The sequence below is a fragment of the Ixodes scapularis genome, unplaced genomic scaffold (assembly GCF_016920785.2).
Source record: "Ixodes scapularis isolate PalLabHiFi unplaced genomic scaffold, ASM1692078v2 PGA_scaffold1__304_contigs__length_218370807, whole genome shotgun sequence".
NCBI lineage: Eukaryota > Metazoa > Arthropoda > Arachnida > Ixodida > Ixodidae > Ixodes > Ixodes scapularis.
Window position 1 is genome coordinate 69,582,135 of NW_024609846.1, and position 72,089 is coordinate 69,654,223.

The 72,089-nt window shown below is 43.0% G+C and overlaps 3 protein-coding genes across 3 annotated transcripts; all 3 read right to left on the bottom strand.

Moving 5' to 3' along the window:
* Positions 1-9,611: 9,611 nt before the first annotated feature.
* LOC115330814 (mucin-3A) lies at positions 9,612-17,854 on the bottom strand. The gene is made up of 3 exons (XM_040223020.2): positions 17,809-17,854; positions 13,763-14,492; positions 9,612-10,001 (listed from the first exon to the last, which is right to left on the bottom strand). Coding segments are annotated over exons 1-3 (741 nt in total). The 5' UTR covers positions 17,818-17,854; the 3' UTR covers positions 9,612-9,999.
* Positions 17,855-24,111: 6,257 nt separating this feature from the next.
* On the bottom strand, positions 24,112-27,752 carry LOC115330816 (cuticle protein 12.5-like). Its single transcript, XM_040223028.1, has 3 exons — positions 27,711-27,752; positions 24,450-25,011; positions 24,112-24,221 (listed from the first exon to the last, which is right to left on the bottom strand). Coding segments are annotated over exons 1-3 (573 nt in total). The 5' UTR covers positions 27,720-27,752; the 3' UTR covers positions 24,112-24,219.
* Positions 27,753-61,028: 33,276 nt separating this feature from the next.
* On the bottom strand, positions 61,029-66,899 carry LOC115325355 (mucin-12-like). The gene is made up of 3 exons (XM_042290521.1): positions 66,738-66,899; positions 61,556-62,849; positions 61,029-61,175 (listed from the first exon to the last, which is right to left on the bottom strand). Coding segments are annotated over exons 1-3 (1,419 nt in total). The 5' UTR covers positions 66,861-66,899; the 3' UTR covers positions 61,029-61,173.
* Positions 66,900-72,089: the final 5,190 nt, after the last annotated feature.

Genomic DNA, 72,089 nt, shown 5'->3' on the forward strand with positions numbered 1-72,089 from the left:
ACCTAAAAACAATATTGAAATGAAATATTGGCCCTTGTAATTCAAGGACACTGGCTGAGCTGAAAACAGTCGTAATTCGAAATTCGATAATATTGACCGGAGTTGACCTTTAAGTATTTTGCAATTGTTGTTATTTTCTGACGATAATCAGTTAGTTACAGTAGTAAATTTTGAAGATGATTGTGATCATGTTCAGCGAGATATAAATTTTATTTCTGTGAGATATTTTACAAACGGCCTCCTTCTGAATGAATCAGAGGAATGTTATGTCGTTTTCTAGAAAGCGTGATTTTTTTTCTTATCCATTGGACGCAACAGTTATTACTCGTGTTAAAATTGTTCTCAATCTAGGAGTTCACATGGAAGCTGCAGTAGATTTTAATCAGCACGTAACTTCATCAATGAATGCATAATCTAAAGCTCTCAGTGCCATCGCGCGGATTTACGTGGGTTTGGAAGATTTTTTTTTTATTTCGCGCTTGCTTTGTTTGTTTGTACGTCCTCACGTGGCGTACGTTTCGTCTGTCTAGAATTCTGTTATATCAACTAATTAGGCGCAAGTGAGCGCGTGAATAAACAAAAACATATTAGCGTAATATATGATCGTTATCTTCAAGCTAATCATTTCTTCAAATACAAAGGGGTACAGAGACCGGTAAAGTTAGATATGTTGCGCAAGAAGAGAACGGCGCAGGCTTTGATATTCATCTGTAAGGGGGTTAACAGTGTTTTCGATTTACTTTTGCAGCTCAGCTACTTCTGCTAACGTGTTCCTCGATGGTCAACTGGACTGTGAACATAGATTTATCCTCATGATTCGCACCAAGCAGAACCCATGGCTCGCTTACATGACATACAACCATGAACACATCGCCACGAGCACAACCCCTGACGTTTTTTTATGACACGCGTAGCTTTCGACAGTGTATTAATAGCAATTCTTTATTTTAGCTTTCTTTTTTTGTTTAGTTTTGTTGTCTTCATGCTAAAATCTTTCTATATGTTACCCAGTCGAAAAATCCGCCAGTCCGGTTTGTTCTGTTTGGCGTTTTCTGGTGTAAGCACCATATCCTCCTAATGTGTACTAATGTGTAAATCAAAGAGTTTAGTGTGTTTTTGTGAGCACCCCACACCAGACCATTGTGTCCTCGTATTCCCATCAGGCCAACTTGATGCTTTTTGGTGTGCACACTGCACCAGCCTAGTGTACCCTGATGGGAGCAGCCTAATATGTTTTGGTGTACACACCATACCAAACTAGTATATTCTGATGTGCACGTCAGCCAAGCTTAATGTGCATTTCTGTGCATGTCAAACCAGATAGTGCGTCCTGATTTACACATCAGACAAGCTTAGTACTTTTTAGCGTGCACTCCACACCAGATATTGCATCGTGATGTACCAATCGACCAGTTTAGTATGTTTTGGTGTGCACTTCCCAACAGTGCAGTCTGTCCTGTTGTGCACTCAGGTGAGCATGCGTGTCCTGGCGTCGAACACAGACCAACCTAGTCTTAAAATATACTATTTTAACGTCATTGTATTGAAGGCAGAAGCAACATTCTATCTTAATAGTTAGGAATCAACATAATTCTGGTTCTATAAAAAAAAGATGTCCACAACTTCCTGTAACGCCGAATTAGAGCAGATCTTTTGAGGAGAAGGGGTCAGGGTACTGAAGGGAGGGTATGCCCCTTATCCTCATCCGTATCCTCCCGCCTCCTCCCCACCTCCTCCCTTCCTCCTCTGCTCCTTCTTCTCCCCTCGTTTCCTCCTCCTCCTGCTTCTCTCTTCAGGTATTTCAATTTTGTGATATGCCGTGCTAAACAATTTCATATATATATATATATATATATATATATATATATATATATATATGTGTGTGTGTGTGTGTGTGTGTGTGTGTGTGTATATATATTCTGGTATTCCCGTCCACTGCTTGTCCGGAGAAAGGAAATCTGGTTCTCACATATGGAAGCTCCACTCCGTCTAAATTCTGCCGGTGCCAGGAATTAGGACAGCAGGATCAAGGCGGAAGAACGAGACGGCTTTAAAGTCAACACATTGACAAAGCACGTGATATTCACGATGTCATCCTTCTTGCTGTCGGCTCTGTCGAAGACTGCTCGGCGTTTTAAGGTTCCTCAGCATTAGTCTTGAGCGTGCTCCCCCAAGATGGCACAGCTGAAGAGCGAGTGCACGTCTCTCGGGGCCAATGGGATATCTTTTCCTGCATGACTGGTAGAAAGTTTTTCCTTGTCTCGCACGAAATATTCGGTGAGTACCGTAGGCGAGAGATACTGAGCTATCACGAGCAAGACGTTGTCGACCTTGACGGCACACAACTTACCAACTTCGTCTGACGTGCCACAATGATCGATGACAACAGCTCAGAACCGTACCCATGTAGATGGCCACTTGGATAACGAGTACACCACGTTTTCATACGTGACTCATTGTGAATTATGAATGGTGATATCAATTGCCTGCAGAACGGAAAGCTGACATCTCCCTTCGTCCTCCTTCTGAATGAAAATGAAAATCACGAACAGATGTGCGCACGCACGCACGCACGCACGCCTACACGCACGCACAGATACACGCGCACACAGAATCACACGCGCGCACACACTTACACAAGGACAGAGGCGCGCGCGCGCACACGCGCACTCACACGCTTCACGCCGCACACACGCACCCACGGGCACACAAACACAAAACGCACGCACGCTTACAGACTACTCGCGCGCGTGTACATACACAGGAACGCATACACAGGCACACAAACGTACGCACAGACACGTCACACTAATGGACGCACGTCGGCACGCAAGAAAGCACACACACAAGAATTGCATTTAAAATCGCAGGCAACCAATATTAAAATACCACATGTAGTTTCAGTGTCTTCTCGTGAGCAGTGCCTCCGTGGCGCCAGGTATCTGAAGCAATCATTTTGAGGCAAAGTCGTAGGCTGTAGTCAAAGCCAACCAAAGCCAGCCAATGTTCCAGATTCACAAATAGCGCCGGGTTTAAAGGTGAGAGCTTATCTGCGACGTCCTCCTAGAACTTTTGGCATTTGACCGGGAAGCTTATAAGTGCTTATTTATCTCTCTAACGCCTTTCGAGTTTGTGCAGAAGGAGCGTGTTGGTAACAGTAAACACGAGGAAGATACATAGAAAGGGGACGGACAACAATGTTGTTGTCCGTCCCCCTTTCTATGTATCTTCCTCATGTTTGACCACGAGTTTGTTTATTGTTGAATTTTGATGGGAGCGGCAACATGCGACTGACTCATTCGTCGGCGCTTTTTCAAAGGTTTCGCTCCCACACTGCTCTGATATGGCGGTTACGCTGCGAATTGTTCGCTGTCACGACGGTGCTTGTTCTTTTTATTGCGCCACTGCTGCGAGCTGTTTGAATTGAGCTGGCAAAAAAACCTAATCACTTTATCGTAAGAGTGTTTGAGATAAAAGAGTATTTCAGTAGACCGTATTCTAGAGCGACGTTATGCTGATGGGAGCTCGTGCAATCAATTCAAAGCATGAAGTAAGCATGCGCTTCTCGGCCCGCTCTCCGCAGCGTACGATCTACCAACCATGTGTAATATTTCGTTTTTTAGATACCGTAAAAATCTGTTCAAACACACCCTAACAGTTCAGCGAGCTATCTTGTAGCAGATATCGAGACATCAGACAGCGCATATTGCTTTCACATCATCATTTGAATTGCGTTCTCATGGTGAGCTCTTTGGTTGTTATAGCATCAGCGAGTTCATGATTAGTGTTTTTCTATGACTCCATGTCCTGGTAATAATTTGTGGCGACATGATAAATTGGCGATCCTCTGTTTTTAGCTTCTCGGCGTGAACAGTTATGCAAAGTGTGAATAAAAGAAGTTGCACAAGCATCTGGGTCAATGAATGTGATCTGGTGGCCATTCTTTCGTGGGTGTAATTGATGTTAGTATATAGTAAAAATACTACAGAGTTCCTTCAATTTGAGAGAATAAAAACCTCGGAAAAGCAAACACGAATAAGGTATATTCTCTATTTAGAAACACTAAAGTTTTTTTTTTACTCTAAAATTGAGTGTAGTGACCCAGATGAAAGAGGTGTGAAGGTGTCTAGGTCACTGTGCTGAACTCCTGGGTCCCAAAGTAGATATTACTTTTTCCTCAAAAATAATGGTGGTCCATATTTGTCCTCGATTTTTTTTTGCTATTCTAGCTGGGTTAGTTAACCATATTTAGAAATTCACTCACACAAGGTATTGAAGTATTTTTTGCGTAGAATGTAAGTGACGCAACATTTGCTTTCCTTATAGTCTTGGGAACAGAGCTGCTGACCAGGCTGCCCCAACTGTTCATTATATTCGCCCACCTCCCCCATGGGAGACAAACGAAAAAGGGGAGTCATCTGTACTGACAAAGAGTATACAATACGAGGGTAGAGTCGCCGGCTGCAAGAGTGACAGCCAATCAATAGCGTCATCTTCTTGAACTCGTGCGTTGCATCCTTGTGCTTAATGTTTTTTATTTATTAATTGATTTTTTTTCTTTCCGTAATATAAACTACAGTCCGGCCGGAATATCTGTGGTAGGTTCCACTCTAGCCAGGTTGAAGCTGACATGAACGGCAAGGATCCTAATGTGAGTTCACTGAAATGACAGGCTGTGTTGACTACTGTGCGAATGTCCGTGCTTCGTGGCAGGCATACAATAACAGGTATTGGAGGAAACGCGCCTTTTAAATGTGTTGATAGGGAGTTGCCTTATATTTTAGTAATGTTATCAGACCTGTTGTTGATTTTTATTACTTATTTTAGGGATATTGACAGCTTCTAGATCATTACAGGAACTAATTTTGCTTCCTGTCGGAGGATACTCTTTTAGTTTTGCATTATATACAAAATCTTACGCTTACCAATTACGTCAATATCATTACTAGCTGGCAACTCGATGTCAGCTTCTGTTTTCAACCATTGTCATTTGATCGAATTTCAGAGGCAGAAAATGAAATGAAATGGCCTTAATATTATGTTCGTTTCCAATAGTGCTAAGAATATTGAAATCCTCCGATCCAGATTCCCCAAATATATAATGTAATATTCATAATGCTCTATAATTAAAAAAAAAATATCTGGAACCTTTGCATTATTGTCATTAACTGATAAATTAATGCAATAAATGTCAACTATAAACTAGTTAAGAATTTATAATTGTTGCACAATTCTAACCTGCACTATTTTTGTTTGTGATATCAGATAATATTGGGTAAACATTGTGGGCGATTCTTTAAAGGGAAGCTGAAGCGGTCTTAAATATGAGAAAAAACACCTGAGCCCAGTTAATGAAACCTCAGCCATCACAAATATCGTATTCGTTTGGTCGTTTTCTGCGCGGATTAACCGGAAAAGCGCCTTCACAGTAGCGCCGAAGCCACGCCTCTCTGAAGCAGAGAGAAAGGGGAGAGAGGAGGAAGCCCGTCGGCCGGCGTCACAAAAGGACCGCCTGGGGGACCCCGCCGCGGATGGCCGCGCTTTCCTCGTAGGCTGCTCTAGTGCCTTTTCGAGCCGTTGTCCTTCTGCCGTTGCATAGCGCTTGCTTTTGTCCCTTGACCGGTCATGCTATTGACTCAATCGCCTGACGTGTTGATTGTTCTCTTGTTTGTTCACGTGTTTGCAGAATTCTCGTGGCAACGAATTAACTGACTCGTGCTTTTGCACGATGCCGTACTCATGTGTAGCCGCCAGCTTTCACGAACAGCGCTCGTCGCAGTTGCTCTTCCCGCTTACCGTCTTTTCAACTTTGTCACCGAGATTTTAATGGGGTGGGTGGGTTTGAGCAAGTACACCGTTTTTTGTTCGAAACGTGTTTCAGACGGCCCGTATGAAAACTATGTACGTATGGGTTTTCGTCTGAAGAAGGCTCGCCTGAACCCGACGCTCTGCCGACCATCCTTGAAGGTAATAAGGCAATTCCGCGGATTAAAAGTCACAAGCACAGAGGAAACGTGACTAGGTAGGAATTGTAAGTCGACTGTTTTATAAAAAATATATTAAGTTATTAGAATTGTGCAGTGTGCTAGAAAAGCCGCGATCATTTAGCCAAATAGCGGGTTTCTACTGGCTTTCTTGTGTTAACCGCTTTATATAAGTGTTTTAGTGTTGGTTTCTTATATTGTTGAAGTGACCATATTTTCCGGACCGACTCCGGTCCGGGAAATCTGGGAAACAAAAGGAAATATTGGGTAGCCCAAGGTTACTTTATTTTGCTTTTAATCTACTCGGCTATTTAGTCACTTGGAAGGGGAGGAGGGCTTGCTGTAATAAGTGGTCATGCAATTCATAATGCGACTTTCACGGGGCAACTTGTTTTAGCATAAACTTTTTTTTTACAGTTGCTGACATTATTTGAGGTCTCATATTTTTTAAACGTAAACATAAATTTTGTTAAATTTTCCTTCCTGAGCTTCATATTCTGTTCAGGAGAGCTTTGCGGAAATAAAAAGCATGTGACCTTTTGTTCTGAATTGAGGTTTATTTTTACAAGTTACGCGATGTTTTTCGTATAAAGTTTGTATAATGCAACAATTCTTTGTGCCGTAGAAATGCGATCGGACGATGATAATGCTTGGTGGTGGTGTGATGTAGTCAAGAAATCTTGGTAGAAGTATGCGAATGTAGAGGCCCAGGAAGCTTTCACGATTCGACATCAAATTAAGGGCTGCTGGGCACACATCTCCGCTTTTTCTACGTAATAGTCTGCGCAGTTACTCGCATAGTGCGCAAGGACATGCCGGTGGCAGAACGGCCACCCTATCTTATCACCCGTCTCATCTCAGGGGAAGCTCTCCCGTCGCCCGAAGCCGATTATACTATCCCTTCAAACCACTTCAGCCTTGATGAAAAATGAAGCCTGCACGCTCACGCGTTCAGCGGCTGGCAAGCACGAAGGCCGATGTGTGGAGAAATCTTGTCCTTTGACGACCGTTTTGGGGAGGGTCACGCTAATCCGGCTTGAGGCTCGTAAAGTATTTGAGGCGTCCCGTCAATAGCACTCCGTTTATTGTCAACGTTTTAGGTTGCAATAAGTAGCAGTCAGTACGGTCCTGGAGGTATGAAGCCTGCCATGTCGCGTCCGCGCAAGCGGTTCCTCGTGTTTGCGTTTATTACAGCGGGGGTCATTTTCCTACTTTTCCAACGGCTGGAACGCGTACTTTGTTACGTCGAGGGTCGTCTGGACACATTCGTCTTTCGGATCCACCCAAAGATTTCGAAAAATCAGAAGCCGAACCCGATTTACAAGAGCAGAAGACCCGGCGGGCGGCAACTTCCGCAAGCGACGGAGCAAACGAGAATCGAGATGGTCCTTTTATGACGTAGTGGCGCGTCACGGGTGGCTAGCCAATGGCGTGCCGCTGCGGCGATCGCTTCTGGTTTCTTCGCTTTTTTTCGCGTTTGGGGATTATTTTGGGTCAAACGGTTGTGATATTTGGACTCAGCAGGCACAAACACGTCAGAATCAACCATTAACTCATTTTTTTCGAAAAGCTCTTCAGCTTCCCTTTAACGCCCCTACTTCAGGTAAACACGATACGCGCCCTCGGTTGACGGTTTATTAACGCAACATAATGTTTGCGCGGCAAGCCTCACGTCGATGACCAGGCAGTCGGCTGGCGGCGCGCAAACGTCGTCATGGGTCGGCTTCCTGTTGATCTGGCAGCGCACAATCGTCGTCCATGGGAGGCTGCAGTTCCGCGCAAGTGGCCGCCTCGGTTTGGCGGCTAGCTGTCGTCTAGTTGAAGGGGGGGGAGGGGGGGGGGGGCGCAGCTTTGGGCAGGTCGCCGACTGGCGTCGGCAATCGAAGCACCGCGGTCAAGTAGCCAGTCAGCTGTTCTCCATGGGGGCCTCAGCCCGGGCAGGTCGCCGGCTTGCGGCGGCAATCAAAGCCTCGCGGCCAAGAGCCAGGCAGCCGTTGTCGCTCTTACCGTGCAGCCGAAAGCCCTAACTGTCGACTCCCTATCCGTTTTGTGAATTGTCCTCCTCCGGCAGCAACACCGCTTTGGTGTTATCGGCTTGTTTCGCGATTATTTCCGGTGTTATTTTTGGGTTGGGTTTGCCCTTGTCCGTATAGACTCGTAATTAAAAACATCGTTGAATTTTGAGGCGCAACGAACTCCAAGAACTCTGTGATAATATATGCTATGTCGTTGATAATAAGAGTACAATTATGAAGTCGTCTTTATACTTATAATTGATCTTCAGGCTTTTAATGCAGATGGTATTGTAAATTAGAATTTTCGTACACACTAACATTAGCGCAGAGGCTCCTTCAGTGTACATTAAGATGTGAGTGATATGAGTAGAAACGTAACTGTAAGCTACACTTATATGTGCTAATATTTATGTTTCTATTTCGAAATTTGGAGCTGTGAAAATGATCAAGCGCACACTTTGAAAAGCCTTACTTTTTTCTTGCATTTCCTCTTTATGTAGCATTTTTGGCCTAGTAATACGGCATCGAGACTGCTAAGGGCCAATTTTATGTCACAGATATTGATTTAGTTGATATTTGAAGTATTTGCCTCGACAAGTAAAGGATTTCAAGTTTAGTTATGTAAAATAATATTACACTTCAATTTCGTTTCGTTGTTTGTTGCTTACAAACTAGATCCATTGGACCTCCTAAGAAAAAAAAAAAAAAACCTAGCGACGCCCAGATATGTTGTTGGCTTTGTCTGGAGACGATAAGTTGAACTAGGGCTTGAAGGACCGGGAGTCATATTAGGCAAAACTTATGTAGTAAGTCAACGGACCCATTTCGGCGCCTTCATTGACGCGCTTTCATGGGTGTCACATGATCTGGTTTACAGTGACAGAGAAAGAAGGCATGCCAGGTGCCTCAGTGATAAACGTGATAGCCTTTAGGTGACTCCCAGAGTTGCCTTCCCGATAAGCGTATGGAAATCTGGGAGCTTTCCGGAATACGTGACCGGGAGTGCGGCACAACTTGGTATCACCATGTCCCTTACCATCTTCTGGGAGATTCTTCAATGCATCTCGCCATGGAATTTATTTTTTAGTACATCGTACAATATCATTTGACAAGGCGTTAACTCTATTTAGCGGGTACTAGCGTTGACGGCTTATCCGTCATTTTCATGGCTAGGCTCAAGCAGAGAGCATTTTGGTTTCGCACTCCTGTCCGCACACTTTTTTCAAAACTAGATGAGCTTTCATTTGGGTTTTTTGTTCAATACTTACGTTGTTCATCGTTTTGCATAGTTTTGGTACTTACCTACCGTGTAAAAATAACAGTGATTACGAAAGCATAAATTCAGGCAAGTTTGATATATGTTATCGAAACATTATGTTTTTTTGCTGCTTTATACATTTTTCCAGAGGTTGCAATTATTCCTCCTTGTAAAGGAAGCAAATTTTCGAAGAGCTTAGCCATAAAAAAGCAATCTTTGCGAACATGACGTGCATACAACAAATGATGTCTGACTAGCCAAAATCGCTGTTCATTTTTTTGTAAGCCTGAACCTGCCTTAAGTGGTGACAAAAATAAAGTAAAATATCCTAATGACGATAAAAGATGAAAGCGTAAAGGGAAGTAGGTACTTTGTTTATTTTCTGATGCGGAGACAGACGGAAAATATTCAAAAAAGAGTCTTCAAATTTTTTTAACTACTACTTACTGTTGTGTACATAAATACACGCTTGTTATTTCTGTGTATAAAAGCCTCTGAAACCGTACCGAAAGAATCACAGATGCTGAGAATCTCATAAATGTTATTAATATTGTTTGAAAATTTGAGCACATCAGATGTTCTCGTGCACGAAACAAGTGATTAATAAATACAAGGCTTATATACTTTCTCTTCATTATGCGACAACGAACACGTTCATTTTGTGCTGTTGTTTTTGCTCCATTAGCTGTCACATGAACTCAAAACTTCCCAGAATTGCTTCCTTCTTGCTCCTTGGTGTCGTTCCTGTCGCAAGAAAAAGAACAAAGTATGGGGAATCTGGACTTCTCTTGGTGAAGTGGAACTAGAAAATTCTTTCAAGAATGCTAAGAAACAGAAAGTAACACTGGAAGATAAAAATACAAATATATATTTAGCCCCCTTTAGTATACACGTTTTCTGCCTGGACTTAGAAACTTTACATGTTGATCAACTTGCCTTTGTTTTAACGTGACCAAAATAATTGTTGTATATAGTAAAGCAAAAAAATTAAAACAAAATTCGCATTTTATAGAATATCTTTAATACATCATGTTTCTTATATAATCGAAAAACAGAACAGCTGAAACAAATTAAGATAGAAAACACAATGTTGTTTACCTCTACTTCCTTCAGAATTGTGGACAATTTTGCAAAAAATAAGAAGTAGAGATTGTAGTTTTTTATTTAATTATCTGATAATTATTTTGGGCAGCGTTAAAAAACGGTACTCTGAGTTATATAAAACCTTAACTTTCCAAAAGAAATAAAATATAAATTAAGCCCTACTGAAATTACGTATACCAAGTTATTCCTAGTCTTTTCCATGTCTAAAAACGAAATAAATTACTTCTTTCGCCTGTATTTAATCAATAAATTTGTTGTGTGTTTCTTGATTACATATATTTGTTAAAAGCAGTACGGAGCGCTTGAAAAAATAAAACAAATACTGGAGCTGGGTTGAATTTGCTTTCTTTTTTCACAAACGAAAACCTTGATCCGCCATGTCTTTGCCTTTTAGGCAGTCTTTTTTAAGTGTGATTACCGAGACAATGCCGCTATTTTTCCTGTAATGTTTGTCGGTTTTGTAAAAATAGAAAACACTGCACAGATTTGGTCTTCGCACGAAAACATTCTGGGGCCCGTCCTTCGCTGAACGCACTCTGCAGGTAAACGTGGGTTTATTTTGCGGCGAAGAAGATTCACCAGCATTTTTAGATGTAATACGCTATTGATTGTTTGTGAGCACAAGGTAACAGAACGTCCTCATTGAAGATAATTTTTTTTAAATTTATATAGTGAAGAGTTGTCTCTAAATGAAGTATAAAAGGGCGATTAAGTTCCGTAGTATGATAGTGGCTCTTTTCATCGACTCTAGAGTGCACTGTCCTTCAACCAAAGAGCAAAATTCCTCTTCCATCTTCGTAACCGTAAAATACAGGCGATGTATCCCATACCATAGATCTTCTAAACTGTCCGGTATTTCCAGAACATTCAGGTCGTCATACTGGTCTTAACACACTGGTTCGTTAAAGAAGGAAATGGATTCATTTATTTTTTAGAAAAAGCGGGGTTTCCCTTAGGACGTACCATCTACTGCCTAATGACGCAGTTTCCCAGATACACGTTCGTAGTGTTTCTTCTTTTGCCGTGCATAACGTTTTGACTTGTGGAGACGAGTGCACGATTTGTATGTTGGCGACGACTCAGTTCGAACGTCGCAACAGGTAATATCATCAAAACTTTTGTATTTCTCGCTACACGCACACGTTTGCCATAAAATAGAAAGTTATAATTTTCGTACCTTGAAGTACTCGTCGCGACGACCTGTCTACGTCACCCGAAACTCGCTATTGAAATTGAAACCACCGACTAGGTGGCTCAAGCTGATTCCCGATTAAGTGGATTCTGATGTTTCAGTTCAATCATTCGTTCGCCCAGTATGACAATAAGACGTCCTAAAGCGCGTGTTGCTGTTCTAATTTAATGGTTCATGTAAGACTAACTTGATATTTTTTTCTCAATATTTATGAGTAATTGAATATCTAGCAATCCATATGTTCGAAGTATTTCTAGAGAAAGATCCTAATACACACGGTATTTAATTTTCATTCGAAGAAATTAAAAAAAAGACGGTGTAAAATCTAGACCAGTGCTTCACCATGTTTTTTGCCAAACTCGGCGCACTAGAGATGCGGTAACAATCGTCATGGTAAGTTAACTATTAACGAAAATCAATTAACTTTCAAAATATTGGTTTTATGGGTCATGTTGAAATTACGTCATTTCCGGTAATTAGAATTAGAAGACACAGGAATAAAAAAAAATTGCAAAATTAATGCTTTCTGAAATATTAATTGCTACATGATAACATTTTTCGTAGCCCGATTTAAATATTGCGCGTAAAAAGCGCGCCTCAAGTTCTGCCCGCAATAACGCTTAAAAAGTGACGTATCCGTTTCAGTCACATTGTCAGTCATGACGTCTGCGCACGAACGTTGAAAGATTAGTTCATTTCTGGAACTCCCGCGGAGGGGGCTTCCTCACCTACATCGGTCCGCCTCCTGCCGTTTTGAAACGCCATCCAGGTTTACGTTTCAAAAATGGCAAATTCCATGGAGTATGCTGAAATGCCATATAGACGCTATGCTTCAAAACATATGTATTGCATAGAATGGGCTGCTGTTACTATAGTTGCCGTCCTCAAAACGGTGGGGCGTCGAACAACGAGAGGCGAGCCGTGGGGCGAGAACTCCTCGTGGAAGCCGCGTCTATGGGCAGTTTCGTAACTGAGATAATCGAGTAACGTTGCTGCCTAACCACCAAGGACACACCGCCGAGGTTATGACGACATGATTGAAACGACCACGCAACTGATCTAAGAGTCCTTGTGGGTAGGGCTTCCGGCGCGCAATTTTTAAATCCTCTTAAAAAGTATCAAAATCTATCATCGTAATTAGCAAACTAATACAGTTACTCGCATTCTTTTAATTGATTTTTCATGTCATTGTAATTGCCATCAATACTGCAATTTTAATAGAGCCATTATAAACGATAATTAAAAATGTAATTACCGTTTTTTTAGTTAATGTGTCTACGTTTTATGAAGGGTAATTCCTTATTTAATGTATCCGGAGCTCTATATATGCGTGGTGAAAGCAGCACTCGTCTAAATTTCGTTCCCTCTGCAGAAGCAATAGGTTCGAAATAAAAGCAAACCCCCTATATTACCTGTACAATCACCTAAAAATTAAACATAAAATTCTCGTTTTTTTAGTTTTGTTCGATTTTATGAAAAGCGACTCGTGATACACGTGATCAAGGTTGTCCTACTTCCCCTCACTCTGTTGTTGACGCCCATTATCAATTCGGCTGGTGTCCGCCTACGGTAACCTTGGCTCTGAACGCGACCGCTGCCAAACCTCCGTTGCGCTTGGGCTAGAGTGCATTCCAGGCCCACTCTTCAAAGACACTTTAAGCTGAGAATCGGAATCAGAGTTGGTGGCTTTACTGGCGATTGCAGTGAATATATAATACCAGGCATCAATGGGCTTAAAAAAACGTTGATAATCATCTTGAAGCCCCAAATTGATATTGCGGACAGGCTTGAACTCGCATTCAGTCAGTCAGAGCACGAGTCCAAGCAGAACGCTGGCACAGGGCTAGCGTCGAATATGAAATCTGCGCGGGTCCTCAGTTTTTGATGTAGACAAAAAAGCCCTACTGATTTCTATGTATGTGGTGTTGCCTGATCTCCACGGTAGATGTTCAATAAAAAGGTCGAGACAGAAAAAGAAAAAGGACAATTAATAAGAGGGGAAAACGACAAGGAAACTAATTGAAGGCAGATTGGGATAAAGAACTGGAGCAAGGACATCAACTGCTTCGCTGTAATTTTTTTGAGCACAATTTTAGGAGCCCGATTTTCTTTTAGTATTTTCCCACAACAAAACACTTGAGGAGGTGGCGAAATAGCAAAACTTATGCAAAGTATTTAGCTTTTGAAAGAGTTGTCAGTGTAAACTTACACTTTCTTCGACGAAGGAGAATGGCGTACTCCACAGGATCGCCGAGACCATAGCCGTAGTTGAGCCCGTAGGCGCCCAAGCCATGCCCATACCCGTAGTTTCCGGTCCCGTAGCCGAGAGATCCCACGCCGTAAGAGTAAACTGGAGCCACGTGTGTTTCAGTTGTGAAGACAGGGGAGACATGAGTAACTGCAGCTGCTGTAGGAGCGGCGTGAAAAGTGACCGCTGATGGGGAGGCGTGGTAGTTGGCTACAGCATGAGCGGCGTCGAACGTCGTAACTTCAGTGGCCACGTGAACTGGTTTGACATCAGGGGCCGCTGCTAGAACCGGAGCAGAATGCTCGACCTCGGTGACCTCTGTAGCGGTCGTGACTGCTGCCACTGGAACAGAGTGGTGCGCATGGGTGACTTCTTCTGTGGTGGTGACGGTGGCAACTGGAGCTGGGGGATGGACATGGGTGACCTCTTCCGTGGTAGTGACTGAGCCTACCGGAGCCGTGTGCTCGACCTCGGTGACAGAGGCGACAGTGGCAGCCGCCGGAGCGCTCTTGTAAGAGGCGGAGACTGTGCTAGTGACGCTTGGAACTCCAGGAGAGAGGCTCGTGGTCGTAGTCTCAGAATAGTAATCTTCTTCGTCAACGTACGTGACTCCGAGTCCACGCCCATCATTTCCCCGGAGTAAGCCAGCAAAGGTAGGGCTGGTAAGGGCCAGGATTAGAAAAAAACGGAACTGCGACGTAAGAGTAAAAATTAGTGCTTTTTACACGCACAGACCTAAAGTTTATAGCATTTGATTGGTGTAATAAGTGTGGCCTGTCCGTATAGTAAATAAATAAACACGTCGTGGCGCAAACGTACAACACGCTCGAATTGACCAGAGAATTAGACAAAGCATAATAATTTAGAGTATGAAAGTGAAGTAACGAAGACAATTTTTTTTTCAAAATGTAATGACGATGGCTTTATTTCTTAGAAACATATCAAAGCACATACATGATTTATTTAAATGTTTAATATATGTTTTATGCAAAACTCATCAAACCTACCAACTGCGCTCTAAGCCGTTCTCGTAATTTTTTAGGCCTGCTTCTTCGCAACACACGCATTGCGCAAGTCACCGCAATCTTGAAAAGGAAACAAACGAGCCCTTTTATCAAAATTTTATTAGGTTTATAAATATGGTCTCCGCTATATTTGTGAGGGCGCAAATACAGTCAAACCCGTTTATAACAAACAGCAGGAAACGCCACGATCAGTTCGATATAGCAAGTAATTCGATATAGCAAAAACTGTTTATGATGAACTTCCACGATGCGTTCGTTGTAAGGCGAGAACTTCTTTTTCTTTCTCATCTCTTCGCTTCCGCCTTGTAAAAACCGGCTGGAAAGTATATATATATATATATATATATATATATATATATATATATATATATATATATATATATATATATATATATATATATATATATATATTTCTTTTTTGCATACGTGTAGAGTTTGTGTCTTTAGCGTATCTACCCTTCTAAATCGCTTCTTTTCGTGGGCAACGGTTTTGGGGTGAAATTATTTTTTTTTTTTTGCTGTGCGCGCGTGCAGAGACTATTTTTCTAGCTTTCTCCCCCTTCTGATTCGCTTCTCTTCGCTCAATTTTTTTCGCAACTTGAACCCTTAGAATTTTCTTTCTTTCCTACTTTTTTTTTTCTCAAAGGAACAGGCTAGAAGACGAACATTTGCGCGTTTTTGGAAGCCTTCCCGGGCGAAAAAGTTCGATATAGACAATAGGTTGTTTGTTATACAAAGTACTCTTTAGATGCATTTTTATTTAAATTTTTTGTCTGTTCGATAGCGACAATAATGCGCTTTAAGTGGGTTCCTTATAAGGGGGTTTCACTGTATTTTACCTCGGTCTCCCAAAAGCAGTATCCGTTCGTAAGACAATTCTATTCTCTCAGTATTTTCAAAGCTCAGTCTGATAGCACGAAGAAAGCAATAACTTTATCTGGTGGTACAGGCCTGTTTTTATTGAATTTAAAATTCTGCACAAGGGGGCATTTTTTAACAATTAACATTGCACAACAAATATGAACTTTACAGGACACCAGTCGCATAGAAAAGGTGCTCTCCACTATTTAAGCCGGGCACAGAGCTCGGCACCGGTTCGCTGGTTGTGGGCGTTCCAAGATATTCGGCGTGTACTTTCGGGAGCCATTCACGATAAATCAGTCTCTTGCTTGGCGGAAGAGTATCTTACATTACATTTGGCTGACTGGTTCTTGTAATAATTTGCCGAGTTTTGCAGGATAATGCCTTCCCATAATCCTAATATTCGATATGAAAACAAAACGTGCATTCGCTTTAGCTGAAAGTGATTTCCTTCTTGCTCAGTTTGAGTATAAAAAGGATTTCTTTTAAGAATAGAGATATTGAAGTCATTTAAAAAATGTCACAATAATCTATTTTGATGATTTATTACAATGGGAACCTATCGCAAACTCTCCTACTAACTGGACTTTTAAGGGTATTTAACTCACAATAACCAACTGATTCAGATATAAAACAAGAATACGCAAAGCGACTGGCCTGCCTTCTTAATAAAAAAAAGTAGACATCACTATGATCAAGGGTAGACATCGACACGCCGTAATAGTGCTAATTTTGAAAAAGGCAGTTAATATTTTAGTAACTATGACGGTTGTTGTATAGCTTTCAATGAACTGGGTAAAAACAAAGGTACACTGATAAAATTTTTATATAGGCACAAAATTAGCTACATATTGTAGTGACTTCACGTAATTTACGAGCAGTTTGAGGTACTTATCACGACCCGTCACAAGTTTTTTGATGGATTCTTCAAAGAAGGTTGCCGTCTAGACCCTCAGTGCTTCCTTCTATCACGCGTCAACTAGACCGTTTGTCTCCAGAGACTTGCAATGTATTTAAACACAATTGAAGTAATGGGGAGGACGAACCGATGACCGCGATGAGTACCAGGAAAAAACGTCTGTGTCGACTGATGATCTTGTTTACGCGTGATGGAATGACTGAGAGCCCAGGTGGTAAGCTCCTTTGTAGAAAGCATTCAAAAGCTTGTTCAGTGACACGATAATCGCCTAAATCTGCTCAGTGATTAAGGGAAAATTAGCTAGAATATAAACGGTCCGTGTAAAAATATGTTCTTACTCGTCGTTTTATACTTGTCGTTTTAAAAGAGTAGTCGTATTACAGCTGAATAGGCCAAGAAGACGTGACCTAGCTCTGGGCAACGTGCACAGAAAGAACAATCAAGGGCCAGCAGGTTGCTGTTACAGCGAAAAGTGGCGCGAATCACCTTCATGGTCACCACACTTTCTTTCCATCAATAACATAAATAAATGAAGAGGGTAACGGCTTTCTTTCCAGGATGACCATGGTACCGGCTTAACGCTGAATTCGATTGACTTGATCGGTAGAGCGATTATCATACGTACTCTTAGCAAACTGCAAAAAGGGAGAACTTAATTATGCCTTTCAAAGCAGCCAATACCATCGGTAGCCTGCTGATAATTATCCCTCATCATGGTCGTTCCCCACAAATAGCTGCTCTATAAACTTTTCGTTGCATTGTAAAGAAAGACCTCGGCACAGTGTTCGGGATCAGATAAGTTCCTTTTTGAAACCGGATATGACCTATTTGTCAGACGAGTCACCAGTAGAAACTTGTTGCGGACCACTTCAATTATTATCGAAGTGTATCAGCTAGTTGGAAGTATAATAATAAATCCGAAAAGTGAAGCAATTATTTGGACAAAAAGGACTCTAGTCTCCTCATCATTTGCTTTTGATTTTTCTTAGTTTATTCATCGCCTCATGGACGCTCCCTGAATTATATTTGTTTAATCATATGGGCTTCTTTGGGAACTAACTGATATAACCTAGCGTGACTGAGAACACATCACCAAAATGCGTAACAGCTTACTTGATAGATTCACAGCTACAGTTTAACTCAATTAGTGGCCTTTCCATATTAATCAATTCGAAAGAACTTGAAAAAAAATCGGTACTTACTCCAACCATTGGGAGGGTGACGGACTTCGTGCTCGAAAATCTGGAAGGCTTATTCATCTGTATGCTGCAACAGATTTTATACGGATGCGACAGGAGAGGATGAGAGTATGTTTAATCGGCCATTCTTTTCGGTCGAGGAGGAATGCTTAGCGGCTCAAAAGGAAACTGAAACAAATTGCATTACAATGACGACCGAGACAGCACGCTCTCGGCAGGAGTCAAGGTCGATGGCGGCTTAATGTATATCCTTTTAACGATGCTACATCTAGCAGGCCAGGGAGAGGATCCTGCTCACTATGCTGTTTTTTGCGCAAAAATATATATAATAAGCTTTAACGAAGCTACATCTAGCAAGCGAAGCCAGGTTCAAAACTAACTGAAACGAAATCTTTTCATAATATCAGACAGAACGTAAAACCTTTCTTGAAATTATGCTCGAGTAAAAAGTGTGTTTGTGTGCGAAAATATCTCTTAATTGAAACGTGTAACATACATAGTAACGTGTATAAATTTTCAATGGTTGGAAGGATTATTTTCTGTCGTATAACCCCATTTCTCTACTCTTTAATTGTACAATATCAATCGCATGATAAATTGCGTTTGAGCTAAATAAGTCCACTAGTCGTACAAATGGTTCTTAATTATATATTTTTTTTCTTGCCTTTTATTTTTGTTTAGTGCAGGGCGAGTTCCTGTTCGAGGCGACGCAGTCTAGTTGATGTAGTTAGCCAATTGATGATTGAAAGGCATAAACTTTAGTGAATTGGTGAAGCACGGCGAATGAAAACAAACCTTAAAAGGCAAGGGGAAAGTTGAAGTATCGTAGGCACCCGGCGCTGACTTACACCTAAGATTAACAGAAAAAACATACAAGCCGGCGAAAACAAAAACAACTACTACACCGAAGTTAGCTATTAACTTCACACTGACTTAGATATGATATCTGGCTTTCATACAATGCGATTGATGGGGAACTGATTCACGTGCCCTCCTCCATCTTTGCGATGTATAACTGGTCTGGTAAAAGCGAGCGAGTTGAAAATCAATACTTAGAATCGAAATAATAAAAACTTGGAGGTCAAGCGAAGGACAACTACGTTATTTCATTTAGCAACAACGTTTATTTTGGGCAGAAGAGCACCATGAACGAGATCCCAACAAAGATAGGGTGGTAAAGGGGAAGAAAAGGGCGGAGGACACTGCGAGGGATGGGCAGAATGGCAGTGACGGTCTAGTTTTTACGTGAAGTTGCGATAGTTTTCAAGTTCTGGCCTGATGAACTCTGCCCGTGCCTCGTGGTTTCGTGCTCCCCCTATCCTTTTCACCAATTTTCCTTCCCTCTTATCACCCTATCTTTGTTGGAATCTCGTACAGGGTGCAATTTTCCTGCCCAAAATAAACGTTTTTGTTAAATGAAAGAACGTGGTTGTCCTGTGCTTGTGCTCCGCGTTTTTATTCTTTCGATTTTCAGTAAGATATAGAACACACTGGAGGCTTTTTTTTGTTCATTGATTGCCGTGTCGCGCAATAACTTCTGTGTCAGAAAACTGTGGGACACCTGCACTGTCGCAATAAATCGTCAAGTGTCCATGATTTAATGACCGAACGACTAATGCGTCTTGCCTTAACCCATCATTAACAATCGTACCAAACTGTCCAATGTGCACTTCGCAACACGACAAAGATGTTACACACCACCTCTAAATGCATTGCTTTCTATCTACTGGTGAAGCAATCGTGCGCAATTGAGTAGTTGTGGCACAGGTGAAATATAACTCCCGTAAATTGATTTTTCCGTTCACTTTAATTATTGCAGATATCGCTTTCAGTCTAGTGGTTGCCTAGATTTAGATAATAAGCATGACTTAAGGTGGCGATGCAGGCGAGTTGGTTCATGGCTTAAAGGGGCGATGCCACAATTTTTGTACTTTGCGCAAATATCGCTTAGAACGGATCCCGTGACGTTAATGACCTATGAAACACGCGCTCGTTTTTCACCCCACGTAACAGAAGCCCCCCCCCCCCCCCCCCAAAAAAAAAATAATAAAGAAAAACGAGCAGCATTCACCCGCTCAACTCGCAGCACGGTGACTCGCAGCCAGAACAAGCGGCCATGTGATCTGCAGCCGATTATATGCCGCCAATGCTGATCATAGCCACTCGCCGGTGTTGGCAAAGCACAGGACACGCGCTGAGTTCCCGACATTGTTATGGCTCGGCTATTGTCGTCGTTGCAGCGATTGGATACGGGCCACTACCCGAATGCTTCTCGAGCTAGTAATTATTGCGAGCCCAAATCGAGTGCCCACGCAATGCTCGGGTTCAATCTATGAACCGCATTCAAATATCGTCATTGGGGTGTACTGCGATCCCCACGTTACGTCATCAAGTTTCGCAAAGGAATGATTGAATGAAAATGATCGTTTTTGTCTTTGAAATAACACCACAACAAAGGAGTTCCTTGGCCAGTGGCGTTGCGTGCGAGTATCCTTGAGTCCCACTAGCGCCAGTAAGCTCTGCTCGTCTACAGCGTGTGACTCGTCGCAACTTTAATGGCTAACCAACTATATTCCGTTTCACCTTATGTTGTACCGCAGCGAAGGCTAGATGCTCGAGCTCGTAGGCTTGGCTGCTGCCCTTAATGCACGAGAGCTTGTGCCGCTGAGATGTGCCCAAAGCAAGGAGCTCGCGCTTGTAGCCTTTCCTGCGGTACATCATAAGGTGAAACAGAGCAAACACGCTGTATAAATATTCCCATAACCCAATTTGCTTTTTTTTTTTGCCAGTAAGCTCGCGTAAAGTGAAAAACATTCCAATTGATTATCGTTGCACCGCTCCTTTAAAGGGATACTGAACCAAGGAATTTAGTGTCCATAATAAGTGGCGCACGTTCTTTCCACGAGCCAGCAGCCGCCGGTGTGCGCGAGCACACGCAAACAAAATGACGTCAGAGACCTCCATTCGCGGTTAAGATGACAGTGAAATGTATGGGCTTCAGGCCAAAGGAGAATCAAGACAAGTTTTTCATCTACACAGTGGTGTCTGGTGTAAAAGGTAAGCGATTAATTGGTGTAACAAAGATGTAGCTTTCACTTGTGGAGATGAAAAGCCTGTCTTTATTCTCCTTTGGCCCGAAGCCCATGCATTTCACTGTCCTCTTAAGCGCGAATGGAGGTATTTGACGTAATTTTCGTTGCGTGTGCTCGCGCACACCGGTGGCTGCTGGCTCGTGGAAAGAACGTGCGCCACTTATTGTGGGCACTCAAATCTTTGGTTCAGTATCCCTTTAAAAAATTGGAAACAGCGCGCAAAGAAGACGAGGACAACGAGAGTAGAGCACAGGATAAGCGCTGGCGCAAGAAAGACGAGGACAACGAGAGTAGAGCAAAGGACAAGCTCTGGCGCAAAAAAAGACGAGGACAACGAGAGTAGAGCACAGGACAAGCGCTGGCGCAAAAAAGACGAGGACAACGAGAGTAGAGCACAGGACAATTCGCTGGCGCAAAAAGGCCAAGGACAGCGAGAGTAGAGCACAGGGCAAGCGCTGGCGCAAAAAGACGAGGACAACGAGAGTAGAGCACAGGATAAGCGCTGGCGCAAAAAGACGAGGACAATGAGAGTAGAGCACAGGATAAGCGCTGGCGCAAAAAAGACGAGGGCAACGAGAGTAGAGCGCAGGACAAGCGCTGGCGCAAAAAAGCCAAGGACAACGAGAGTAGAGCACAGGACAAGCGCTGGCGCAAAAAAGCCAAGGACAACGAGCGTAGAACACAGGACAAGCGCTTGTCCTGTGCTCTACTCTCGTTGTCCTCGTCTTTTTCGCGCGCTGTTCCCAATTTCATAAGCATGACGTTCCAGACAGGTTCAAAATACAAAAGAGGCCGAAATACGTTTGCTCGATGCACGTTTTGGGTGTCGCGATTTCGAACGTGTATCCGAAAACACAACGCCGACACGCTGGCGCCCATTGCTGACGGCTTTGGTGCTGCCGTAAAGTGGCCGCAGTTGTAACTACCCATTATGATTTTGAATTCTCGGAAACTACACACTTCGGGAAACTTGGTGTAATTTTTCCAGCTTTTGTAGAACCTCCCAGCTAGCGAGGTAACGGTAATGACTAGTTTTGTGGCTATGTCCCTGCAATAAATTTCCAGAGCACGCCTCTCTCTGAGTATTGCATTGGTTCAGCATTCGCAATTATCTGGAAAGGCCGAGATGTCAACTTTGTGAAAAAGCGCGGCTATTATTTTAGTGCTGACAGCACATGATAGGCCGCAATTCTAATTGAAGCCGATTGCCTCTGGCCAACGGACATTTTTGGGTCGGTTGACGAAGATGCGTTAGGAATTTTCCCTTCAAAACTACCGCCCACCTCTGTGTTGTAAATTAGTCTTTTCCCGAGAACCCCGTGGCGTTTTTGCGCTTTTTAATAATGATGGAATTGTGAAGAGTGGGTATTTGCACGCACCATTTATGGCAACTGGGTTAGCGTCAATTTCACCATATTTTTTGCTTTATAGCTTCAAAACCACACAAATATTGCAGTATGTTTTTGCGGACTTGCGAGTACATATTATAAACGTTAATTTCGGAGGGTTTAAAAATATCAAAGACGGCCCTTTTTACAGCGGAACTGTTAAGGGCTGGTTTCCCCAGGATCATGTCTGGAACCAAACAAATGTCCACCCGTGTGGTCGACACAACACTGGTTGCCGCCGTCGCTCATAGATGGCGGTAGCTGTCCAAAGTGTTGTGTATGCCAGTTGTCTGTTCGCCGCCGTCGCTCATAGATTGATCGGGGCAACCTTTCCAGCCTCGGCAACGTGGCATGTGGTTGCTGCCGTCGCTCTTAGATGGCAACTACATTTTTTTCGGAGGAAGAAGAGCGGGAACAGAGCGAGTGGCGATATGCGTAGCAGCGCGAATGGTTCTGGTACCGCCGCGAGGCCGCTATCGCCTAAAGTTCCACCTCATTGAGCGCACCAGATTCCCTTGCGAAGGAAGAGCAGATCGCTCGCCTGGAAAGCCGCCGCCGAGAACAGAAGCTACAGCTCCGCTGCTCTCCCCTCTTCAGCAGAGTGGAGAGGCTAAATTTTTTTTTTACTGATTAAAAAAAAAAAATGCATATTTAGCAAATGGCTTCTGTGCGAGCAGTTCTTGTAAATTTCTGTCGCTACCCAGGAAAACAATATTTCAGGCACAGATGAACTATATAAAGAAAAACACACTGGCAAAGTTTAAAAACCTAAGCTTTTATAGTTACGTAGAAAACAAATATTGAATGCTGAGTGTGATTGCGCAACGTTCTGTATTTACGATTTTGTTTCTCAAAATAATGACCCTAATAGTCGGTGATTAGTAATTTTTGCCAATCCTTCCTCTGACTAATTTTTCAACAAATATTTCTAGACCCGTAGCCAGAACAGTTTTTTTTGGGGGGAAGCTGACTGAAATCCTAACATCGCGCGATACGCAAAACGCGCACGTGACTGAGAGGGTGTTTACAAATATTTTTCGTCAAGACAATTTTTCTTTGCAAAACGTTTTTTTTTCTTCTGGTCATGTTGCCTGCAAAATAAATGTATTTCATCAAAATTAAAAAAAAATAATCACCGAACATGGTTTTTCGATCTTATCTGAAAAATCTTTTTATATCAAAGGGTGGTGACAGGCTACCTGCGAAGGTAGCCTTCAGATGTATTAATTAAAGCGTAGTGTCTTGTCATTGATACAAAGTGAAAATTGTGGCTTTTGCGCATATAAGAACAGAAGCGGATACAACAATGAACGTCTAGCCCAATGTTATTTGGTGCCTCTAAATACACCTAACAAAGATATGAGGCGATATTTTCTTGTTCAAAAAGAAAACCCAATCCAAGGACATTCCTAACCGTTTCAGCGATAAAACTTTCGCTTTACTAATTTATTTATCTATCAAAGCAAATATAATAAGTGTGTTTGATGTTATGGACTTAGTGACTTCCTCAACACAATTCCATTGTGCGACCTCGAAGAAGAATTTAGTTTAGATAGGCATTACCCAAAAAGCACCAGAGTTAAGGTTTCCAACTGACGGCCTGTTAGAAATTTTCATTCAGCTGCCTGGCTACGACAAAATAACCTAAGCAGACCTATTCAAATGTGTAAAAACCTGTGCTAAAAAACTGAAAAAAATTTAATTTTTTTTACTCCACTTTGTTTCATCACACACTATTTCTGCTGACATAAAACACACAACTATCTCCTTGCAAAATGTTAAACTGATTAAAGGGTTCAAGATGAATGCCACACACAGAAACAAAATATGGGATGAAACTTCAAGTATCAAGTTTATTTAACGATAACTGGAGTTTATTGCAGACTTCGTGGACTCGGCTAAACTTCCTCCGCTGCCATACGTTGCCATCAATTTTCTGAAAAACAAAAAACAAAAAAACAAATACAGCAAAAAGAGTGATTTAAGATGTGAACCTAGCTATTACTTTTATTATATCAAGCTATATTTTACGGAATAAACGAACAAAAAAAAATAATAGGCGTGCAATTAGAGGAACTCGAAGGTTTATGCTTAGCATTTATGCATGAAACGAGTTTACATTTGTGTCAGCATCACGAGGTGAAAAACAGCGTATTTTACTTACATTTCTTCTTGCGGAGGAGGGTGGCATAGTCGCCGTAGGTGCCGAGTCCGTAGCCGTAGTTAAGACCATAGGTGCCAAGCCCGTGACCGTAGCCGTAGTTGCCGACACCATAGCCCAGACTGCCGACCCCGAAGCCGTACACGGGAGCGGCGTGGCCGTAGGTCGCGAGAGCTGGAGCAGCATGGTAGGTGGCTACGGCTGGAGCGGTATGGTAGGTGACGGTGCGGGCGACGGGGGCGGCAGCGAGAATTGGAGCAGCAGCCACAGTGGCGACTGGGGCAGCCGCAACGGCGGCAACGGCTGGAGCGACTTCATATGTTGCGACCCTAGTCACAACTGGGGCGGCAGCAACCAGAGGAGCAGCTGCTACCGTAGCAACTGGAGCAGCGGAGAAGGCTACTGCTGGAGCTGCAGCAACATGGGCGACTGGAGCACTAACCACGACGCTAGCCGGAGCTGCGACAGAGTATCCGGCCAGCCCAGAAGAGTGAACGACGCCACCACCGTGGGTGAGCCCGCAGAAGACAGGGCTGGCCAGGGCCAGGAGAAGGAAGGCGCGAAGCTGGATGCATTAGCAATGCTCGTGGTTAGAAACAATGAACTAAAACAAGTTGGATAGAGTATCTTGTGCCTTTTAAAACATGGACGGGTCAATATATTGCAAGTAAATTGCGGTGTGCATGCAAAACGTTCTTCACATGCGAATTATGTTGAGATAGGATATTTTATCCTAGCAAAGTTTATTACAAAAACTTATTCCAATGAGACTGATGCAGGTGGAGTCATTCAGTCGGGCAGATATTAGAAGATAGCATACTAGCCACACACTGTTCGACAATGAACTGAGGTTTTTTCAATTACTTTTGATTTAACGGTGGATTGATAATGTTGCTGTTGTAGAATTTGTGGCACTGATTCCGAATCTCATGCATAAATATCTCCAAAAACCATGTCAACAGATATGCGCAGCAAAATTAGGAATTTTTTAATTGGCACCTCGGCAATATTTTGGCAGTGTGGCGTCCGTTTCTCCTTAGCTTCCATTATGACTAGGGCTCCGTGTTTTCGGAGTTTATGTTTCGTCAAATTTGGAGGGTGTTTTTCGGAGTTTATTGTTTGCCGAAGATTCGGAGTTTATCGGAGTTTATATGTGTTTGATTCACAATTCTCCAAAATTCGGAGTATAATTTCGCAGTGTATCCTAATGAAAATAAATCTGTAAATAATAACCGGATGTTAACGTATGCCAGATAAAAAATAAAACGCGTTTGTATTGATTAAAATTTCTTTAGTTAAATTTGGCGTTCGTGCCATTGCCATTGGCAATATTAATTTGTCCCACGACAAAGTCGCACACAAGTGTTGCTCTGATAAACGTCGATACCTCAAAATCAATAAACTCCCGGAGGTAGTCGCTAGGAAGCTCGTGGTGTTCCCATCCTATTCCATCAATCTAGCCCGTTGCCTGCTCGAGGTGGTGTGGTTAAGGATGTAATAGAGAGTTTCAACTGTTCTTTTCCTCTATTTAATACAATCTTGGTGGTCCATAGCTTCCACTGTAACAAAAACATACCTTCTCCTTTTTCTAAATCACAAATCGCATGGCTCAAACTGGAAACCAAAAGAGTGGCTTTTGTCGTGACCCGAATGTACAATGACCTGTTGCCCTGAATCAACCTCGACGAGACAAGCGGCAAGACACCTTGTTACAACGGTCTGAGATTTGAAAGGTAATTATGGGTCCATTTTCCCAGGAGCATTGACTCAGTGCTGATCAAATTGTAAAAAAAACAAAAAAACAAAGTCTACTTTTTTTTTTAGCCGGGGGGGGGGGGGGGGGGGTGTCATTGGCGCACAAACATTCGGAGCTTATCGGAGAAATCCGAATTGGCCAAAATTTTACCGGCGGGTGTTTTTCGGAGGTTTTCGGATTTATACGAAAACACGGAGCCCTAATTATGACTCATTAAAATTGCGACTGGAACATTATTCACCGTACCTTAGGACAAAGTGCATCTAAAGGATATACACTTAATAAACTTATTGCACTCAATATTTCTGTCTCAATCTATCTCTGTCATCTCGTATACCTACCTGTAAAGTAGCTTTTAGGCCTCTTCTAAAGAAAACATATATAGAGAGTAAGAAGAACACTTTCTATAATTGGGTATATTTACAAGCAGAACGTCACTTCTCACAGTAAGTTATACACCCAAATTTTATGTTTATGCAGGCTTCTCTGCTGAGTACTACAAGGCGTTTTGTGCTTTTTTAGCTTCTATTTTTAGGCACATAACTTAAAAATAATATGACCATCAATCCGAACATACGTGTTTCAATAAACAAAAACAAAATGGTATTCATCAACAAAGTTTCATGTCCACTGATTTATGGTGAGGTTTTATTACTATACCACCAAAAATATCACATTATTGAAACTTAATACCAAAAAATATATCTGAAAGATAGCACTCAAGTGTACACTGTTGTGTCTGCAAGCTGATCCTGGCTGCTAGTGCAGGAGGACGAGGAAGGAGGAATACGAACGGAGCACGAGATGGAGCAGTTGGTTTTTCCGTCCTGCCTTACCTAGTCGCTCGTATTAAAAACACAACATACACATGATGGAGTTGCAGCCAGGTGGCGGCTAGCGGCGGTAAAACCAGCACAAAAAAAAAACCAAAACGTAAAAAGGTTTTGTTTCGTTTTGTTTATTGGACATGCTTACTTTCGTAGTTATATTTCAAGGTGTTTGATGAAAGGAATATAAACTAACAAAAATATAGAACTTTGTATCTGCTCTAGATATTGACTGTTGGAGAGGATTACTGGATGCAGCTAAAGAGGGACTAAGATGAAAAAAAAAAGATTATAAATAAACATCTCAATGACTTACCATGGTCTGTTAGTAACTTAAATATTTAGTACTCCTAAATCTGATAATGTGACCATATTTATTATACTGGCATACGTGTACAGTTGGCTACCCAAAATGTAGGGCTATTATTTTGAGCAAATGTTAGTAACACCAAGGTTTGCGGCGGTATCGTTACCTTTTTTTACTTTCTTAAGCAGTGCTGATTCAACGGTAACAAATTATAAAGATCCTGGATTACTATTATTTCAGCGCTCCTAAAGAAACAACAAATACTTTCAGCACTTGAACGAACTTGATGGGGTCATTGATGATTATCTCTTGCACGTTCATCGAAAACGTCCAACCTCATGAAAAATGAAAGAAAAAAAAACAGTTTTACTCACTCCGACCATGGCTAGGTTTGTCCCTCGACTGGAGATCCAACTACTGGTTGGGGAGAGTTTTCAGAACCCTTTTATACTAAATGATATGAGATAAGCGGAATTCATTCGAAATGCAGAACAATACTGCTCAAAACGTGTGGAATAATAACTTGCCTTAACTAGAAATTGCAACCAATTCTGGAATACATAACTACTGTAATCGGTTTTGCAATCTTTATAGACTATACTTATGCAGCTGCATATATCTAGATTAGCATTTTTGTTTCTACTGTCAAACAATCAAAACCTTCGATTTAATAATTCGCCATAAATGTTCTCAAAGCAAGCGTCACACATTTTTTTGTTTTGTTTTTATGGTTGAGGGTAGCTCGACTGAGCTGGCAAGTCTGAGGTGTCTATAAGATATGCTTCTAACGTAAAAAAAAAAAAACATATTCCTTTTTTATTCTTATATTGCGAAAGACCCAATCGAGTGGTGGCTTGTACTTTAAAGGGTTTTTTGCGTGTCTTTAATGATGGCACATGGCAGCATATATAATTATATCCATACAAGACATTAGCTAGAACTGTTTAGTGTCTAAAATACGTTTTCGAAATCTTTATATCAGGTACAATTTTTAACAGCGGAGTGAGACCGTTGCCGAAACCGTATACTCAGTATATTTTATATAGACAGAGCGTTATATTCAGTCTTGTTTATAGAGACGGGCGTTTACGTGAATACATATCGGGTTCCTTTGAAGGTGTGAGAAAAACTAAGCAGACCAAAAACACTCGTAAAATATTTAAAAACTATATATGAAAGTAGAAGAATCAAAAGAAAGCTTTGTGAGATGTGATATACAGGAATAAACATGCATTTATAACTAATCCAGATATCAACGGTTGAGTCTGAATCAATTGCGACGGCTTGTTGGAGTCGAGAGAGTTGGGTCATTCATTCGGCGACAATTTTTCAAACACTCCCTCTCCTCCTCCTCTCCGTCCTCCTACCCCTCTTCCTCCTCCTTCCCTCGCGTTGCATCATGGGAAATGCCCCATAATGCATCGCGCGGGACCCTCGTGGCGTCACTTGTGACGTCACAAGGGTCCTGTGCGGTGTATTATGGGACATTTCCCATAATGCACCGCGCGGTAACGGCGACGGCGACGGCAACGGCGACGCCGCTTATGCCGGAAACAGCCGCCTAAGGGCAGCGCTCTAAAATAAAATTTAAGAGTTTAATGGCCTCATACATATATTTAATCCTGATTTTATTTTGTAACTGAATCATGGTTAGATGAGACAATTCTGAATTTTGAAATCCCCTCCCCCTACGTATGTTGTGTACAGAGAGGACAGGAATTGCCATGGTGGTGGTGTGCTTTTATTGGTTAACAGGTCATTGAACAGCATGGTAAGTGATGCGGACACTAAGCACGTTGAATCAGTGTAGTGTCGCATACGCGCTCCTAACATAAGTGAAATGGTTGTTCGTGTGTCTTACCGCCTTCCCTGTTCCACTGCCGAAACATTTTCTGATTTGAACAATATTTTATATGACCTACCTCACAAACATATTTTAATTGCCGAAGATTTTAATCTGCTGGAATCGAAATGGGCAGGTGACCACGATACAGTACTATCTGGTCTTGCATATTCTGACTTTGAAGATATTTTAAATATTTAGATAGCGCACCTAACCTAAGCAATCAAGCTCTGCTTGTTGCACGAATAAAAAAATACCTCCGGCTTTGAATAATTTGTTTGTCAACCAACAAGATGCGAACACATTCTTGATCTAATTTTGTGCAACGGTGATATTCTTCATGGTGTGTCTATCTTCCCACAAATTAGTGATCACAGCATAGTCACAGCTAGTTTAAAAATCCATCTTTTTCGCGCACGGAAAAGTGTCCGAAAAGTATCCATATATGACAAAAAAATTATTGTCATAGGAAATGAATTGTTTGAATATTTAGTTGATTTTACTATATCATCCTTGGGGAGCTGTGTGGATGCCTTATGGTTTGCTTTTCATAAATGTTTGTCAGGTCAAATTAAAAAATATGTTCGAGCCAAATATATATCTGAAAATACTAACGCTGATAAGCCTTGGATAACGTATGCTGCTCAAAGAGTGATAAATCAACGAAGGCACAACGGAAGTACTAAATGCATTCATCTGTATATGCTGCGTCAAAACTTGAGAAGCTGAATAATGCTTATAGAGATGTTGTCACCTTGAAAAAACGGGAATACTGTGACAAACTTTCAAATGAAATACGGTCAAATAGCAAAGAGATTTTGGGCCTACCTTCTAAAACCTTGTAATAAAGGTGTTGAAATCCCGGTTATTTTATTGATGGTTAGATTATTTAGATACTCATTGTAAAGTTAACTGGTTCAATAAATATTTTCAGTATATTGTCCCCCCTCACAAGATGCGTTAACCCCCCCCCTCCTCAGTGATGAAATAGAGCCTCCTATGCCACCTGTTGTCATAAATATAGAAGGCATCGAAAAAATGTTTCGAGGACCTAGCTGTAAAAAAAAAACAAAAAAAAAAACGCGAGCCCAGATGGTTTGTTGCCAAAAAGTGCTGAAATCGTGCTCATCCGCCTTTTCCCGCTTCCTTCACATAGTCTTTTCAAAGTCTCTAGAGGAAGGTGTACTTCCAAGCATATGGAAAAGGACATTTGTTATGCCAACCCACAAGCAAGGAGCAAGAAAAATGTTGAAAACTATCGCCCCATTTTTCTTAGTTGTTTATGTTGCAAGGTTTTAGAACACATTATGCATAGTAATGTTGTAACACATCTACATACTAACTTTTTATTCTCCAGCTCAGCATGGTTTTCGTGTTTTCCGTGCGCTACTCAGCTTGTTTAAATTTACTATGATCTTGTTACAACAGTTTAGAATGGAAGTGGAAAGCATGCTATTTTCCTTGACTTCCGGAAGGCTTTTGATTTTGTGTCTACCCCTTGTTGTTGTATAAGCTGAGCTCTTTGAGCCTTGATAACAACGGCTACCGATGGATAGAAAATTATCTTTTTTCTGAGAAAGCAGTGTGTATTCATGACCGGTGCAAAATTTGAATTTGTTGCTGTGACATCTGGCGTTCCGCAGGGGTCAGTCTTTGGGGCGTCTTTGTTCCTTGTTTTTATAAATGACATAGCTGTAGGGATTGACTCGACTGTGAGGCTGTTCGCAGATGATTGTGTGTTATATCACTTAGTAGAACATTCCCTTCATTCTGCTCTCTTACAATCTGATTTAGATAAAATATCCAGTAGGTGCTGGACGTGGGGATTAAGTCCCAATGCTGACGAGTGTCCACGTCACTTTCGGGAATAAAAAACGCGACAGCATGTTGTCATGTTTTCCTATGAATTATCGACATCTAGACAGAAACGTGGATGTGAAGTATCTTGGAGTAATGTCATCAAGATATCTTTCGTTTAAAGCTAACATAAAAAAATCTATAAAACAGTCTGGTAGAATGTGAAATTTTATTAACCAAACCGCACGCAGTGCTCCAAAAGAGCTAAAAGAAAGTGTTTACTGCTGCTTGGTGAGATTGACGCTTGAATTTTCATCTGTTCTGTGAGACCCGCACCGAGCGTACCTTGCCACTAAAACAGAAAAAAAAAATCAAAACCGTGCTGCAAGGTTTGTATCGGGATCGTACACTAGAATAACCAGCGTGACAGAAATTAAACGTGAGATTGGTTGGCAACTATTGGATTCAACACGAAAGAAATTTAGTCAAAAGTTTTTATTTTCTGTTATAGTATTTTAAATAGAATTTATAAATATAAATATCTTGAATTACCAAACTGCTTTTCAACCCGAAGAGATCACAGTAATAAGACCAAAAAATATTTTGTCAAACTGATTGAAAAAAAATGTAAATTTTTTTTTCTAGTATTATAACGAATTATAATTCATTGTTTGCATCGCCATTCACTACAGAGGACGTAGTATATTTTTTTTCAGTATACTAAAATTTTAACTGACTAAAGTTTGTGTTTTATTTAACAGCATACATTGCATTTCGAAATTGCTTTTATGTTCGTGATCAAGTGTTTCTTTTGTGATTCTTCAATCAAAGACTCTGAAATATTTCCGTGTGATTATCGGGTTCATAGGAAAGATAGAAATGCTCGTGGAGGAGGGGTATTTATCATGGTCAAAGAATTGTTCCACAGTGTAGAGATTGATATTCATTGTAACGACGTAGAATCCGTATGGTGTAGATTAAGCACTCCGGAAATGGGCACGATGGCATTGGGTTCCTCTTATCGTCCTCCGGGAGCCAGCGTTGAGGCTATCAGGTCATTAGATTCTATCTTGTCCACACTTCCTGACGATCGTTTTATATTGGCTGGAGATTTTAATTTGCCTGATTTAAAATGGGACGGGAACACACCGTCCGGTGGCGTTTCTTCGGCATTTAATGATGTAATCAGTACGTATGGCCTTAAGCAGTATGTCTCGACTGCTACTAGAGGTGCCAATATTCTAGATCTAATACTATGCAATGACCCAAATGTGGTTCGATGTGTGAGTGTCCTACCGGGAATAAGCGACCATCACATAGTTACTGCTAAGTTTATCCTGCCGCAATTAGTCCCTGCCAGCTACGATGTTAAAAAAGTGTACATCTACGGTAAGGCCAATTACAATGAAATTATAAATGATCTAGAGGACGAACTAAATATGTTAATGTCAAAATCATTGACTTATGATGCCAACTCACTGTGGACTGACTTCAGAAATCTGCTGTCAAAGCTTCTCGATAAGCACATTCCTTGTAAATATGTAAAGGACAAACCAAAACCCGACAAACCTTGGATGGATTATAAAGTAAAACAAGTAGTTAGAAAACGCTCACGTATGTATTCCAAGGATAAAAAAAATCCTACTGCCAATCTTGAGTACCGTCTAAAAGAGCTGGATATAGTTTATGGGAGCACCATAAGTACGGCCAAGGAGGATTATTTCTCTGGACTGGCAAAGGCTATCAACATAAATTCGAAAGCCTTTTGGAGTTACCTTAGAAAAACACGAAAAGAAAGAACAGGCATTCCGAGTATTACAAATACTGGTAGAGTCATAACAGATAATACAACTAAAGCTAATTGTTTCAATGATTACTTTCACTCAATATTTCTCAAAAACGGTGACTACGAACATTTGCCTATTCTTACAGATAGAGTGGAAAATGCTATGCCTCCCGTCATAATCACGCTAGAGGGAATAAGAAATTGCTTAAACTCTTTAAAAGAAGACAAGGCCGTCGGTCCAGACGAGATGTCCCCCAAGGTATTAAGAGCCTGCTCGTGTATAGTTTCACAATGCTTTTATGTAATTTTTTGTAAATCTCTTGAAAGCGGATTGCTCCCTAAAGAATGGAAACAAACGTATGTTTTACCAATTCATAAAAATGGTCCAAAATCAATTGTTGACAATTACAGGCCGATTTCCTTGAGCTGTATATCATGTAAGATATTTGAACATATTGTCTATAGTAGTATAATTAAGCACCTAGAAGATAATAACTTTTTTTGCCCTAACCAACACGGTTTTTGTAGAGGTGTCTCCTGCAGTACCCAATTAATTGAGCTCTATCATGATTTAGTTAGTGTGGCTGAAAACAGACTGCAAACGGATGCCATTTTTGTGGATTTCCGCAAAGCGTTCGATTCTGTTTCGCATCAATTGTCGTTACACAAAATGAGTGCTTTAAATATCGACCCTTAATGTGCTCCGGTGGATAAAAGACTACCTGAGTGGGAGGAAACAGTGCGTCGTCCTGGGAGGTAAAAGATCAGAATACGTAGATGTAGCTTCGGGGGTACCTCAAGGGTCAGTGCTGGGACCACTTTTATTTTGTAATCTACATTAATGATATAGCGTCTTCCATCTCTTCTAACATCAGATTATTCGCGGACGATTGTGTAATTTACAGAACAATAAGGAACGTTAACGATGTCTCTTCTTTGCAAGAGGATTTGAACCGGGTTAGTTTATGGTGCGGGACCTGGGAACTGGGGTTAAACACAAGCAAATGTTTTCATGTCGCTTTTAGTAAAAAGAAACATAATATTGATTCGGCTTATGCTACTGGTCGAGACTCGTTGCGGAAAGTGTCTGAAATTAAATATCTTGGTGTCATTCTTTCAGAAAACCTTTCGTTCAATCAGCACATAGATATGATCATGAAAAAGGCTGGCAAGGTTCTTAGCTTAATCATCCGCAATCTTCGCTCTGCTCCACAAATCTTGAAAGAGAGAGCGTATCGCTCACTAGTTAGACCACATCTAGAATATGCGAGTGCCGTATAGGACCCGCGCCAAAAATATCTCATAGATAAGATAGAAGGCATTCAAAATCGCGCTGTGAGGTTTATTCTGAATAAGTATTCTCGAGCAGAGAGTGTGACACAAATGAAAGTTTGTATGGGTATCGAGCCTTTAGAAAAAGACGTCAGAAAAACAGACTTAAACTTATTTACGCTGTTAACAATGATTTAACTGGAATAGACAAGTCTAATTATCTAGAAATGCCCCACTATATATCGAGTAGGAGGGACCACGTAAAAAATATACGCGAAATAAAATGTCGAACTAACTATATGATGTTTTCTTTTTTTCCGAGAACTATATCGGAATGGAATGAACTGGCGTCTGATATTGTATTAGCTAACAGTGACTCTTTTGTTAGCCTTATTAATGCAATGTAAGTTTCTGTGTTAAGTACATAATTGGTTTTTTCGTAATATTGCTATTGTGTACTGGTGTGAATCATGTTTATTGATGTTGTTGGAAATTGCTGATGTGTGCTGTTATGTGACTTTCCAATTTATAATGATATATGTGAATCATGTAACCCACTCCTCTGCTGTAATGCTCCGGCGCTGCAGAGAATAAATAAATAAATAAATAAATGATTCCCTGCTGTAATCCGTCGGCGCTGCAGGTTGTTTCTGTAAATTAATAAATAAATATATAAATAACTCATTTTACACTATTGTTTCACGGAATTCAAAGTCGTGAAATAAATTATTTTACAATATTCGCATACAGTTAGTCTTTTAAAAAAGCAAACATTTATGCACTAACAAAAAAAAAAGTGTGTTGGTAAAAGCTGCACAATTCTTGTGTGCGTGCAGCCGCAGAGGAACTCCGAAACGCCGGGCTCAGACTACGGGAGTCGGACAAAACGAGTGTGTTCGTCACCATGGATGAAGGAGGATTTAGAGAGAAGGTTGCGGCCGCCCTGGAGAATAACTTTTTTATTGTTAAAGAGAAGGCCCTCGGGGTTCCTAAGATCCGAAGCTAATGATCTTCAAACGAGTTTAAACCTCCCCTCCTTAAGGAACGCGATCACCTCACCAGCTAAGCAGTTTCTCACTGTTTTCTCTCTGCTAAGACTCAGAAACCAGGCGTCTCGCTTTGCAGTATTGTTTCTGAGAACGGGGGCTGGCAGGAGAGCTTAGCCACTTTTCTGCTTAAAGACCTGTCAACCCTCACACTATCCCAACCTTTCCGTTTAACTCCACTGGACGGATAACCCATATTCAGACCCTGCATGACTCTCCTACTTCCCAAGCCATGTTTTTGTTAGACGTCGAAGACATGTTCTACAGTCTATACCACAGTTCTCTGCTTGACTCCATGAGTAATGTCATTCACGAACATAGAGCCCGGAAATTCTGAAATATGTCAGAGATATCAGTTGGCGGGTTTATGTCTACTCTTGAGCCCTCCGCTGGACTGTGGCAGAGCACGAGGGAATTGCTTACACTCAGGTGGCCGGCATATGCATAGGTTCATGTTTGGCTCCTATGTTGAGTGAGGTGTACCTAAAGTATGCGGACCAGGCCATTAAGAACTGATTGGAGGCGACCCCTCCGCAGGCCTGTGTTTGCCGGTATGAGGACGATTATCTCATCGTGCTCCCTAAGCGGATGCCACCTAAGTCGGTCATAGAGGCCTTCGCCTTAAATCCCACAGGGCTCTCCTTCAAGAGAGAGGAAACGTGTGAGGGAGGGCTCCAGTATCAGAACCTGCACCTGTAGATGCACCCAGATAGGAGTTTCTAGCAATTGAAACAACGCACAGAAAACCGATTCTTTCCTTCGCGAGCTCAACCCAAAACGGTGAAACGGAAACTCGTGACATCTCTCCATAAATACTTACGAAAGAGACCGTGCCAATATCTTGTAGCGCACAGAGTGCCACTACAAGCAAAGAAACTCAGAATGGCAGGCTACACAGGAGACCAAATAGATAATACTCCAATTGGTGGTTCATTATCGCCACCCGGACCCCTGTAACCCGCCTGCGCTCCACGCAAGAAACGAATCGCAGTTATCCTGTATACTCGCACAACACCGCACAACGCCTTCAGGGACTCACCTTTCAATTCGAGGTAGTGGATGTCTTTACCTGCAAACAAAAACTCCAACAGATGTGCAGAATGGTTAATGCCCCTCCAACCACAAGCCTTTGCAACAAGAATCATGTTCAGAAGCTGGTTAACTGTAGGAACGAGTTAATTTATTCCATCCTGTTTTCGGGTAGATGGGAATATAGAGACCAGACCCGGAAGTACCTGAATGATTTCCTGAGGGAACAGTCGCGATATGTCAGCAAGTCCCCTGAGGGCTCCGCGCACCCAATAGTAGTACACCGTTAGAAGAGCGACGGGTGCTTTCCGGGGTACGGATACACGTCTAATAGGAAGGCACCGCCGAAGATTTGTCAGGAAAGTAATTGAGTCGTTCGACATTAGGACCTTTGGTGACTAAAGTTTCTCCGGGCTCTCTCACCGTTTCTTACTGGGAGTTAGTTTTCCTCAGTACCGAACAAGGCGGACGGCCCAGGCGGCCGTGAACAATGCATGAAAATAAGACGTGCATACTCCCTCATCTCTCTCCCTCCCCCTATGTCCCATTCCACTTATCCATCCTATCCCCTTACCTCCTACTCCGCTTTCTCCTCCCTTCCCCCATTATATCTCATTCCTTTTATCGCTTTCCCCAAAGGCGTTGGACAGCAGTAGTTAGGAGACCGTTCTAAATAAATTGTTGGTTGAGAGCTGAAAGTGCTGTTGCATCTTTGAATCGTCCCTTTTTGTGTTTATTATTTATGTATGTTTATGCACTATTTTCTGAATGTGAGGTAGTTTCCGTATCCCGCTTGTGGCAACAGTGGTGGTCGTTGCCTTACATATAGGGATACAGGCACCTCTATAGAAGGAATACAAAAGGATAAGACTGCCAAAGCTTATAAGACATTTCCAATTGGGAATTGTTTGTCACCTTTGCAATCATATTTTCTGTTGTTCCGACTGAAAGGGAAAAGGGACGAGAATCCGGAAATGGGAGTTCAAAGATTTTGATCAGGTTAGACCCGAAAATTAAAGTAAGGACACAACAACATCAATCGTTGATCTGTTAAGCCAACAATAAATATATATTGTCACGGAGCACCAAGAACGTGCTAGCGTTTCTAGCCCTTAAAAAAATACTTGTTTTAGGAAATAAATGGGGAAACACTTAATGGGCTGCGTGATCTAAACTCTTTGAGGTCTTCGTTTATGAAAATTTCTGAGCTCATCATACGTAGAATAAGAACTACGGTCACTTGGTTGTTCCCAAAACGGATCACCATGAAACCGTGACTTTACTCTGTTACCTCGTAGTGTCACTTGACGTCACCAAATCTGACCGCGTGACTACCTTGTTCATGCATCAAAAGTGACCCCGAGTGCGAAAAATGACGCCACAAAAAGCCGATGTGGAATGCTGTCGAATGTCGCGATCCTGGTGGTTTGGCGTAGAAGTATTGCCAAAAAGATGTTCGACGATCAGTAGGATGTATTCGATGGAAATGCGTGAGCATTTTTGTCGGGTGCCTTTCCTCTTCGCTTTCAGCTGTATGCTTCTGTCGCCTTGCCTCTGGGGCCGCAGCCAAACGACGCTGACACTTTTTGTCGGTCTCGATTTGACTTCGCCGCCGCGTGGCCTTGGCTTTCTTTCGTCGTCGCTTTTGGATACGGCCAGCCATATCACTCATGGAAAGAACTACAGCCATCACCGGAGCGGCAACTGAGCTGGGCCGCATTCCCAATCGGCGATTCGCCTGCTCGTCCCCGGCTCCGCGCCACCTTTGCGGCGCTCGTATTTGTCCGAAGCCCTGACGCCATCACATGTGATCCCCTCCCTCTCTACCCTCCGTTGTGGCGCAGTGGTGAGACATTGCTCACCACCTCCCCTCCCCCGCCATGTCATGCATGGTGCTGACAAACAGACGGACGAACTGACACCGACTGGTTTTGTGAAACCGAGCGTTCTAATGCTAAACCAATAAAAATACAAAATAATGCGGTTGTGACTACCGTCGCGGTTGGTGTTCCAACTCCTGGCTGCCGAAGTTTCCGTGGACTGGCGTGTTGGAAACCGACTTGCAGCAGAACAGGGCTCCACCACCGCTGCTGTGACACCGCCACAATCGCGATTGAAGATAGCATCACACTTCAATGGCGTCATCAGGAGGAAATTGAGGGTCCATTGTTTAGGATGGGTCAAACGCCCCTCTCGGAGACGTGCTCCACTAACCACACTGTAACTCAGGGTCGCAGCCTCGGTGCATCGTTAGTGAATTTCCGTAGAACTATATATTGTTTTACATAAAGGGTCCAGCATTGTGAATTATGGCAAATGTTAAATGTACACAGTTTGGGTCTGTCTCGTATTTTTATATTTACAAAGGAAAATCACGCCGAGTTTTTACGTCCTTTATGAGATTTGATATGTCAATTTGAGGAAAGTTTTTATACAGCGGAAAAAAAAAGCTAATACCCACAAAAAAAAAAAAAAAAAAAAAAAAAAAAAACGAAATCGTGCTTGTTTAGCCGGTGTGTATATCTGATCATGTCAATTCAATGAAATTTAGTGAGAGGATTTACTAGTAAGAGGTTTTACCTGTTCTTTTTGTCGCACTCGCATGTAAACTTAAAAAAAAAAATGTTACAACACCGGACCCTGAAGCTATCGATGCTGCCGATCGAGGAACATAAAAAATCAATAAAAAAAAGTTAAAAATGTTTACGAACCTTTAGCGCGAAATTGGCGTGCAGCTTGAGGAGGAGGAGGGGAGGGTACGGAGAGGAGGGTATGCCCTGCCTTCTCCTCTCTATCCACTTATTCTTCCCTTGTCTCCCCTTCTCCTCCCCTTCCTCCTCCTTCTTTTCTCCTCCTCTGTACCTTCCCGTCCTCCCAGTTTCCCCGTTAAATTTAGCTGAAAAATTGTCGCCACGTGACCTCAACGCCTATTCAGTTTCCCCGCTGAATTTAGCGGAGAAAATGACGGCACGTTACTTATTTATTTATTTAAATAAATATCCACACTTCAAGGCATGGGCGTTTCCAATCATACGTGTGTCTGAAGCAAACATGCCTCCAGAAGCAAACACAGTGACGCTTTTGCTCGGAAATTTTTAGGATTGCTCTTTTCTAGAAGCAATTGCAAAACTCCGGATTGTGCGGACGCCCATGCTTCAGGTTTCGCGGTCTCCCAGGTTTTTGGGCTGAGGTTGGTTTTTGACTAGGAATTTATGATCGTGAAACACCACCGAATGCTATGGTTGTATCTAACTTTATATGCTATGATCAGAGTTTGTGCATGCCACCCTTAAACTGTCAAAGATGTGCCAGAGATAGACTTCACACCCTGGTTGTTCGGTTGGCATCTGGCTTTATTGGGACTGAGACTTCGAGGAATTGCCAGAATTAGGCTTCACATCTGGTTGTGCGGTTTTCACCTGACAACCTTGGGCCTAAAATGCCAAACAAGAGCCCAGGTTTAAGGACTCTGCTGGTTCTTAGGTTGATATGGGGCATTTGTGTTTCATGTCCGGCACTTTGGCAATTATGTGGCAAAACAAAATAAGTCAAAGAAAAACCAAAGAAAAATATTTTGGCCCTAATTAACGACTGGGAGCAAGACCTTATTAGGCTCATGTTACTCACCTAGGATTGCCAAACTTGGGGCAAGTCATGCACCTCTATGGCATGCTTTCCTGGGTATGCATAAATCTGGCTTAGGTTTATTTTTTTACGTTCTAGAAAGCAAGATGTATGACAATATGAAGCGAATAAACAAAAAAAAAGGAGGACTGCCCTTATTGTAAAAATAATATATTTCAAATACAGTTTAAATGCATTTATTATAATACATATGTTTTTCTATTTTTGGCCGTCACTAGTGATTATTATGTCTAGGAGGTTTGACAGAGGATTTCGATATCAGTAAGGCAAACTTGAGGGAGGCGTTGGCGGTTTGGTATGCGAGCGCAAAAAAAGAAAAGGGACACAAAAACACGTCAGACCCGCCAACGCCTCCCTCAAGTTCACCTCACTGATATCGAAATCCTCTGACAACTTCCTAGGCTTAAAAATCACTAGTGACGGTCGGAAAAATCACAACCCTGTGCACTATAAAACTTCTGACAGCCATAGCTACCTTCTCTACTCATCGAACCTCCCAGAACCCCAAGAAACACTATTTCCTTCTCACAATTTCTCCGCCTCTGTAGGATTTGCAGCGACGACATATGTTTACGTCAACAGCTGAAGACAATGCCTTTCTTTTCTCAGAAGGCGTTCATCGTCTCTTTTAGTTATTCACTCAGCCTAGTGCGCAATGCGAGCAGTCGGGACTCTAACATTTCGCGGCAAGACGTCCTATTTCCCCAACCAAGACCTAAAGCCCCGTGCAAACCCCTCATCTTCATGTTGCATCCCTCCATACCCAGTCTCGGCAAACTAATCATGGACTCCCCTTCCCACTTCGTAGATTCTAAAGTTATTTTGAAAGCGCCCTCCCTAACTTTCCGTCGACAGCCGAACTTACCATCCTAGTACACAGCAACCGATCCACAAAACATCTGACTTCACTCCCCGGAGCCACGCCGTGCGGCGCGCCGAAATGTCTTACGTGCAAATACACCGGCCGTCCTCGCAACCTGCTAATGAGAATCCCTGATGATCACACCTGTAAATTCTCTAAGCTGATGTACATTATTTCCTGCACACTTTGTGCGACCTCAAAGTATATTGGCGAAACTGACCGCCGACTCCTCGAACCCTTCCGAGAACACCGCAGACTTGTCACACTGGAAAGAGCGGGCCAACGTAAACATGAAGGACCTCTTTACACACGTATCTAAAGGCATCTTGCCCACGAATAATTCCGAACTAAACATGCGAGTAAGCGTCGTCAAGTCGGGCTTCCACACACCCACCCCACGCAAAAAGGAAGAAAATATATGAGCTTTTAATCTAAAGACGGGATTCCCTTCCGGTCTAAACAAGAATCTTTCGGCTATTAGATACTCCCTTTCACCCTCTCTTCTCTCTCCCCCCTTTTTTATAGTTTAAGTGGTCACGCGGGGTGCCCTAAGTCCCCCCCCCCCGGCCCACATTTCTCTACCTATTGACTTACAGACCACTTGCCCCTTACTTGGAAACTTTTCCTCCTCCCTCTCTGACTCTATGACGTCAAGTCTGTCACCTGTTGCCTCCGCTTTTTGTATATACGTTGTATGTATATATTGATCTGTCACCTACCCTTTTAGTATACCTGTAGGAGACCGTTTGGTCGAAATGTCGATCTCTTTTCTTCTGGCACTTCTTTTTCCCGTCATATCCCTATTAATATACTAACAGTGCCCGGTAGAACCCGACGTCTTGAATTTTAGTCTAGTTTGCATCAGCAAGTGGCGACAGAAAAACCGCACAACCATCTCATGGCGAAACGTTAGAATGAAGAGAGTGCTGAAAAGGAATGTCGCATAATTAGATTGGAAAGTACTCGGTTGAAATTTGCAATCTCAGGTTTATTTAAGGTAGCTGGAATTGTTGGCTGTATATCGGCACTCAGGGAAATATCCGTGCTGCCATGTTGCAATCAAGCTTCTGAATAAAAAAGCGTGAATAAAATGTGACCATAACTATCACTCTTGGGATCTAAAGCTATCTATTTGTGGCATAAACGTACACATAAACATATTTGGGTGTTGAATGTGAGGAACGCTTAGGTTTAGCGCTATCTCTTCGAACGCGTTTACATTAGTGGCATCATCAGAAGCCGAAATGGCGACGCACGTTTACTTACTCTTAGTTTACAACTTTTGACATTACAACCAAATTCGGAATACACAACGAAGCGGTTGTGCAATTTTTACCATGCACACTTTTCCAGCGTAATTAACCTGTTAAGCATTTTTTTTTTTTGCATACAAACTCTAAGGACACTCCAATGTATTATCTCAAACTAGTCGGATTAAAATCAATGTTATTCATTCGGGGGGCTCGATTGAGCTTCAAAAGTTCAGATTACAACCACGAATACTTGTACTTGTTATGAAAAATATAGAGCGGTTCCCCGAAACACATTTTCACTTCCGATAAATCGCTGTTTGTCATGTTGATGAACAGCGTCCACGAATTTCTTCATTAGGCAGACACTGAGTAATTGCCGCCGTTATTGATGCTTGTGCAACGCAGAATCCCGGTGAGTGGCTCCGTCAATCACAAAACTCAGTAGGTGCAACCGGGGATGCATTTGAGGCTGCAGAAAGTAATGCTTCTTCTGTTTTTTTTTTATTTTTCAAAATCGCCCCGGCGGCATCTATTCCGACAATTTTAGATGCTGACAAGTCGAGTTCTTGATCGTGGGCGTGCCCTAATTCGGACTAAAAATCTGTACGTACTAGAATTGGGTACCAGCAGGTGCTATTTTAGGTTCCCGACTACTCAAGGTGGCGCAGTCGGTCAAGGCACAAATAACTCAGTTTAGCTGAACAACGCTTCCTCCGCGGATGGGAATACATACGACGTAACCTAGCGTAAGTAAAACCATATATTCCATATAAACATAGTGTTATATTCAATCGTGTTTATTCGGACGGGTATTTCTGTGATAACATCAAAGCGAACAGACATCCTTGTGTAATGAGTGCCCACTTTATACTCATTTTCTGCACATCTCGAACAGACAATCAGTTGTAGAGGAACGCTCTAGAGAATTAGGCCATATTAGAAGTTAGCGAGCAGAAAACGCTGCCGAACACAATTGGTAGGTATGCACGAACTTTGCGAAATATCTTTTTTCTAAAATATTGCGAAACAGATTTTAAACTAATATTTATTATAGTTTATATTTATAAAATATACTAACAAACTATATTTATTAGAGGTTGAAAATTCAAAACATGTCGTCTACATTGACGTATATATATGCACATAACATTTGGTACGTAATAAAATTCAAAGAAGCATTTCACTTTTTTTTTGTTTTTAATTTACAACAAAAAATCTTTATTTGCACTTTGCATAATTTTCTGCTCACAAATTTGAATGAATGAATGGCCTAAGTCATTAGCTAAACTAATTACAACATCTCAATGGTTTGAGAAAGTGACGGTTAATTATTTCCTCCTAAAAGATAGTGCGGATAAGAATAATCTAGAAAACGTCGTGTCACAGGTTGGTTGCCGATTAAGAACTTTACTAATACAATTACTTTTTTTCAAACGCTGTACTCCTTTATGACCGCAACGCCGGACTATTATAATTCTACAAAAGGCAAGCAGACTGAAACATTACTCAATAGACATATCGCCTGTGCATACGAATGACTCGTGCACACCGAAGGATGAGGACCCTGGCTTTCAGTCAACTGAAGCCTATGGCGGGTCAGGGTCATCGATTTCGTGGAAAATAATTACATATGGAAACTAGAATTGAAACATCCGCGGAATAAAATTTTAATCCTTATATAGTTTTTCTCGAATAATCAGTAAGAACCGTTCGTCCAGGATTGTACTTCGCACAACGAATACGAAATTAAAACTATTGAGCAACCGCCTTGCTTGAGGTGCGTATTAAGTTTAAAAAAAAAAAAAGCTTTGAAAAGTTGGAACTGTCAGAGTAGCGAATATTATGTTTGAAATCATCAAAATATTTTTTTAATACTTACGAGCTTCCGGCAAGAACTTTTTACGAAACAAAGGTTAGAAGATAAATATTTCACTGGTAGTTAAGTCTGGTTATCAGGTAGCTGTTACGGAAATGTATACTTTATCACAGCAGCCCCTCACGCTAAACAGACCCTCTTTGAATATGCGCATTGAGGAAAACTTTTTTTTTAACCATTAAGTTTTGGTTTATAAATGATTTCAACGTGAAACTGGCAGATCGAAAACAAAGCTGATGTTTTCTAGGCAACCCAGACTAACCACATTTTTTTTAATACAGGGGATTTAATCTTTCTCGCATTATGTTTATTATATAGAAATTATTATTAGTTGTTGCTTAAATGGCTAGAAAATGTGTTGCCAAAGAGAACATTAAAAGTTTCTAGCATTTTTCTGCAAGCCTATGTCACATGTAACATTTGCCGTTTGAGTAGCTAGTGCAAAAACCGAGTATGTCGCGTGTTTTTTTTTTGTCTCCTTCTCCTGGTGTGAGCTTCTAAAGGATTCATTTTACACAATCAAGCTTTGTGCAAGCCTACGGGAACCGGTTGTACCACCCGTATCAAAACATCTATGGTCACATTTTCGGTGATTAGTTGAACCTCTTGTAAAAAAACGGTGAGGAGCAAATTTGAAGATGTAGTGACTTCGCCAAAAATACTTTGACCTGTAACTTGGGTTACGTGTTCAGCCATGTCAATCAATCAGTTGGACTGACTTTGATGCAAATCAGCCACCTGCACAATATTGAATGAGCTTCCCTTCAAGGGGACCGCGAAACCAAAACTAAAGTTCGAAAAACAGATAACACGTCTCTCTCACTTAAGATTGTGAAGTTTTAGTTGGCTGTTCCAATACCTCTCACAAAGAGACCCGATTAAAATACGGTGCATGCACAAAAACGTCGACAGAGTATCGGGATCATTATCGGGGTTATCGAAGCGATCTACTTCAGCCCCCTATTATTAGAAAGTTTTAGTCGACTGTTCAGATGCTTCCGAGATCTATACCTGATATCACACGATGCATGCGCAAAGGTGTCTGCGGAGTATCGGGCATGTTTATGAGAGTTATTGGAACGATATACAAAAACTTTTTCATATGTCAGGACAACACCACCCCTTCCATATGACGCCTTAAGAACCCAGTAGGTTATGGCTGTCGCGGAATATTTTCGTTTCCTGCTTTGGGGCTTCCAAGTCCAAAGTTTTTGTTCCTTTCAACATCCAGCAAGCCAGACTAAGCGGATTATTATTGTGAATAAACATTCTTGCGTATGAACGTCTTCGAAACAAACATATTAACTCGTGTTTGATTCTGCAATTTACTAGCTTGACAGCTTTAATCAATTATAGTTTTTTTTCAATATCATTATATTGTTACAGGCTCACTGGAGTCAACTTCAGTTCCGGCTGACGGAATGCCACTTAACGTTCTCTAGGGCACCATTCTACTCCTCGTCCTCCTCTTCGTCGGCCTCTAACACTCTCCCCCGCCCCCGTAAAAGTTATCACAGCACAAAAAGCAATTCATCGGCCCTTTGGTTCCCACAATTCACTGACCCTGAGAAGAAGGAGGCGCACTTGTGCGTGGGATGTACATTTTCAGGTGATGCACATGCGCTGAAAATGTCTTGGTCTTCCGTGAAGTTCCCCAATCTCGAACTTCATAGGTTAGTGGTCCAATTTTCTTAGTGACTTCACAGGGACCCCTATACCTAGGCAGAAGCTTCTGTGCTCGACCTTTCTTTCGCTGTTCCCTCCGAACCAGGACCAAGTCACCCGGAGATAGACATGGCGTTGAGCCAGGAGCGCTGTATCGAGATGCCGCACGCTGTTGGGAATGTAATATAGCCATTCTTGCTCGTTTTCGTGCGTCATCTAGGCGGTGCTGAAAGTTATTGTCAGCAAAATCGTCTCCCCTATTCCGCCACGCTACAGATGATGAGCATTCTTGAGGAAGCACCGCCGTTCTACCATGAACAAGTTGAAATGGTGTATAAGTGGTGCTTGACTGCTTCACGGTATTCATCGCGAACGCGGCAAAAGGAACAAAAGTGTCCCAATTAGTGTGTTTGACATTTACGTACGAATAAAGAATTCCAGCAATTGTTCTGTTAGCTCGCTCAACCAACCCGTTCGTCTGCGGTCGGTAGGGAGCTGCTTTAGCATGAGTTATGCCTTGAGAGGCTAGCTCTTCTGAAAACACGGCAGAGGTAAAAGCTGTACCTCGATCAGTTATGATCATCCGTGGCACTCCGTGTCGCAGGAGGAGCTGGGTTCTAAGGAACCGCACGACTTCTTCGGTTGATGTACTGGCCACGGGGCATAACTCTACCCATTTGGTAAGATGATCTACCGCCACTAGAATGTAGCGGTTGCCGTCTGATGTACGTGGAAAAGGCCCGAGATGGTCGATCCCCCACACCTCAAATGGAGCCTCAGGTGGTGGTATGGGGTGAAGTTCACATGGCTTGCTTGTATTTGGTGACTTGCGTTGCTGACATTGTGAGCAAGAGGCTACGTAGCTTGCCACGTCCTTTCGAAGCCCAGACCACCAGTACCTTTCTAATATCTTCTGGAAAGTTTTGTCACGGCCCAGATGCCCCGCCGTAGGGTCATCGTGACAAAGATGCAGTACCGCTCCGCGTAGTGAAGAAGGGACAACTGGCACCCAATGTTTAGTGCTGGAACTGCGATGGCAAAGTAACCCGGCACGAACCTGGTACGCTTTACGTAGGCGATTAGTCGTGGGTGGTACGTCAGTCGTTTGAAGTCGAGACACGATGTCCTGGATTTCACAATCTTGTTCCTGGCCTGCGTTCAAATTAAATGTAGACGCACAAAAGCAAGCATCGTGGTCAGGAGAATCCGGCATGTCCTTCATCGGATGACGAGATAGAAAGTCTGCATCTTGGTGTTCTTTGCCACTCCGATGAACAATTGTGAAGTTATGTTCTTGAAGTAAAATCGACCAACGAGCTAGTTTGGCCGTTAGGTCTTTCTTGCTTTGGAGCCATGTCAAGGCTGAGTTATCGGTCACAACAGTGAAGTGTCGCCCGTAGAGATATGGCCGGAAGTGTTGCACTGACCAGACTAGTGCAAGACACTCAAGTTCTGAAGAATGATACCGCTGTTCTGCGTCCGTCAGACGGCGACTTGCGTATGAAACAACACGTTGCGTGTCGTCGCCATCTTGTTGCAACAAAACAGCACCGAGACCCTCTCCACTGGCATCTGTGTGGAGATAGGTCGCCTTAGCAGGGTCAAAGTGGGCGAGAATTGGAGCACTCAACAAGGCACTCTTCAGGTCTTCAAAGGAAGCTTGTTCCTCTGCTGTCCATCGCCAGGGTACATTCTTGCGTAGCAGACGGGTCATTGGAGCCGCACGGCGCGCATAGTCAGAAATGAATCGGCGGAAATATGATGCGAGTCCCTGGAAACTTTTTACTTCCTTTAAGGATGTTGGAACAGGATACTCTGCGAAGGCTTGAAGCTTGACAGGATCTGGTGTAATCCCTCTTTTCGATACAACGTGTCCAAGGTAGGTTACCTCTTTATACCCAAAGTAACACTTTTCCGGTTTCAGGCGCAGATTGGCAGAGGAGAGCGCATCCAATACTGATGTGAGTCTTTGGAGGCGTTCATCAAATGTGCTTCCATAGACAATTACGTCATCTAGATATACGAGTGCCATGGTCCACTTCAGGTGGCCTAGCACCCTGTCCATTAATCTCTGAAATGTTGCAGGTGCATTACACAGCCCAAAAGGCATTCTTGTAAACTGGTAGAGTCCATCAGGTGTTACAAACGCAGATTTTTCTGCATCCTTGGGGTCCAGCGCAACCTGCCAGTATCCTGACAGGAGATCCAAGGTGGTGAAATATTCTGATCCCTGTAGTCGATCCAGGGCATCATCCAAGCGAGGTAGGGGGTACACATCCTGTTTCGTAAGGCTGTTGATTTTTCTATAGTCAACACAAAACCGGATTGCACCATCTTTTTTTCGGACGAGCACCACTGGAGAGGACCATGGGCTTGATGAAGGAACGACCACCCCTTGTTGAATCATGTCCTTAACTTGCGTTTGAATAACACTCCGTTCGGATGGAGCAAACCTACGCTGTGACTGGTGAATAGGTCGACTGTCCCCAGTGTCGATGGAATGCTCGACTAAAGACGTGCAGCCGAGTTCATTTGGAGAAAGTGCGATGCAGCTACGATGACGTTGAAGAAGCTGTCGAAGTGCTGTCATCTGTTCTGCGTCAAGGTCAGGATTAACATTAAATTTTTCCCATGGAAGACTGGGTATGTCTGCCTGTGAGTTGAATTCAAGTGCGACTGTATTCACCTGCACTTCAGGGCAGGAGGGCTGGGCGGTTCCGACTTGTTCCCCAGGTTTTAGCGTGATGTCGTTCAATCCAATATTTACAGCCAAGATGACGAAGTTTCCCCGCAGAGAAGATGCCAAAGTGTGGGGGGAGACAAACTCGTGTCCAGGTTTAGCTAGAAGGAGAGGTTCGTAAATGACGTCGCCGCTGAAGCTCTGGTCGGGCGTATTCACCGGAACCCACGCAGCAGAGCTCGGGGGTATGGTGACCGTTTTGCATACGTAGACGTTGCTTGTCACAGGTGCGATACTTGCTGTGTCGGTGCCAAGCAAAGCTCGAAGCACTTTCTGGACGTGGTCTAGCGAATCTCTCAGAAGTGCAGTGGTGACATTCCATACGTTGAAGATAACTCGAGCGGCACCAAGATGTAGCTTGTGCCTTGATAAGAACTTACTGCGGTCAATTGGCGATGTTCCGATTCTGTTGCCTCTTGAAGCCGGAAACTCATTATTAAGAAAGTTATTCTTACGGCACCACTCGTAGCCAAGCACTACCGGGCAAACAGAGTTCTCGAGCACCACGAACTCCACTGGTGATGTACTCCCAACTGTTTTCACTTGCAAAGTGAGAATACCCAGGGTGTGAATTGCAGTACCGTTCACAGTGAACAATCCAAGTGACGTCGGACGAAGACGTGCGTCTGCTGGAACCAGGGATGATGCCAGAACGTTCACTGCTGCTCCAGTGTCAAGAAGAGCATCTTGGTATCCTATACATTCGATCCAAACAGTAAATTTTGGAACCGACGATTGGTTACTTGCCACTGATGTCAGAGGAAGTTTTAGGGGAGTTACTGAAGAAAGCACCGTGCTCGCTCCACTGTTAACCCTGGAAGCTTGATCAGTGGCCTCAGACCGGGCTGGTTTTTGTGTAGGATTGTATTTCCTACTACCATGCCGCCTTTTGGGCGCCGAAGATAAGGCGGAAAGTGGTGATGGCGGCTCTTGTAGATGCCTAGCCCTCTGCACAAACTCTGTGGCCCTTTGAGCAGTTGCCGCGTTTAGCGCTTGATCCAGGGCATCTTTGACGTTTGTAGGTCGTGAAAGACGTACAAATACTTGAACCTCTGGATCAGCTATTGCGTCTACAAAAGCGGAGGTGCCAATCTTATCCTTTGCCTCTGTTGGGGCTCCAGGGTGTGCCTTGACAATCAAGCGCTGGATGTCGGCTGCCAGCTCCTGGAGGGTTTCGTGAGAGCGCTGACGGCGTAAACTTAACTCCGAGCTGTGCACTTGTTGGAGATGGCTATCTCCAAAACGTCGCTCCAGTGCTTCACGTAGGGCCGGGAATGATAGGGGAATACCATCAAATTGGTAAAGCACGTCTAGAGCTGGTCCTTGCAACTGGGAGACGAGCGCGTGAACTTTGTCGTCTTCCGTCCAGCCGTTGGCTTGTGCAATAATTTCAGCCTGGTACAGATAAAGGTGAACTGGTACGCTGCCGTCGAAGGGTTTTAACTTCAGTGACGGGTTAGTCCTTGCACGGGTACCTCGGTTCACATTCGTCAAGGGGCTAACTGTTGAAACGATCTCACCTTCATCCAGGGTCGATGGACAGGCGTTGAGGTCATCTACAGAAATCCCCAAAGCGTCCCTTTGTGGCCCATTGATGTCACTCGGAAGAACATTCAAGCCAGTTTGAAGGCGTTGTAGCTGCGTTGGAACGCTCATGGAGAAGCCATTTTCAGCTGCTCGCTGCGAAGTGTTGCCGGAGTGGGACGTAACGTGCAGTGGATTCGCCATCGAAGTTTAGAAGTGATCCCACCGCTGCCACCAAAATGTTACAGGCTCACTGGAGTCAACTTCAGTTCCGGCTGACGGAATGCCACTTAAAGGAGCGATGCAACAATTTTTATACTTTGCGCAAATACCGCTTAAAACGGATCCCTAACGTTAATGACCTATGAAACACGCGTTCGTTTTTCACCCCACGCAATAGAAGTCCCAGAAAAAAATTAAAGAAAAACGAGCAGCGTTCACCCCCTCAACTCGCAGCCAGAACAAGCGGCCACGTGATCTGGAGCCGATTATATGCCGCCAGTGTTGATCATAGCCACGCGCTGGGGTTGGCAAAGCGCAGGACACGTGCTGAGTTCCAGACATTGTTATGGCTCGGCTGTTGTCGTCGTTGCAGCGATTGGACACGGGTCACTACCCGAATGCTTCTCGAGCTAGCAATTATCACGAGCCCAAGTCAAGTGCCCACGCAATGCTCGGGTCCAATCTGTGCACCGCATTCAAATATTGTCACTTGGGTGTTCTGCGATCCCCACGTTACGTCATCAAAGTTTGCGAAGGAGAGATTGAATGAAAATGATCGCTCTTGTCCTTGAAATTACACGGCAACAAAGGAGTTTCTTGGCCAGTGGCGTTGCGTGTGAGTATCCTTGAGTCCCACTAGTGGCAGTAAGCTCGCGTATAGCGAAAAACATTCCAACTGAATATCGTTGCACAGCTCCTTTAACGTTCTCTAGGGCACCATTCTACTCCTCGTCCTCCTCTTCGTCGGCCTCTAACAATATATTACAAAAATATCTATCGCAATTACAAAAATATAGACCATCATTATGAAGTTGTAACTAGAGTGTGATCTAAAATCACTTTTTAAGCATTAAACGGTCATTGGGTTCCACTGCCAATTGTTTTTGACTACATTTCTAAGTCATCATGCGAGCAAAAGGAGACCGTCATCCCAGACAAGCTAAGAATGCATCAAAATATTTGCGTGGTAATTAAAGAAATACTGCGCTTACACCAGTAATGAAGGAAGGTAGGGAAGTGCATGAGCACACAAGGTCCGTAGCGGGGGCCGCCTACTTAGTAAGTATACGCGGAGGGAGAGGGGGGGGGGGGCGTGGTAATAACTGGCAGCGGCTGAGGTTGCGTGGTACAAACTGATGACTTCAGGAACGCCATGAATTACCTCTGCACGGTGATGGATCACACTAGCAGCAGCCGTGGCGGCGAGGGCCTGCACAACTACAACCTGAAATTAAGGAAAATAAAGGGCATAGAGAAACCAACCTGTTTGCTTTAAAAGCAAACTAATGACGTTGGTTTGAAAGCCGTGACAGGAAATTTGAGCTGGGATAAATGAGTTTAGATTGAGATTTTAGTATTATTATATCGTTTGGTGCATCGTCCAAAAGAAAGAGGTACAAAGTCAAAAGCTTGTTTTTCTTTCTGAAAATTTGAAATAAAGTGGTCTATTTCGTATTTCCTTTGCTTCGAAAGTTCTCCGGCTTTTCAACGTGATACATCCGCGGTACCCAAAGCACGTGATCTAACCGCAGCTCACGCATTGGGACACGATCACTGCTTAACCCGGACTTAACAATTAATCGGGTGACGAATATTTGGATTTGCATTTGTGGCCACTGAGTGCCATGACGGCACTTATCATCACTTGCGAATGACAGGTTTCATGGTGTTCGAAACAAGCACTGTGGAAGGTTAGGGCCATCGCACCGGTGTCGAAGCACGTCACAACCGCGTGCTTTCTCATTTTATTTCAGCGGACAATTAAAGCTAAAGTGCAAGAGTTGAAAAAATATTTCGTTACCGCTTTAACATGCAACATTCTACTTGAGATGTTGGCGTCACTCCATGCTGTAAAAATCGTAATTTTTGCTCTTGCAAGTTGCCTTAAGGCGCTATAAAGTGGGGACGTAATGACTAAATTGTCAGATACGTCGTCGACGACTGACCCAAGCACGTTGAGGATTGTCTCATACCGTTCTGCACTCGACAAAACGTTCTTGTACTCGACCAAGGATGCCTGCTGTTAGGAATAATAATGATAGTACGAGTACCTCAAGCCTCGCGTGAACATGAAGCTGAACGATAAACATCTAGGAATAGTCAGAAAAAGAAGTCTCAAGAGCTAGGTTGCGCCATATGACCTGAAATGGATGCGGACACAGAACATTATCAGGGTGTGATGAACGCCAGCAAGAAAGGTTTGTTCCTGAACCCGCGCCACATAAAAAAAACCTCTGACACACCAAAACAAAAACAAAAAGAAAACAAAAAGGATTATGTAAAGCGTTAAAATGGTGTATCAGGACATCACAAAAACAATTGTTTCACAAGAGTGTTGCGTACTTTCTTTCATAAAAAAAAATCGAAATACGCAGCCCAATTCAAAGTGCCCGGCAATTCCCTGTGACTTAACAATGTATCGCAAGGTGTCAGGACATTCAGAAGGGAGACAGCAAACTACGTCACTAAAAGTGGGCTCGCCGGAAGTCACTTGAGTTTTACTTCTCGTGCTCTCCGCGGCCGTGCCTAATACTTGTTTTCGTTTTTTTTTCTTTCTGGTCTTACCCACGAGCGATTTTATAAAACGAAGTTTCAGTTCCTCCAGCTTTTTATTTCTGCACAGTTGGCTAGTTTGCGTGCTGTAAAAGTTGAGGATAAAGAGTCAGTAGATCGACGTGATGGAGGACAATGATGAAAGCGTTGCGAGTACAAACCAGTGTACAAGTGCATACCATCAGTCCGATGGTGCAGAGTCATACTGGCCACAAAACAAACTATGGACTTTAAAAAAAAAAGAAATTAGAACGTTCGCAGAAATTAGGATTGCTGGCATAGGACACTCCCGATCGCACTGCTGAAGTTTCAGACACCGATGTCGTCGAATCCTTGTATACACTCCATGCTTAAGACGCCTACCGTCTAGAGAATACGAACTGGCGGGTGCACCAAGTACCAGTAAACGTCGAGCGTAAAATCCGTGTTTTGTCTAGACATGAGTAGAACTTCTTTTCTAGGTTCACTGGCTCCTCTTCTTCTACCTTCACAGCAAATTAGGCGATGAAAAGCAAATAAAAGAAACCTTGTCTGCTTGGTTCGCTCGTGGAGAAGGGAAAAATAACAAAAACATATTGAAAAAAAAATATATTACACGCTGTCGCAGTAAGCACGAGGAGTGATACAATTCACGCGACTTCCAGCGATGGCTCCTTTCTGACCGCCCCGACATCTTGCGGTACATTGTCACGACACAGGGCACAGACGGGAATTTTGAATTGGGCTTTGTATTTCAATTTTTCATATAAACGTCTACGCAACTTTAAAGTGAAACACTTTTGGTTTTGTCCTGAAACACCATTTTAACATTTAGCACATTTTTTTTTCTCTTTTGAGTGTGGGGGGGGGGGGGGGGAGCGAGTCAGGGGTTTTTTAACGCCAGATCGTGACCAACTCGCACTTCGGCTGCACTTCGACTTCGTTGGACCTTTCCAAGGTGAGAACTTTCTCGACAGTGTCGATTTCCTCTTGAAATGGCTCGAACTGTTTGTACTGAGCACAAACATGGCGGAAGACACCATTGGCAACATGAGAAAACTGTCTAGAAGCTTTAGCTTAGCAGATGTCATAGTGATAGACAACGTTTCTCAATTTAATTCGGGCCAATTCGAAGCTTTTCAAGGAAACCAGCATGTGTCGTGGGGAGACTGCGCCCAACCATTCTTCCAGCAATGGAGTAGCAGAGCTTCTTGTCTGAGCAATTTGAGATGCCTTACGAAATGTCGCTAACGGTCAAGCTTTCAACCTTAGGGTGGCCAGTTTCCTATTGAATGTAGGAACACGTCAAATGCCGCCTCGCTTTAAAGCCCTGCTTGAGCTACATTTCGGACGTCGTCGGACGCCCCGCCTGGACCGAATGAAGACCGCAACTAAGATGAACGTTCAGCGATCGCAATATATCCGGCTGTCATCAGGTGGTTACCGTTAACGTCACATTGTGACAGGTGAGGGACTGTACACGACGAACTAAGGCCGAGGATCAGTAGGCTCAAAAAAAGGCCATTCTCTCTTGGGAAGGTTCCCGTGACTTACTGTGTGCTAGGGAGAACACCCGGTGGTTCTTTCCGCTGGCAGAGGTGCTTGAACCACCTCAAACCATGCGCGTATACCGCCTGTAGCCAGGACGACAACGAGAAGGTGCTTCCGTGTTTTGAACCGCACGACAAGGAGCTGGCGGGGGATTCGGGCGCTGTCGACCATGTACCTCGGAACTGGCAGCTAATTCAGAAGCCTTGGTAAGTGACATGTGCACCACTGCTCAGGCCCACCGTCCCCTAAGCTGCCTAAGCTTTTACCTAGAAAGAACTTGGTGTGCCAGAATTGGTATCGAGATTTCGTGGTGTGGTTTTGACTAAAGTAGACGACTGTGGAACGCAAGGGTTAGTGGCGCGACCGACGACATCGACCGTCCGCGCCCATTGAGCTAAACGGGCTCTCACGTACTAAAGTACGGCCGATTGAAGACTGCCACACACTTGCGTTCGACCAGTGTTGTACACGTTTTTCTAAAACGAGAAAAAAGTGCCATTCCCCGTTTCTTCTTAATCGTGGAGCGAGCTCTGGCTACAAGTTCCATTGGTACAAAAGGGGCGCCTTCCAGTTACATTTTTTAAAGGTCAGAACCGGTCGTTAGAGTAACGTTATGTTTGCGTACTTTAATAAAACATTTTGTTCTGTGATTTGTAGAGGGAATGAAGAAAGCCAGTGAGCATGTCTGAATTCAACAGCGTTACACAAATTAGAACTGCCTAGTTGCCAAGACACCATTTGTTGCAGTTCGTTCGAGTATACCTCGAACAATTTCCGATCTTGTGAAGTCGCCGCCACTACACCCTCCCCCCCCCCCCCTTCCTTCCATCCCCCTTCTTTTTTTTAAACTTTATTAAGGACACTATCGCATTTCAATTCTTCGAGATATACCAGAAAACGCGCGTCCACAAAAAATATATTCCGCCTAACAGGCTGCGGAGTGTTAGAAGAGCATCACTTTATTTGCGAACTTTCTTGATGTATTTTATTCTAAATATACCATGCTTGGAAAACACTGCTAAAGCTGCAGCAAACAACTGCATTCAGTTTTAGGTCACACAAACTTTAGCCTTTTTTTCAACCAGATTAGGTGCTGGCAATATAATGAAAAGGGGAATAATTTATAATATTTGGCAGTTCCGAACCCATATTTGTTGATTATATTTCATTACTGCAGTGCTATGTGTATGAACAAGAATAATTTCTTCCAAACAGCGTAGAACGCGTTCCCAAACAACCATACTTCGTTTCCTTTTAGGTCAAGGCGCAGCCTACGCGACGAGGGGATGGAACCAATCAGTCAGCGTCAAAAGCATCATGGTGTTCATAAGGTTTATCCACGCGTTATATCATCGCTAAACCGATCCTAAACGAAAAAAAAACGCCTCGTGACTTGCGCTTTTCACGCCCCTTGAGTTATACCATTACTTCGTAGCGCGGGCGCCTATGGACCTCTGCTGAAACGAAGCAGAGATGAACCAAACTACTTTACTTTGAGCTTCTTAAAATTAGTTGCTAAGCTCAAACATTATAAAACACATATAACCTCTATTACCTTTGTTGTATCCGTTGTGTTTATATAAACCTGCGCACGCATATGAGAGGTTGTGCTAAGCGTTTGGGAAAATGTCTTCTGTTTGAGATTAGCGACATGGGAGAGCGGTCCCTTAGGCTTTCGAGAAAATAAGCGTACCTTCTGCATGACAATTTGATAGGGGGATTACAAAAGAATGTGAGGAAAACGAAGCCCCCATTCGGATTCATAGGAAACACTCGAAAGACGCAAAGAGCCTGTCGAAGTGATTACGTCAGTTTTTGCTTCGTTGTTGGTGTCTGAATGTTTTCAGAATGAATAGTAAATACAAAATCCTTTTTGTGGTTGGGTCCTGCTGGTGTCGTCTCCGGAAGAAAAATTTAAGTCGCACAGGTTCCATTTTGATAAAAGCAATGTGTGATATTTTAGAAGCCCGTGTCACGCTTCGTATATGAGTCTTCCTTGAAGGGTTCTTTATTTCTGCGTTTTGACAGTGTTAAGGTATATCTTTAAGCCCGAGCAATGATAGTTAAAGCCATTTCCGGAAGCTATAAGCGCTTGCGGACCTACACAGCCACCTAGGAGCAAAAAACGATCAGTTCCAGAATGCTTTTTGACATGACTCTAGTCGAGTGGAGAAGCTTCTTCTTATATGTATCCGAATTTATTGTACGAATGAAAACAGGTTGTTGCTGCCATCTCTAGAGGCGTTCTTGCGTTCACCAAGTTCAAATTAAGTAATTGCCCATCTTTCGTTCCGGATAAGTGTTCTTGACAACTGATTAGCCCAAACACGCCTTACATAAAAAAATGTCAGTAGGAAATAATCCGACTGAACAAAATCAAGGTTATAAATAGGGTTCGGAGTTTTCGGTTTAAACCGATAAAAACCGATAAAAGTACGCCGAATTCATCTTCGGAAATTCGGTTTTAACCGGAAAAGGTCAGTTTTTAAGTTCGGCAGTTTCGATTTAAACCGATAAAAACCGATAAAATTTCGTCGAATCCGTTTTTTTAAATTCAGTTTTAACCGGAAAAGGTCACTTTGACCGTCCAGTCGTACCGCAGAGCCGTGGCGAGCGTTTTGTGAGGAAGACCAGTCAGTCTTCCTCACAACTCGTTGTGAGGAAGACTGACTGGATGAAAGCTCTGCATGTTGTGTCGTGCTTCAAAACGTCGCACCGTGTCTCTTTCGGCGATTTTGGCTCAGGCAGCGCGTCATCTCCTCAGCCTGCCAGCGTCCAGTGTTAGCGTTGAGAGGGTGTTCTCGAAGCTCGGGGTCATATATTAACAGAAAAGAAATAGTGTGGATCAAGAAGGAGAACCTGGGAAAGTACATGTTTGTGTGTACTATAATGAGATCACGTATTCCTGATGTACAGAAGGTGAGGTTCCATGTTTTTGGGGCATAGGCTTCATATCTGACTTGTTTGTACTTCTGCGTTTTTTTCTTGTTTCTTTTACAGTTGCACACATTTGCCAAATGAAGTGTCCATTTCTTTTTCAATGTATCTGTGCCGTTATTCTTTGAGTAATCACAAATATCAGAGCTAGGTACGAGGATCATCTGATCCGGTATCCGTTGGTGTTTATTTTATATTCACCGAAAAAAGCCGATAAATTTTTTGCTGGCATAAATATACGCCGAAAAAAACCGAAAATTGAATTTTAAAATAAACACCGAAAAAAGTACGCCGAATTTTGAAAAAATAGAAACCGAAAACGCAGAACCCTAGTTATAAAGCATATCACTTCCACTTCAAAATTGAGGTAGATTATGTGCGTGATTATCAATGTTCGGTACATATTTTTTTTTATTTGAAAACTTATTAAGCACAAGTTTTCACGTCGTGTTCGTTGCCAATTTGTATTATGAAAATAGGAATTTATAGGAAGACATTCTCGACCACATGTTTTATTTTAGTCACTGAGAAAAACTTGGATGCAAGTGCAGCATTCATATGCGTGATTGTCATGTCACTATAGCGACTTTATATCTTTTATTTTTGTCACAATCAGCGGGCCAGTATTATTTTGGTCAAAGGAGGGATTACTGTTAAGCTTTATTTCTGTTTCATCAAATCCACTTTCAAACGTGCTTATTTTAAATAATGGCCATAGATCAGTGCTTTAAATGCACTGCAGGGTGTTACGCAGAAATACGTTGAATAGTTTTATTTTTTTTGTAGTAAAAATGCATGGTTTTTCACCTGCTTCCTTGGTCAAGCTCGCATTGGCACCTTTTAAATAAAAATAATTAAAAAATCTTCCTATGATATTTTTTGTTAGTCTGTAGAAATTCCTTAAGCGTATTTCGTATTATTTCATGGATGATTAGGCCATTGTTGACAACTTTTAATGCATTACCGGTAAACGTATAATCTATATGATTATCGTACAATTGCATATGCATCTTCTTTGTGGTAGCCACGTAATTTTTAAATTGCGTTGTTTTGGATCATTCACATATATTCTACATCATAATTCCTGCGATTATAAAAAAACTGGGTGTTTGAGAATGTATTAAGTTTCTCAAAAATAAATGATTATTATAAAAATGAATTAGAAATGTAAACGTTTTGCATGGGAGAATATAAGATGCATAATATTGAAATTTATGTCCCAACCAAGTTGGCGAAGCTCGCAACGTATAGCCGGACACTTGTTTAGGCGTTGGAAATAATCGAATTCTGCACATCACTTCTGCACTGATATATTTATCACTTATAATTTTACACGAGAATACAAAAAAAAAAATCACCTCGACGACGTTAAACGCACCCATCCTAGAACCAAAACATTGGTTCAATGTCCAGCATGCTTATCGGCGGTTGGCTGACACACGCAAACGGCTTTACTTTTTCTATACGCCTCAACTATCTCTCTTGATAATTATAATGTTGAAACAGGATGACATTGTCACCAAAACAAGGTTCATGCGCGCAGTCTCTGCGGTGCAATGCCACGTGTAAGGACGAACGCCCTTTTATCAAACTTCGGTGTTCTTGTCACTGTTCTGTCACCGGTCTGTTCGATATAAACGCGACCTCGCTTGACGATCTCATGCACTACGCCCATGGCACATGTCACATAACTATTTCCATGTTTTATAGTGCATTCTCACTTTTCTGATTTTTCGTTGTACTTCCTGCCCGCCTTTCAACAAAGGTGGTAAAAGTTACTTTAAAAATATACCTAAGATACAGTTACAGTTACTCCAACGAAAAGGTACTTAGGTAAGCACCTAGGTACTTGCTTAAAGATGTACCTAGTCACAGGTACAGTTACTTAAAAGATACTGTCTTTATTTATCTTCCCCAAATTTGTAAAAATATATTGGAAGTAGAGCTTTTTATACTAAGCATACACTCAAAAACGAGTTTGATAAATGTGCTTTATTGGTGCCAATGCGATGTCCACATCGGTGTTGAGTCCTCACGTGCCTTGTCCCCACGCTCCAATTGGTTCACCGAGGCCACAGCTTCCACTCTTTACCATGTCACACCGGAACCGCTGAAACTCGCTTATTGACGTTCTTGCCCTCAGAGCCGGTGCTGACGCCGACGGGCCCAGAAGACGTCGGCCGCATGAAGAGACGCATGAGTCGAGTGCATATGCCCCTAACCTTTGCGACGACGAGCGAAAGGCTTCAAGCTTCCTGATTTTATTTTTTCTTTCGTTAATCAGTACAAAAAGGAGTTTTTTTTTTCTTCTTTCGGAACTTTCTTAGTTTTGATAACTGCAAAATTTAAGTCCGATTTATTGAGTGGAAACTGTATTATATATGCAATGTTACTTTGCTTTACGATTGTAATAATAATTTATTTGTAATTATATTTTATATTGTATTTATGGCAGAACAGTGCCACCACCAGGATAAGATATGGGCAACAGAAACTGCGCACATCGTTCACGTTATCTCCTCCCTTGTATAGTACTCAGAGGAGCTTCAAGCACGCAATGAAGTCGATTTTAGTTTGAGAGGAAGGAAGCAGGTCGCTATTTTTCCTAAACGGAGTTCCGAAGCGATTAAATAAATTGGTGTCGCTAGAACGGCATCGCTAATTCACCGTTCGCTCAAATGAACACCTACATTCACTAAAGTGTGTCGTTTGATGAAACATCATAGGCGGGGCTTCGTTCGCTAAAACGTCCTTCAATCAAGCCAGTGCCTCCAATGCCGTACCCAACTCAATGTTAATCACGGCACATGGTAGTGGGTTAAAACTTCAAGATTTATAGTTTCTACCATTTTGACGAAGTGAATAGAAAAGTACCTGTGAAAAGTAACTTCTCGTAGTTACAAGTTACTGGAAAATGTACCTAAGATACAAATACAGATACCGAGAAATTAAAGTACCTAGGTTTGTACCTCAGGTACAACAAACGTACCTAGATACCGATTTCCAGGTACTTGCACCTAGGTACTTTACAACCCTTCTTTCAACGTTGAAAGGCGGTCAATCAGGTAAAAGGAATCTGAGTTTACTGTCATCAATTGATGGCCTCTGAATTTTACTGATAACCCTCTCGTATAGCCACAGTTATTCTCAGATCGTCATAAACTATTTTATCGTTACTATATTGTAGGAACATGATTGTCTAGATATATTTTTATGTCCGTATACTTCATGAACAATCAAAGGGGATATTTACTTCATCCACATTAATACTTCATTTTCATTATACCTCTAAATGTTGCGTACGCATAGTGCGTACGCATACGGTTATGATTCCTTTGTTTTTGAACTACGCTTAATGTCCGAGTGCATTACTCAGCTTCTGAAAACTCGCATTGTTAGGTTATGTATTGACCGGGACATTTCCAAATAAAACACGGCACCTGACAAATTAAATAAAAATAATATGAGAACAAAATTCGTAGAGAGCTAGGAGCATATTGTTTAACGTATATTGCATTTCAGATAATCAATTCTGAGGAGAGGACAGTAAGAACCAAACACGAAAGAGAGATCAGCCTCTTTGGCCTTCATGTCATGCGGTTCAAATGTCCTACTTCCCATGCTTTCTGATTTTATATAAGAATGCACAGTCCAATGTTAAGACGAATGCTGTTTGTTTCTTCCGCAGACTCCAAAAGGAGGAGCATTAAATAACCGAAACATATGCAAGAGAACAGCATTCCATCAGCTTTTGTAGAACAATACTCCACATTGTTCTTGACGTCAAAATAGCTGTCGTTCGTAATTGAATTAGGGCCTCTTCGATCAGAAAATATTTATGAAAGACGCGACTAATTCCCTTCTCTCGCCATCTCTTCGATTTCTACCTTCAAACTTACCAATTTATATATTCATGTGGGCACGCACTAAAACAATTGGAATTATATAATTTGTGCAAATGTAAATGAAGATAGTCTATCAAATTAAAAGCCGAAAACCTCTGAGTTTTTTAAATGTCCCCCACCAAAATCTTTATCAGGCTTTTAAAATTAAAACGCCTAGTATTTTCTTAGATTGAAATGCTTTTCAAGATCATAGTGAACGGTCCGACGCAGGCGCTTAAATAATTTATTTCTCTCAGTCTTGAACGGTATCACATATATGTGTGGAACCCCAAAATACTCTGCTAGAGCGTTATTTCACCCTCTTGTCTGCCTGTGCAAGGTTCAGCATATTGACGTATCCAGCATTCAGAGATTCTGAAAAGCAACAATACAAATTTTGAGGGGGGCGTCGAAGAAACAATGAACTGATATTCAGAAGATAAACAAAAGTATACTAGATACACGTTCTTTCCTACAGTAAATGCAGGCTGAAATTAGCCACTACAAATATCTAGAATATCTGCGTAGAATAAGCCATATTTAAATCCACACAACCTTCTAGTTTTACCGCTCAAAAAGTAGTCTCATTATTCATCTGCTCGTGCTGACACATCCAACATTTCAGACTAATCCAATTTGACCCTATTGTTTGCATTAACAATTACAGAACAGCTCCCTTCTCCGCGCCAGCTCAAGTGTCGAAGGCATGATAAATATACTACAAAATATTAGTCGACAATATTGTTTTAACTTACATTTCTTTCTCCGCAGAAGGGTTGTGTAGTCATTGAAGTCACCAAGGCCATAGCCATAGTTCAAGCCGTAGCTACCAAGTCCATATCCATTGCCGTAGTTTCCAAAACCGTAGTTGAGATTTTGAACGTCAAAATTGTAATCAAGTCCTGGGGCTGGAGACGCTGCGGTAAAGGCTGGAGTGGTATAATGCGTAGCCACACCTGGAAGAGCCTGCAAGGATGCGATTGATGGGCCTATCCCAATGTTGAGAGGATCAGTTTGATACAATCTAGTCACTGTTGGAGCAGCAGAATATGTGGACACATCTGGAGTGGCTTCTAAAGTCGGAACATCTGGGGCGGCGCGATGAGTGGTGGTTGCTTCCTTTAACGCGGGGGCAGAGTGGAGAGTTACCACGCCTCTTGCAGCTCCAGACGTGTCCGTACCTCCTCCAGAATGGACAGCTGATGCGGTCGCCGGAGCGTCCTTCTGTGACGTGGATACTTTGGTGACAGTTGGAGCTACATGCACGGTGGAAACACCTGGGGCAGCAGCGTAGGTCACTATGGCTGGAGCTGGGTGCACAAAAGGAACAGCCGGAGCGGACGGATACGTGGTGGATACCTGGGTGACTGCTGCAATGGCACGCACACCAGCAATGTCTGAAGAACTAGCGTAGGGAACCACAACAGGAACAGAGTGTACAGTTGAAACGGCTGGAGCTGCGTGGAAGGTAGTAGAAACTTTGTTGACACTCGAAGAAGCATCCACGCCAGCGATAGCCGTATCAGTGTGCAGTACTGCAACAGCCGGAGAACTGTGTACTGTTGAGGCGACTGGATGATCTTCGGAGATGGTGGAAACTTTGGTGACAGTCGTGGCAGCCTGCATGCTGGGTATTTCTGGAGCAGCTTCCACGGCTGATGCAGAATGAATGACCTTGGAAACTCCTAAAGCACTCGCATGTGTTTCTAATACAGGAGAATCGTGGACAGAGGATATCACTGGAGCCGTATGATACGTGGTGGAAACAACTGTGGGACCCGTAGAATCTCCTGTACCTACGGGCACGGCTTGTGCGGTGGCGATGGATGGCACGGCATGATAGCTTGTAGCCTTGGTAACAATGGGAGTGGCGACAGCATTCTCGAAATCTGAAGACCTGACAGCATAGTCCGTGTGGGTTGTGCCGATCAATGCAGCTCCGTGTCCGGCCAAGCCAGCTGCCTCATAGATATGTCCGTGGCTGAGATCACTCGGGAGGAGGCCAGCGAACACGTCGCTAGCGAGAGCCAAGACAAGGCAGGCGTGGAGCTGCAATATTAGATATTGTGATTATGAGAGTGCAGAAATACGTGCAACAGTTTATGTTCTGAATATAATCCGATTTTTGTTTTCTTAGGCGCATTGTTTTCTATAATTCGTTCTCTAATTAAATTTGTGAAGTTAATTTTCCGTTATGTAAATAGAAACATATATATTTGATTTATAAACTTGCTAAGTGTAATTAAAAGCCACTACATTTCTAAATTTTAGGAAAGCTTGGAGCACGTGGGAGGCTCGATGGGGCCCATAATGTATAATACTTGGGCTGCAGGCACAGGATTGGCAAAAAAAACAAAGAAACATGCAATTCATAAAAAAAAAACTAAAAAAAAACAAGGAAGGCTGCTAGGCCTTGTCAATTTTAGATGCATTTTTTGGTCTCCAAAATAAAGAAGCACCTCTTTCAAATAGTTTTAAAGTTGAGTTATTCAGTAAATTTGAATGAAGTCAAAATTGTTCTCTAATTAAAATATGTGATTATTTCAAGATTAAAAAGCAAAATGTGCAAAAATGCTAAGGAAGTTAGAATAAAGGCTATAGCTCGATTACTAGGACTCCTGACAATGGCAAATACGCGAAGAAGTATTCTTGCTGTGGGTTGAGCAGATATGCTCATAAATGTTAACCAAAGTCCGATGAAACATCTGGTGTTATACATTTAATTAAGCAATGATAAAAATATGTTTGTTTTAAATATACTTTGTCTAGAGTTAAACGGCTCTATGAAGCAGTAGTCCGTTAAGCTACAGGAGAGAACTTCAAGTGCACGTTGAGGAAAGACACTGTAGAAAACAAATTAGAGAACTACGAATGCAGATCAGTTTTGTTCACAGAGCCCCGGAAAAGATATAATTATGTTGACTCTGAAACTATTGCTTAAATCAGAGTGACCCAAAAAGAGTATTAATTTTTTGCTTTTTTTATTTGTTAAACACGTGCTTCTTTATAACGTTAGTATTAGCAAAGTTCTAATAAGTGATTTCGAAAGATACTTGCCCCACTCATATTTTGTTGACTTAACGCTGTCGGTTACAAGCTTAGTAATGCAGCGAGAATTACCGGGCGCTCTTTTATACGGGTAGTCTGTAGAAAATTTTGCTTTAGCCGAGAGTATACGGAGAGATGGCTCACCAGTTCTTTCCAAATAGAAAGGTTAGAAATAAAAGATAAAGCATTTGTTGAATATACTTGAGTATTTTGCCAAGTTGGATACGAAATTTTTTTATGTTTCTTAGGAAAGCAGCTAGTACCCCAGGATGAAAGTTTGCAACAGTTTCAAATTAAGGAATGTTAATGTATTTCATACGTTCTGTAGTGTGTCGTGTATTGCATTTTATTTTCATTCTAGATAAAGATATTTTTATTTCGTTGTTTTCCAACTCGTGCGCTTCGGCCTAGTAATTATTCAGCTCACACTTACTACGATCGTATGTCCTTGCGTTATGTAATATTTAAAGATACCTCTCGTCTGCGCTTGTGCACGAAATCAAATACCAAGTGTGCAATTGAGTTAAACTTAACCCCTAGCATTCGTTCCCTAGAGATGTGCTAGCTTTGACGCAAAAAATAAATACTCTTAGATAAGATACTATGGACATCTGAAACAAAAGCCAGATTTGCAAAACGAATATATTTTCGTAATACGTGTAACGCAAAGTTACTAACTCCTAGGCAGCAGGAGTGGTTACGCACTAACTCATTTCGTTACTAGAGCTGCAATGAACGGCCATGGAGCACATGTCTGAAAAAACTGTCTGATTAGTTTCTTTGTATAGAGGGAGCAAGGGTGCTCCATTTCTTACGCGTAGATGGTAGTCACAGTGGTATCAAGTAATCATAGCGATTAGTACAGTTTATGTGGGTCTAGCTTCGCCTCATTAAATAGAAGGGTCGTTGTTGCTGATGATGATTATGATGATATTGCGGCTCTGTCCATTTGAACGGGCGAGCCCAAAATGAGTTGTACGAAAGTCTGGGCCCAGTATGTCTCGATTTCTTCCGAGTTGACCAATCCTCCACCAGTCCTCTAGTCGTTTTTTGGTAGCCTCTACTGTAGGCCAGTGCGGGCCGCTTGAGGCGAGCGACGACTTTGTAGCAGGGATACCCGCCTGTTCCCTTCGCCCTCTTTTGTCGAAATGCTGCGGTTTCCCTGTCGGTATAAGGAGTCGAACGCCTTAGCAACTGCCCGGACACTCCTATTATGTGAGCCGTTCTTCTCTGGCATGATAAAGCTGCACACCCTTACAATCTAGAACGTTGTGCGCCACCGTTTCCTCATGTACCCCGCACGCCCTGCAGGTACTCATGATCACAGAGTCGTCGAACAGCCGTCTTTGAGGCAACGTCCAGAGGGCCCCACTTGTGCTTCAAAAAGCAGGTGACTGCTCAGACTATTATCATAGAGTGATCTCCGAAGCGATGTCTGACAGCGACACCTTACGGGCCCCTATATGTGTCCCCATGACTGATTTTGTATGGGACAATGCGGCATGAATACGTCAAATGCTCGATGCAAAGGAGCGTCACATTGTTTTCTTGGAAGCGGGACTTCCAGTGCCCTTTATTTTTCTGGTTTCATAATTGTGCGCTTGAGGACTCTGTACTGCCTATAAACTTCACTGAATAGCACAAAGCACAACACGATGTTGAAAATATTACTATTTTTATGAACACGTTGAGAAGTGCCACCAACATTCAATAGTAAAAGGGTAGTGGGTAAAATGCATGTACTTCTTTTGCTGCTGTCACGCTAGAACAGTTCCCTAATTTCCGTCGTGGATGTGAAAGGTAGAAAAAGATAATTATTTCTCAAAAGTTTTCTTTCTTTTGCAGGAAACATATAATTTATAGGGCTGTATCGTGTTTGCTACGTCACGGGATACGCGCCGAACTTGTTGTCGGGGCTCATACTCTGTTATCGTGACGCACGCTGTGTAGCAACTTTGATCTTTCCCTTTCTTTACCTTCTTTCCACAACACCCTACAAATGCGACAACTGAATAGACAAACGTGTTCTTATTCTGCCCGGAACTGAGTCGTTCACGTCTTCCATAGAAACACACCGAAACATGGAGTCAGAGGTGGTCACGCACGGACCCGGCCACTAATCAGCGGCTGGCGGCCCAGGAGAACTGGCATGGATATTGTGAAACCACCGGAGCACCTGCGGCTAAGTGGTGACATCGTAAAGAACTGGCGCCTCTTCAAACAGAAGTTTGAACTATTTGTGACTGCGTCAGCTCCAGGTGAAAAGCCTTTACCACGACCCACGCAGACCGCACTGCTACTAAGTGTAGCTGGCGACGACGCCTTGGAAGCCTACAATAACTTCATCTTCAGTGAAGGTGAATGCCAGCAGGATTATGCGACCATCATCAAAAAGTTCGACGAGTACTGCGCAGCGCAGTTGAGCGAACTGCACGAAGGCTACCTGTTTCGCCAACGTGTGCAAGCCAAAGGTGAGCCGTCAGAACAGTTCATCAAAGATCTAAGGAAGCTGGCACAATCATGCAACTTCAGCACTATCACGGACTCTATGGTACGTGACCAAATTGTTTTTAAAACGAACAACGACAACGTCCGCGAAAAACTGCTGCGCAACAACAAACTGACGTTGGCGAGAGCGGAAGAAGTGTGCGAGGCGGCCGAGTTATCGGACGCTCAGAACGAGCTTTGGGCACGCGAACGACAAGTTAGCGAAGGAAAGGCTACACCGAGCATCGAACCGCATGCAGCACAGAACTACGGCGGAGCGCAAGAGCGACACGTCGACTTTGCAAGGACGCGGTTGAGCAACGACGAGCCACTGGGATGGTTCAAGTGCCGAAAGTGTGGGTGAAGACACGGCCCACGGAACTGCCCAGCATTTGGACGCACCTGTCGGCGATGCGGAGGAAAAAACCATTTCGCTGTACGCTGCAACAACAACAAGCAAATCTCGAAAATCAAAAGCAACGAAGAAGACTTCCACATCCTCGACGTCTCGGTCGACAGTCTCATGCGCCAACGCGACTGGGTGGTCCAAACACAAGTGGCGAACAAGGTACTCGAACCAGGGTGGCCAGTTCCGCTTATTATAAGCGGATTTAGGCTTTCTTTTTCACCGAGTCGCTGGTAGATCTTTCCAGTCGCTTGTCGCGCTTTTTGGGCTTATTCGCGTTTTTTCAGCGAATATTGCTATTTTATTGCTCGTCGTGCTCATTGACAGCGCGTTTGTCGTCAAAAACGCGAAAAACTGTATGACAGTTTGGCGCCGCGGTTAGGTGGCGCAAGCTACCGCCCGTCACAAAGTACAAAACAATTACTATACATTCACAAATGTTTTGGCGCCTTGCTCATCTTGCTAGTCGGCAGTCGCGGTCGTCGCGTCTAGTTGCCATTGTGTTTTTCGCAAAATGGCTTCGAAGTGGTCGAAGTATGGCAAAAGATATTGTAAAGTGTGGGAAAAGAAAACACAGCTTAAGGACTCGCTACGACCAGTCACAGGAGACGATAAGAAAGCAGCGTGCAAGTGCGAGATCCGCGCTCATCATGCCGACCTCGTTCAGCACATGGCAACAGAAAAACACGTGAGGAACTCTCGGCCACTTTCCAGTGCAAGTTTGACTACCATGGACTTCACCAAGTCGTCGCCATCAAGAACGATACCAGAACTGGAGCTCAAGCTGGCATGTTATAGGGAGGCTCAATAGCATGTTACTCAGCGTGCCATGCCACTATACGGCGGAGAGTGGCATGGCACGTTGACTTCGTATTTGAGGGAGTTTGCCTCCGTATTTGAGCCAGTTCTCTTTCTCATTTTATTATTAATAAACTATTTTCAAAAATCTGTACATAATTGAACTTACGCTTGTTTTGGGCTTCTTCACGAAGGTCACGCCGCTTTTTTTGGGCTCGGTTCGGGACGACTATTTCCTTATTCGCTCGGCCGCATCTGGCCACCCTGGCTCGAACTCAAGGTGGACACAGGCGCTCAAGCCAATCTTCTGCCATACCACATGTACCGAAGATTGCAACCAAGGATGCAATTGAAGGCCAGCAACTCCGTGCTACGTTCTTACGACGGAGGGGTCATCAAGCACCTTGGAGTGTTTAAAATAAAAGCCACCATATGCAGCAGGTCAGCTGACATTGACTTTTTTGTGGGAAAAAAGGGACGCAAAGCCATACTAGGCCTTCACGCCAGTGAACTGCTGGGGCTGTTTAGACGGTCGGTCAACGCCGTGACGGCAAGCAGCAGCGATCAACTGGTGAAAAAGTTCCATCAAATCTTCACCGGCACTAGGTGCCTTCAACGGCCATACAAGATGGTGCTCCGGGAGGACGCTGTTCCCGTCGCTCAGAAGACCCGACGTGTGCCTCTCGCCTTGCAAGAGCCACTCCGACGAGAACTCGACCGGATGCTGAAGGCAGGCATCATTGTCAAAGCAGAGGATCCGACGGACTGGGTGAGTCCCTTAGTGATTGTAATGAAGAAAAACGTAGAACCAAGAGTGTGCATGGACCCAAGAAAAATCAATGAATGCTTGATGCGCGAACACTACGAGATGCTGCGGCAAGAAGACATCGAGGCAGAAATCGCGGGAGCAGTATTTTTCTCCCGTTTAGACGCTAACTGGTGCTTCCACCAAATACCACTAGACCACGAGGCGTCCAGAATTTGCACGTCCACGACTCTCTTCGGCCGTTATCGATTTCTGAGACTGCCGTTCAGGAGTGCGTCGGCCTCGGAAGTTTTCCAAAAGACAATGAGCCAGATATTTGACGGGATAGCGGGGGTACGGGTTTATGTCGATGACATTTTGATATGGGTTGCCACAAGAGAGGAACACGATGAAAGACTGAGAGCTGTGCTGGAAGCAGCACGCAATGCAGGTCTCACATTCAACGCCGCATAGTGCGAAATAAGGGTGACAAAAATTTCCTTTTTGGGTGACATAATCTCCGAGGAGGACATCCGGCCAAGTCCCGCCACCGTGAGCTCCGCGCTTGACATACCACCACCCACCGATAAGCTAGGATTGCAGAGAATTCTGGGCGTTGTTAATTACTTCGGGAAGTTTCTGCCAGCGCTTGCTGAAAAAACACAACTGATGCGCCAGCTAATAAGGAAAGACTTGATGTTCGAGTGGAGCGAAAATCATGGAAAAGAATGGAACGAGCTTTGCAAGTGCCTGAGCCTGTAGCCTGTGTTGGCCGTTTTCGACCCGCAAAAGAGACACAAAAATAGCGTCGGATGCTTCTCAGAATGGCATAGGGTCAGCTCTTATGCAGCGCCACTGGGAAGCATGGAAACCAGTTGCTTCTGCCTCACGTGTACTAATAGAGACACAGAAAAGATACTCGCAGATTAAAAAAAAAAAAAAAGAAGCAATGGCGGTTTTATATGAATGCGAAAAATTCCATCACTTCGTGTATGGGCGATAAGTGATTCTCAAAACCGATCACCGCCCGCTGATAGCAATCTCGCAAAAGGCAATTGGTGACATGCCGCCGCGTCTGCGTCGGTTTTTCCTTCGTTTGGTGAAATACGGTTTTCGGCTCCAGTTTATTCCAGGAAAACAGCTGGTGCTGGCGGACATGCTGTAACGAGCTCCAGTCAGCAGTCCACACAAGGACGAAATCAACGAGGACGTGGAAGTACATGCCATGAGGGTTGCGACTTACCCGTCAGTAAAGCGACTCGTGTACGGTTATCACAAGAAACGAATAACGACAGTTATTTGAAGAGCGTCATGGAATGTCTAAAAGCCAACCGTCCCGTAGAGGGACAGCTTACGCCCTTCTCACAAGAATTATTAGTGGTGAACAATGTGTTGTTTAATGGTTGCAAACCTGTGGTGCCAACCAGCGTGCGTCCTGAGATACTGCGCAGAATACTTGATGGGCACATGGGACTTAACAAGTGTAAATCACAAGCACGCCGTGTCGTCTCGTGACCTGGTCTTAATGCAGACATTGACGACCTTGCGAACAAGTGCGAAGGCTGCAGAAAGTACGCTTACAAGCAACCTAGTGAGCCTCTCATGATACGCCCTGTTCCTGAGTACGCGTGGTACAGAGTCGGTGTCGAAATTTTTTAGTATGCCCGGAGGTCTTACCTGTGCGCGTACGACGCATTATCACACTTCCCAGAAGTAGAATTGCTACGCGAGACATCAACCGCTACAGTCATCTATAAACTAAGTGCGATGTTTGCAAGGTATGGCATCCCAATAGAAGTATGTACCGATGGGGGGCCGCAGTTCACGAGCCGAGAATTTGCCAGCTTTGCATAGACATTTTGATTTTAAACAGATCATTTCCAGCCCTAGGTTTCCTCGCTCAAACGGCCTAGCGGAAAGGGAGGTGTAGGTGGTTAAAATAAATCTTAAGAAAACGACCGAAGGAAAAAACGATTTCTGGCTTGGACTGCTCAGTTACAGGTCCAGTCCTTTGGAAGAAGGCAAGTCCCCAGGAGAGCCGCTTCAAGGTCGACAACTGCGGACGTCAATACCAGACTTCAACAAAACACCACGCACAGTGGTTGAAAAACATCATCAAACACAGCCGAAGAGGAGTCATCTTTCAGCATTGCAAGGACAAGTGGTCTGTATCAAGGGCGACACATGGGCGATGAAGGCGAAGGTAATCAACAGAACGCGGCCCAGGTCTTATCAAGTCGCCACAGAAAATGGCAACGTTCTACGACGTAATCGCCAACATCTGCTAGCAACGAAATAACCGTTCAACTGTTCCGAAGAATACTGCTCGGATGAAGAAAACTCAAACGACGAGACACCGGAACAACTTCAACGACCCTCAGGTAGCGTGGCGACGACAACACCAGTGTTGAGAATGTCCGCACGCTACAGAAGACCTCCAGAGCGGCTAGGCTATGGCGAGAACTTTGTTCAAGGCTCATGACAAGTGTTCCCGCACCGAGCGTCGAGCTACTACGCTGTCGACATTCTGTTATTTCTTTTTTTTTTTTTCTCATTCCTTCAAAGAAAGGAAGATGTATCGTGTTTGCTAAGTCACGGGACACGCGCCGAACTTGTTATCGGGGCTCACACTCTGTTATCGTGACGCACGCTGGGCAGCAACTTCATCCTTTCCCTTTCTTTATCTTATTTTCATAACACCCTACAAATACGGTAACTGAATAAACAAACGTGTACTTATTCTGCCCGACACTGGCTCGTTCGTGCCTTCCATAGAAACACATCGAAACAGGGCAACATGCTTAACCTGAACTAAAACATTTTCCGACTCCTTATGTTTCCGAAGTCCGAACTTCGTTTGAGAGCGAGCTATATTATTATTAAAAAAGTCAGTGTTAGAAATTTAGGTTGATATATTACGAAATCGCTGTGTTTCTACTGACTAGACCAGCATTATCCCTTAAACATAAGCTTAGGTAACAATTATATATGCAGTTCCGAACTCAACGTGCAGTCTTATTGCTCCTGAGTTTATTCTAATGTTTCATTTTGGCAACGTGAATGGATAATTTGTACAGCGTCAGTGAAAGTTGTAAACAGTTCAAATATCACAATTGCTGACAAACGTGAATCGTTGATGAGGTCGTTGTTTTCTGGCTTTCATTATAATGTGTTTATGTGTTATACGTCATCCCAAATAGCAAAGTTCTTTATAACAGAAATTGGTATTTGTCTAGCAATTTAGAAACCAGGAAGGACAAGAAAGCAAGGGTTCAACCATATTTTGATATTTTTTGCAAAGAGCACTTAACTGCCAAACAAGCGCTAGTGTTAGACGTCACTGTCTGGTTCTCCGGTTGTCCCCTCGCGTCTTTGGACTTTAGTTCACGAGAAAATGCCAGATTTAGGGTTAATCCTTTCGTTGTTTGCTTTTCACGTGACAACTTTGGGCTTAAATTGCTAAACAAGTAAAAGAATTAGGCTTCACTCCCAACTGATTGTTACGTTGATGCGTGGGATTTTTGGCTCATGACTGGCACTTTGGCCATTATTTGGTGAGCCAAAGTAAAATTGTTGAAAAGTTAGTTAATGGTCCTTTGGCAGTAAAGCGCCATCGAGTAAAATCTTATTATGCCCAAGGTTCCTGCGTAGGATTGTCAAGCTTGGGTCTAGTTGGGAGTGTTTCAGGAGTGCTGCAACATAACGTAGTCAATAAAATGTAGGATTCGGAATAAGCTACATATATTCAAGAATGCAACAATTGTATGCTTGATTGGTCTCGAACCGAAGTGTTTTGCAGATAGTC

Coding starts and splice junctions, on each gene's coding strand:
- LOC115325355 (XM_042290521.1), bottom strand. CDS start 66,860: ATGAGACTGTCGACCGAGACGTCGAGGATGTGGAAGTCTTCTTCGTTG. Junction 62,850..66,737: donor TTCCTCCGCATCGCCGACAG/GTGCGTCCAAAT, acceptor CTAATATTGCAG/CTCCACGCCTGCCTTGTCTT.